The 72,089-nt window shown below is 45.5% G+C and overlaps 2 pseudogenes; both read left to right on the top strand.

Moving 5' to 3' along the window:
- The first annotated feature begins 28,251 nt into the window (after positions 1-28,251).
- LOC123158399 (uncharacterized) lies at positions 28,252-55,493 on the top strand (annotated as a pseudogene).
- Positions 55,494-57,573: 2,080 nt separating this feature from the next.
- LOC123158398 (uncharacterized) lies at positions 57,574-58,998 on the top strand (annotated as a pseudogene).
- The last annotated feature ends 13,091 nt before the right edge of the window (positions 58,999-72,089 follow it).

Below are 72,089 nucleotides of genomic sequence, written 5' to 3'. Positions count from 1 at the left end.
ACGGGATGGAAATGGAATAACTAAGTACTACTTGATCAAACTCCATTGCTGACCTGCTCATCGGACAAAATCAAACTACCTCTCAACATCGGCAACTCGAGCGGAGTCAACGTGCAACCATGGCCAGGGAGCGGTGGACTGTTCGAAGGATTGTCCCATAGAAGAACCATCTCCTCGAGGACGCATGGAAGACCAACAAGCATAGCCTTTTCCCAATCCTGTTTAAGCACCATCTTGAAAAAGTTCGTCCAGGAAGCACCGAGTCTTCCGGCGGTGAGGACGTTGGAGCGGCCTGCGGTTTCTCCCAGAGGATCGTCGTCCAAGGTCTCCCAGCCCCAACAAGGAGGAGAACCGCCTGGCAAATCCATGGGAGGAGCGACAAACTGCCTTCTCTTTGGGGGGAGGGGAACTGGCGAGGAGCAGATAAGAGCGTAGTAACCGCAGGGCCTCGTCCCTTCCAACTGTAGATCATTCCTTCGCGAAGGGGTGAGGCTATTATTTACTAGTACTAGTACTAGCATTATGGGACATTATGGGATTGCATTATACTGTAAATAATAGCACTAGTAAGAAATTTTTGTCACTAGGTAGTAGTTATTGCCGTGGATTAAGAAATTTTGGGTATGTTTTTGCTATTTTTTGTACAAGCAAACTAGTGTCAAAAAACGTCTTACATTATGTGACGGAGGAGTACGTACTTGTACAGTAGCAGTACTAGTACTACTTTTTCTCAACTAGTAGTGCGGTGTACTGTACTTCTAGTCTAGTCTAGTATAGTGCACCAGTTTTGAACTCTTGAATCTCAGGGCCAAGGAGCTACATAGTTGGAAGTGGAGGGTACTACTGTTCTCTAGAACCATCGTTGTACTATCAATGCAGGGAAAGTACACCTGCGTAGTAGCCTAGTGGGTACTCTCGGTGCTCTATTCAGCCGCTCCTCTCATGTAGCTGGCCTACTCTCACGCACACACTAGCAGCATGTTTATCATCGAAGATTACTGTGGGGGCAGAACATTTGAGTTATTTGATACAGCGAGACTAGGCTTTTCGCTTCCATTTGTGGAGGTGTAATGGATCTCATCGAACTTTGTTAGTAGTTCCTTCTTTATGAATGAGATGAAGCAAAGCTTTTGCCTCCATTTCAAAAAAAAACACGCCAAGAGGAATTTCTTTTATAGTAGAGCCGATAATGGAGTGAAGTCCATGCGCGCAATGCCACAAGCTATAGAGTAGTAGTAGAGCACTTTATGTACAGAGCCATATTGCACAGTTCCCAATGCCCCGCCAGGATTTTTCGACTCCTCGGGCTTAATTGGGAGGCGCTAGTTTAAATATTCTACTAGCTGATGAGGAAGCTGCAAGCAAGGTGCGGCTAGGGTGAGCACGCGAGCCACGGGATGCTGGGAAGGAAAACCCATTCATGTGGCTAGGCAATCCAGTGCACCCAGATTGGGGTGCCGCACGTCCGTTTGACTTCAAAACTCAGGCCATGTTTGGTTCATAAGTCCTAGGACTTTTTCTAGTCCCAACTAAAAAGTCCATAGTCCCTAAAAAGTTCCTCCATGTTTGTTTCCAGGGACTAAAAAGTCCCTAGTCCCTCCCTAGAGGTTATTAATGACCATGTTATCCCTAGTATACAGAAAAATAACAACCAAACAACACCATGGGGCGGCGGGGCAATGGGTGCAGGGAGGGGCATTGTTGGAAAAGTCCCAAAAAGTCCCAAAAAAGACTCTCCTTGTGAGTCTTCTTCATTTAGTCCTCAAAAGCAACTTTTAGTCCCTAGTAGTCCCTCATGTTTGGTTAAAAAGCATTTAAGAGGGACTTTTTCTATTCCCTACACCAAAAAGTCCTTGAAAACAAACACCCCTTCAAACTACTCATGTAAAACAAAAAGGCCACCATGCGTTCGGCCAGGATCGAACCCACAAAACGAGGTAGTACTCGTTGGAGTACACTCCTGTGACCACTAGTACTACTCGTTGGAGTACAATGCAACCTAGAATCGCCTTTTGTCGCTAGTAGTACATTATTCCTTACAAGAAACCCCTAATAATGCAAGAAACCACTAATAATGCCAAGAAACTACTACCACTTGCATACGTGGCAGACTTAAGATAAGACTACCTTATCAACCATTGTGCATGCTCTTACCAACCAGCCCTACCAAGAAATGACTAGTCGACTACTCTACAAAGTGTCGTTATAGGCATGTTTCAACCCATGGCCCTATCTGGATACATTTGTTGTCAATCTAACCCTGCCATCCAAACACCAATTTGGTTAGAGTTAGTTCAGGGTTAGAATCTAACTCTAACCTCTCACAGGACCCATGTCGCCCATTAAGTCAACACCTTCTATTTGACCGGGCGTTATGACTTGTGGGACCTACATGTTAGTCTGCACAAAAATCCCCAAGTGACCTCCTACCTTCGGCCCGTCCACCTAGTCATCCTCGGCCATGGGACGCAGCCACCACCGCCGGCAGAAGGCGAGGTCGAAACCGCCGGCGGTGCGGAGCCCATCTTGCGGTGGCCCGGATGCCAGCTCCGTCCGGCGCTCGCGGTCGCTAGCTAGCCAAGATAGCTCCATCTAGCTGCTTGTCTGCAAGGTTTGCTAGCTAGATTGGCACGCGGCGGCGGCTTGCTCGCGCGGCCGCGCTAAGGACAGCCATATGGCTCGAGCGAAGGCCAGCGCGGTGGCTTGCTCACTTGTGAGTCACGCTCGGGCCAGGATGCCAACCCGTGCGGAGGCCAGCACGGCGTCAGGCCCATCCGGCGAAGCGACGGCCAACTCGCTCATCACCGGCGCCACTGACGAACACGCATCAGTACTGTTTGAAGCAATATGTCAGGAAAAATAATGATTTGAGGGGGAATAACAGGATAGAAGGTCAGATGTGGGTCCTCGTGTCAACGGTCAAACAAATGTGTTGGTTTAAGCTGCCTCGTCAGCACGGACGTGTGGGCCAACCCTGTCATAAATGGGTTTAAACAACCTAATCGGTAGGTACTAGGTAGTAGTTTTGGCGTGGATTAAGAAATTTTGGGTATGTTTTTGCTATTTTTTGTACAATAGATTCTTCCTAGGGCTGGTTGAAAGTGGTAGTTTTTTGTTAAATACTCTACATATTGTAAGTAGGAGTGAAAGTTAAGCTTTGGAAGCCAATAAGCAAGGCTAGTTACATAGTGCATATGTGTACATGATTGAAAGTAAATATCAACCATGAGTGACTAATATCTTGATGGAAAACTCGAAACTATGGAAATACTAGGAATTTTTTTGCATGGTTGGAAATACTAGCAATGTTCATGTGCGTTGCAACGGATTATAATTAGAATAATACTTATTCACAAACTTGATACAAAACACTCTAATTTTGATATACATATATCACTAGAGATATATTATGTTTCAATTAGAATATATTCCTTGGGCTATTTTGGTGAGGTCAGGGAGGGATGTGGTTAGTTTTAAGATACTAATTATGAGTTTTTCTGCAAATTGGTAGACAAGTGGGATGTTGGTGAGAAAAAGCAACAACTTACCTCACAGTCATTAGATGTAGATCTAATGGTCAGAAACGACGGATGGCAGACACACCATCATCACCAACTTAGTCTTCTGTAGGAGTACTAGCAAGATCCGTGCATTGCACGGAACATCAAGATGCATTTTTTTATAAAACACTTGTTGTGATTGACCCTTGCGGGAGTAATCCCATGTGTAAAAACTAATGATATCTCGAGAAATAGGAGATAAGGTGAAGAGGAGTGGGGCGTGGTGGTGATTGGTGGTCGGACTGAGCGGAGGCATGGGGATTGACGACGCCGGTAGCGGCCACCAGGCCAGTTTGTTCCAGAGGCTTCCTTTCTTAATTTCTCAACAATGAGGTTGTTGGAGATAAGGATGAACGAGGGAAGGCCTTGTCTGCAAATGTGGAGAGGGGTGCGGGTATCTTTTAGTTTAATTTCCATCCGTCAGATATAGATCGACGGTCTATATTGCAAGATGGCACGCGTACCATCATCACCAACTCGGTTTTTTATAAGAGAAGAAATATAAGTATGGAGATACAAACGTATTATCGATACTTGTTTTCGTAAACTAGCATCTACATTCTATTCAATGCCTCAGCATGTGGGGCCTTAGCACAATGACTTCTCGACTGTGTAAAACAAAGGTTTTCCCATCGCCGATAAGGAGGGGGTGACGGCGGCGCGCTTTTTGGCTTGCTCTAGTCCTAGTAGTCATACTAGGTGGTCTAAGCACGTGTAGATTTATTCTTTTTCACGTCTCGTGTTCGCCGTACTGCCACGACTGTTGATGAATAGACGGTAAGTTATTCACGGGGAAACCCTTGTTGAGCGTGTTTGCGAGAGAAAGAGAGAGACAGTGTGTGTGTGTGATATGTCTAGAGACTGAGGCAATGATAACAGATTCTTTGTGTCTATGTGTGTGGAGGATAGAGAGAGACATGTACATGGGGCTTTGTGTTGTGTAACGTGGAGACACATATACATAATTAGAGAGTGAGTGTGTGAGATACACATGCGGACATGGGGAGAGATGAGGATCCAGATAAATGGGTGTTTGTGCGTGTTGTGTGTGTTTGTGCGCGCGTTTGTGTGTGAGAGGGAGTGTGTGTATGTGGAGTAGAGAGACCACTAATGATGTAAACCTAGTATAAGGAAGGGGGAATGGTGTGACATGTGTAGTAGCGGGATAGCATGGGTGCGGGCGGGGGGAGCAGACTATTTGGAAGAGACATCGAGTGTGTGTGGAGAGGGGTGTGAGAGTGAGAGAGAGAGAGAGAGAGAGAGAGAGCTAGCGACGGAGAGAGAGAGGAAGAGAGGGGCAGAGAGGGGTCGTTTGTGTCCATAAATGGCGTGTAGATAGGGAGACAATGTTGATGTTGTTCGAAATTGGCCTATGTACGGAGACGCAAGGGAAGCGAGTCATCGTGTGTGTGATAGGGACTTCATGAGAGATCTAGAATAGATGGTGTAGAGAACAATGTGCGAGATCGAGAACGATGATACATTAGGGAGCTATGGAAAGAGTCACGACATATATGTATACAGGGAAGGAGCTGGGGCGGGTCCGCATGTGGGAGAGATAGAAAGAGGAGAGTGGTGCACAAGGAGACAAAGTGTGCTTGTTTGCAGTGGGGGTGGTGTGTGAGGTGAGTGTGCGAGAACCACATAACTAGGGAGATAGACGTTTGGGGGCAACATTTTTGTGTGTATGGGAAAGATACGCTCTACATAGTGTGTGTGCTTGGGAAAGAGAGATGTCGGGAGACCTAGAGAGTGGGGGAAGAGACGTGTGCATGCCTGAGAGACAAAGTGATAGAGACCTATATTGGGGTCCGGACTTTAGAAGAGAGGGGTGTTAATGTGCTCGTGTGTTGGTGTTTGGGGGAGAGAACGACTTCTGTGTGTGGGGGGCGATGGGGGGGGTGGCTTCAGATAAAGAGTGAGGTGTCTATATTTGAGGGACTTTAGCGTAATTGAGATATACATGGTCAATAGTGTGTGCACTCATGGTTGATCAATTTGTTTCACAGTTTGGACTATGAGATAACGATACTTTTGAACATGCGTGATATACCTTGATGTACCAGAATTACAAACCTAAGATTGGAATTTTGGAATTCGACTCCATCATTAGCTTTTGTAATTCATTTAAACGGAGGTACATTTTTAAGCCGGGATTTCGTGATTTCAAATTCATATATCAAACCTAGAGATATACACATACGGGCATGTTCAAACTTTATAATCATCCACTTTATTCATACACATACACATTTTGCTTTTGTCATCATATTTAGGATAAACACATTTGGAATTTCATTTGAATTGGACCGTATGATGGTATTTGCTTGTACTAGCTCAATGATCCATATTTGAATTGAATGGACAATCTAAGTTTCGAGTTGGAGACATTGATTTTCAAAACTTGCACTTTTTTTGCGTGCAAAACAAACAAATTCTCGGCCATGATATCATAGTCGGCCGTACAAGAGCAGAATATAATTTCAGGCGCCAAAAGCTTTCAAACTTCCCGCTCACATCAAAATATCTTGCGCCCGGAAAGTTTAGTCCCTACGATATTCCTATTTACCCTGCCACATGAACGGAAAAGGGCTGCTTTGGTAACTCCATTGTTTTCCCTCTTTGCCCCCAACATTCTTCCCAGAGCCCCTCCCCTTCCCCTCCCCGACCCCCCCCAACCAACCATAGAAAGCCGGCCGAATCTAGTCCTCCGTCGCACCGGTGGACCTCACACCCCGTCGGATCTACCTTCCGCACCTTGGAACCCCCAACTGCCAACTCACCACTTCACCGGAGCCGCTTCAGCGACTAGCTTTTCCACTGCTCCAGATCTCCTTGACCACCATCATGGTCCACCGCACCGGATCTGCTTAACCGGCGCCCTCGTCCACCACGGTGTAGGCCCTTCCCTGACTCCCTCGTCCGCCCCTTCGCAGGCCCTTCATACAATCCCTCGTCCGCCGCAACAGATCCGTGTCACCGAAAGCACTATACAACGCACCCGACGAAGCCTTCGTCCACTGCACCGGACCCGCTCCACGGATGTCATATTCAACTCCACCGGCCCTTCTTTACCGATGTTGCAGCCTCATCAGGTTATTTCGATTTTTACTCCTTCGGTTTTCCTCTTTATCGTGCAACTGTTCACTTACCACAGATGAGCTTTCTTGTATGTCGACAGGAACCGCAACCGTAGCACCGGAGCCGCTTCAGCGACGGCAACAGCCGGCCCAAACTCAACCACAACACGAGCACCATCGACGATCCTTAGCTATCAAGTATGACAACGATACTCATACGCCGCCGAGAATCAGGTACTATTATCCAACGGCCGACACCTACGTTCACTTTCTTAGCATAAGCACCGCACCTTTGAATTTCTTCAGGGCATCATTCAGTTTTTCATTGGACACGTTATTCTACATGCACCTGTAGGGCCATACTTCTGGCATCGAACATGTTACATTGGCTAAATTACATACCAGTGCACATATAGTTAATATGCTTTAGTTTTTTCCTAAGTATTACTGTACTTCCTAGATATCACTGCCTACTATTTTACTTCTTGAATGCTATATTTATGATAATGGTGTTGTTCTGATGCCACCTGTTGGTTCCACCAGACTGCTTAATGTTCTCTATGCTTAATTACACATTAGCAAACTAGCATATGGTTCCGCTGCTTTTTGTTTGTTTTACCCTACATTTCCTGATGCTAGCTATTACATCACTCCTCCGAGCCTCTGTTTATTACTTGTTTGTGTGTTCTTGATCTTCCCAAGTTGCATGACTAATTTGATGCTTCTATTAATTATGGAGCTGCCAACCCCATCAAGCAAAATATTTGTTCTTTTGGGGTGGCACCTCGAACAAGCATAAAAATAGAGGGAAGCAGATATATTGTCGTGTATGCACACACCCTTCTTTCATTAGTTTAGATGAACATTGATGATCAATTCGACCAGTGCATGCGATTAAAATTAATTTTACCTAAATAGAGGGTGCAGAATAAACTACAACAACTAGATTTGCAACCACGGGATGCTGACGATATCTTCAAAGAACATTGCAACAGCAGCGAGGCTTCACAACAACATATGGTAAGCCAGTGTGTTTAGTACATGTGAAATGTAATGCGAGTGGGCTGCTTTCTTGGCTTGTGCCCTCAACCTGTAATCCTACAGAATTACAAATAGTTCAGTTGTCTGCTTTGTTGTATTGCTTGATTCGAATGCTTGTTTGTTGTTACGCTATACCTGAGTTGGCCAATATGTCAGCAGTGCCTGCTTGTACTATCGTAAAGAAATGCATGCCTAGTTCATTTGAGTCCTTAACTTTTCCTCTCAACTTCATCACAAGACTGTCTTCGTAGTTTATATGAGGCCACACTTTAAGTGCTTTCTCAGATTATTTCAACTGCTTAGATGCCTTGGCAACTTAAATATAGCGGTGGTACACTCCCTTTCAACTAGGGATGTCAACTAGGTCCCGTTTAATCCTGATTAAAGTAGTGGTATGATAGTTCAAAAGAGTTTTTGTTTTTTGAGGAAAATGAACTAGGGAGCTAGCAAAAACTAACTAGATGGGACCGGCGGATGTCGTTTATTTGCCACTTACATCCCTAGTTTCATCTTACCATTTTAATTTCTTTTCGGCTGATGCTGCTTCGAACCATTTAAATATAGCTTGCCATGCTCGGCAATAATTCGTATGTCGTTTACCATGTAAGCTTACTGCCTGGATCATACGATAACTATCTCTTACTTATGTCCAGCGGAAACCTTCCAGGATGCCGTTCACACTAGGACACAATGTACAACCCCAGAATCTATTTTTGGAAGCAGTGCGCCATCCATGTTACCAGATGGTAGCAGTTCAGAGGCAACACCGCCGGAGAGCAGTCTGAGCACAGATATTATAGTGCTTGAGGCTCTACTAGAGGCAGAAAGAGATGGTGTGGCTGCCATGAATGAGGTAATCTTTATCTTGAGGCTGGAAATTATGGAATTAGCGGCACGCATTATGCAAGCAACCCAAGAATTGGAGGAAGTAAGAATGTTGCATTTGAAGACGGAGGAGGTCCTGCTGTTTCTGCTATCTGAAGCCCAGGTAATCCCGGTTCTTCTTTAGATACCAGTTGAAATTGTCATTAGATTATTGTACTTGCATGTTGTGTCATGTCTCTGAATGGATTATGTTGCAAGACCCCCTATGTTGTCCATGTGTTGTAATGATCCGAATTTTTTAGGCGAGGTAATCCTCAGTACTTGTATGATTGACATAAGGTGAACTGTTTTTCGTGTGAGCATATTGTATTGGATGAAATAACTGTTTGACTCAAAGTGTATCCAACCTACTGAATTCGAAGATCAGGGCATTTCTAAATCATAATCATATATAAAGGTGGAATAAATCTTTGTTGTGGTTTTGAAGAAATAAATAAAAAACATAGAATTATTTGTGGATATTCGTAATCGAATACAAATTGGATTTGAATTTAGTTTGCCAGGGCCCAGGGCAGACGTGAATGCTAATTCTCCCAAGTTTTGAACGAAGCGGCTAAACACCACTATAATTTGTGGGCTGCCCTAAGCAAGTGTTTGTGAGATGGAAATTACTATCTACCCCTCACACTTGACATCCTTATCGACCAGATTTACACTGTTGTCGATAGGGGTAGACTAGTAGCTTCAATCAGACGTGACATGACGGCCTCTGAGCCCATTCAGATATGGTGGGCGCCAAACGTGGGCATCAAAACACATTTGATTCCAGCTCATCCAGAAGACATGTGTCTCTTCCTCCATTTCTCCATTCATACACGATGGGCGGCAAAACAAACTCTCCTCGTCCGAAATCGATGTAGGCTAATATTTTAAATAGGGGCAGATGTGTAACTTCCCTCGACGTGACACAACCACCCTACCTGTCAGCCCCGTTCATACACTGTGGGCGCCAACCGTGGGAGGCAAAATACCCTCTCCTCGCCCGAAATAGTTACCGGCAAATATTTGGGAGATGCGAGATTACCGTCCTATCCCCAACTGACGCGATGTCCAAAATTTTAAATGGGGGATAAGTTCGTAACTTTCCCACATTTCAGAGAAGTGGGTCCCAAAGTTTGAGATCCCCTTTCCCCTCCATTTCCCCATTCATACACCATCGCAGCACGACAACTTCCGCACAGCGTCCAGCCTCCTCCGTCCGCCACCCCATCCTCCACCTTGCAGGAGCCGCTACCCCTACCCCATCATCCACTGCAAGAGATGGACGTCTCTCCTCCATGGTGCTGGACCAGGATCCTTTCATCGCCTCCTCTCGCTTCATCGGCGCCGTCGTCCACCTTGCCGTTGCCACTCCTACGACCGCCTCGTCCACGGCAACAGGATATATCCCCCGACCCGACCATCTGCCATCTAAAGTCTTCTTCCCCGCCGCCGACAACCATCGCACCCGCAGCACCCTCAACGTATCAGCATAGGCCTACAAGGTGTCGCAAGAGAGGTGGTACTCTTCCATATGTGCTTAAGTTATTGATCTCACCCGGAAAATAGATCGTAATTTTTTTACTAGACTTTTCTTGTCCGTACCAAATCGTAGTGCCTAGTTGAAAGCAAACATTGGTTGCGAAGTAGCTTTGGCCAGTTTCACCTTCAAATCCGCCATGGCACAGGCACTATAGTCGTAAAGCTTATGGTTTCCCCCCTTTATATTCACTACCATCATTGTAGGTGCTTCGTGTCGTGCTAGCACTGCTCCTCAAGATCTCAACCAAATCTTACATGTTGAAATACGAATATGATTGATGCTCATATCACTAAAACAGAGAATGTTTAATTGGTCACCTAATGTTCCTATATTCGTTTCAAAAAACATATGCGCCACCCACTGGTCCAGCTAGTTCCACTTTCCTGATTTTCTCTTGATGCTTAGGGTTTTCCTCTTTTATCTACTCTACTATGATCGGCGTAGGTGCTTTCTGTCGTACTAGCATTACTCCACCCTTCAAGCTAGACAACACAACACTCAAATTCAAAGCTTAGTTGTTCAAATATGATTGTGATATGATACTGATATTAGTTAACAGACACATTTAATTGGTTAGCTAAAGGTCCCACTTGAGTTTCCAAATGCATGTCGCGACATATAGAGAGACAGCAGAATTGCATTTCTTTGTCACTTGTTGACTGTACTTTCTGTCCATACCAAATCTTAGTTGTTATTTCAAAGCAAACATCGGTTGCTAACTACCCTTTGCGCGGTTTGCAGCTTCAGATCTGCCATCCCACTGCCACGGTCAACACTGTACTCATCATGCTTATGGTTTCCCCATTTTATGATGACCACAATCAGCCTACGTGGTTCGTGTCGTAATAGCACTGCTCCACCCATCGAGCTAAACAAGCTTAGTTGTACAAATTCATATATGATATTATGCTGATATTAGTAAAACTGAGAGATGTTTAATTGGTCAGCTAAATGTTCCTACTTTAGTTTCGAAATGCATGTGAGCCACATATGGAGAGACACGAAAGAATAGTATTTCTCTATGCGCTCTGGTTCATCATGGGTGGCCAACCGACATTGTATTGAAAGACTTGTAATATCTTCAATCTGCTTGCTCTTCTGCTCTTCTTTAAGATGATCCTCTTCTCTTGCGGTCGACTGGTCAGGTCGAGTTGTTCTCCCTTAGTATATTTTGAATCTGTCAGGTCAGGTCGACTTGTTCTTCTTTACTATATGTTGAAGCAGTCATCTGCGAAGCGTCATCACTTTGGAGATCTCATATTTTGAGTAGTAGGCCACATTATATGAATGCACACACCAAATTACAGCATGCATGGCATCTCTTAAAAGAATTGCAGAGATAGCACAAAGGGGTTTACAGGGAGGCAGTATTGGATTAGAATCACTTCTGCATTACAAAGAAAATCTCACTTGTTTTTATGTTTTCATGCATGTCAGATATTGAACATTATCAAAATGAATATGAGAATGGGCGCGCAGAGGAATATTGCGGAACAATCCACTGGCTAACAAACTTGGCATGGTGGAGGATGGCCTATCTTATTCACCCATCAAGGTGCTTGCTCTAACTTGGCAGGGTTGTATTGGTCGCACATATTTTGCATCTGACCTCTTGCATTACTTCTACTTTGTTACACCATCTGCTTAGTTTAAGCATCATATATGAGTATATGCCATACCTATCCATTTTCTGTACCTATTCCATGTGTCGTCACACTATGTTTTTCAGTCAAATTTTGTTCTTTCGTAATAGATGTCCAAAAGGAAGAGGGTGAGTGCAGATCCTCAAGGAGTACAAACTAGGTATTTGGAAAAGGTAGTGATACCTGTTAAATCAGATAGATTAGCAGCCACAGAAACACAGGCCCAACTGTACCACACTTTACCCCTACTCCAGTGGCCAAACCCCTATTAGAACTGCTGAGAGCCCAGCGTCAGGTACTGTCTATGATATCAATTCAAAATTTGAACTCCTAAATTTCTGCATCTGCCTTACCTTCTCTCTTGTATGAAAACTAATTTCAGATAAATCTCCTTGCTCAAAGGATCATACGATCTCACAACAATACTGGGCTCTGCATTGCTCTTGTCAGTACCTCTCTCCCTTTTGCCTTGTAACGTTGTACTTAATTAATTGCTATTTGATTATGTATCATCAGTCTGCACCTGAGCTTCATTATCCTCTGTTTCTTCCAATATTATTTGATCTATATTTACTCTTTGCAAAATGTAGAATAATGGCAATGCTTATAAAGAATTTTCTTTGGGGAATTTATTGAATTATCCTTCCATCAACATGGAGAAGGGCTTTGTCCAGCCCTGTGTTAACATGTAATGTAAGTTCACCCTTCTCAAGCCTTCAAACTTTGTTCTAGTATAGATTTGGATAGGCATCATTTCCTCCACTGTTGTTTGCTTTGTTGTTTACATCTGATTGGATGTTTGCAACAACTACCAGTTTCAAATTGTAGTTGTAAAAACATGTTCCTTATGCAGAACAGATCCATTTATTTGCTTATATAATTGTGAAACCTGTTACGTGTCTCCTTGTTTCTCTTTCAGAGTCGTATCTCTTATGCCAGGCAGAACTTTAGGGAAGATAGTGAGCCAAACCATCTTGAGGACAGCGAGATGACCCCAAGGTCCTGTCTTGATGAAGACAGTGAGTTGAAGCTACTCACCAGCAGGTGTGAGACAACCTCTGTGCAGTCGCTGCCTCAATCAGTTCGACTTCTTCAGTCTCAACTTAAAGCGGAAAGGCTTGCTTCAGCTCAGCTCCGACTTGAAGTCAAAGATGTAATGAAGATGTCAGAGGACTGCCTTGCGCACCATCATGCCATACAGCTACGGGTGATGCATCTATCGTTGACACAACTGAGGTCTATCAGCTTGTTCGGCTGTTTGGGGGGCCCGACCTGGCCAGGCCTAGTGCCTTCTGAAGTGCTCTCAGTTTTGTATATTCTTTTGTGCGTTTATTTGCACTGGTGGCGAACTTTGATGCCCAGTGGATGTAATATGTGTAATAGCCGTGATAGCCTAGCGTAAGTTGCTTGCTTATTTATTTCCTTGTTGTCTTGTTTATTTGTTTGCTTGTAGTCAGTGCAGTTCTTTTTCCGCGGTTTGCTAGTGGCGCAATAACCTATTTTTTAAAACTAGGCCACAATAACCATGGGCTACATATTTACTGTAGTGACACTGGGCCTCCTACGGGCCGTAGAAACATGGGCCTTCTCGGGCCTAGAAACAATGGCCTTCTACGGGCAAGCTAGTAAACAATGGGCCTTCTACGGGCCATAGAAACAATGGGCCTTCTATGGGTCGTATCATCAATGGGCTTATACGGGTCGTATGTCGATTGGCCAAACATGGGCCAATACAGACCGCATTATGGCTGTAAACGGGCTAGAGTTGAATCATCCGTTCATGGGCCGACCATAACGGGTCGTCGTTATAGGCCATATTTGATGCTATGAAAACGGCCCAACGTATTAACGGGCCGACTGTGACCACGGGCTGAATTTGCACTAGTAGAAAATAGGGCATTTGTTCCGGTTCGTAAGGGCCTTTAGTGCCGGTTCTTGAATCAAGACTAATAGGTCATTACTAATGCCTCCCCCCTTTAGTCCCGGTTCTTACACGAACCAGGACATATGGGCATCCACGTGGCCGCTGTGGGCAGCCCAGGCAGGGGGGCCTTTGGTCCCGGTTGGTGACATAAACCAGGACCAAAAGGCATCCACGCGTCAGAAGCTGGCTACAGCTGAGGTTTTTTTTTGAAAGTGGATGGTTTAGGGGTTTTGGGGGTTAATTTAGGTTGTTATTAGCTAGCTAATAGAGAGAAGCGTCATCTCTTATCTTCGTGCTTGGTTTACCAACGCTACTGCTATGTTCATTTCACCCGCTGATATATAATAACTCTTCATGCTCGCATCATTCATCATCATATATAATAACAAGTCCTACTAATCATGCATCATCATACAACTTCTACTCGGTATTAATAACAAGTCATACGATCATCATACTCATAGTCATCGAACCCAACCCTACATAATTGTTCTTAGCACATCATCAGTATCAAGTAGACCTAAACACACTTAAGATAAAATAGCATAAAACAATATAAACCCTAACTCTCCATTATGAAGAATAGAGATCATCCTATCTCCAATTCTTGCGCTTCGCTTCCTTTTGCTTCCAAGAAGCTCCTTATGACTGTCCATACATTTTTTCCATTCTTTGATTGTCATGTCTCCACTTCTTTTAGAAATCCGGTATGGACAGTTGAGATTCATAGGACGACCTGGTTGTATGTTCAAAACATCAAGGCGACCGTGCGTATACGTCAGATGAGGCACACAATCATTCGGGATTATCTGTTGAAAAACATAGTAATAACTTCGTTGTTAGCAATGATCTACTAGTTTTAGAAGTATGCAAAAAGATGCACGGATGTCGTAATAGTAAAAAATCTTACCAGGGTATCTCCATGGTAGTTACCGTAGTTCAACACGTGCACTAGTGGCACGTATTGACCATAATGTTGAGGAGTTCGATTGTAGACATTGTAATTCTCAAGATCAGTACAAAATGCGATCAGATGATTTTTCTCCTTATAAGTTAATTCGGAGCCATCGGTGTAGTGGGTTTTGTCTACCATCTTCCGCACATTCTTTGAAGAATGAAAATAAGCTGTCAATGGAAATAAGCTGTCAACTATTTTGAAATAAACAATATAAATTACTTAATAACTATGTTAAGCTCACATGGGGGAAGAATTGGAGGTGTATCCACAAGGACCCAAATGTCCATATTGTCTTGCTCGATTGTAGGATCACCAAGATCCATGGTGACAAGCATACCCTCATCAAAACCATACATCTTGCAAAGTGCTTCCCAATTTTTGCAACCAAAATGGGTTACACTCTCAGCATTGTACAACTTTACTTTAAAATCCACACCATGATGGGTCCTTAGGAGAATTTTTTTGGTTTCCATACTTTCATGGTCTTCAAAACCCATCCTCTCCAAGACATAGCGTCTTGCATAGCATGGGATAAGCTAGTCGAATTGGAAAAGATGAAAAATACACGTTAAAATAGTTGAAGTCGTGCTTAATTACGAAAAAAACTATTGTCGTCGTTGCGTACCGTATGAACATCGAAGGTCTCCTCGAGCTTAATGCTGAAGCGCCGATCTTCGTCCAGCTCAATGAACCTGTCGCACATACCTCGGTCGTCGTGGCACCAGTCGCACTCCCCCGGGCGGTTTTCGTCGTCCGAGTACGACATTTCCGGCCTATGTTCATAATTCAAATATTAAACTTGTACAATTAAATATATGTACTAAAAAACCTAAATTAGATCATTATTATTAATCATGGGTTGACTATCGGTGATTGTACGTAGCTCCTCCTTTCATTCCCGAGTGCATTATTACACCAAATTGTCTAGCACACGGGAATGAAGGAGAAGCTACCCCCACGACGGCGTGGATGATGGAGGGGGCTCCTAGATTTCTGCATAGAGTGCTCTTCAATTTTAGCATTCAAAGTAGGAGTACTTTTCCAATATGAGCATTCAATAAGCAAAACCAAATCGTAAAATAAAGTAGTATTCAAATTAGCATGCATTCAATTATAACCAAAACTACATCATCTCTTGTGTCCGTACATCGTCGAATATTATCACTAATACTCCTCGAATACTATCATACATATAGCATCCCTAATACAGCTAGAACCGTAGCGCCCGACGGGTATCGTCGCGGGCGGTGGACACCCAAAGATAAGGAACCATCACAGGATCATAGCTCCAGTGAGATCCCTGAAGAACCTGCCAGGTATTGTCGAACCTGCCCTCCAATGAAACCATGTAGCGATGGACGTGCTCGTCCTCCTCGCTGACACGGTGACGTACCACTTCCGCGGTGTCCGGAAGCCTCGGCACCATCACTGGCCCACGCGACCACCACCAAACAAGGATCGGGTCAACAACGGGCTGCCTCCTCACCAACCTACGTCCCCGGAAGGTAGCACCTCCCATTACTAGTCCGGCGGAGCCCAGTCCCGAACATGGCCCTGATCAAGCAGGCCTCCACCGCCGAGTCGACGACGACGAGCATGCGAGATAGGCATCGTCGACGTCGATGCGGGAACTACTTCTATATATAGTTAAATAAAGTAGTTTTGTTAATTAAATCAACTAGTTCAACTACTAAGCACTTACTATAAATAAATAAAGTAGTACTTACTAAAAACAAACTACTTCTATATATAGTAAAATAAAGTAGTTTATTAAATCAACTAGCTAGTTCAACTATATATGAAGCACTTACTATAAATAAAATAAAGTAGTACTTACTAAAAATAAACTAGTTTAACTATAGTTCTATTATTTTTCTAACTAATTATATTAAACACTTTCTCTTCTTATTTTTTCCTTTTTCCTCTATTCTAAATATGAACATATTCATAAATGACTTTGATCATGCACAATTTTCCTATACATACACAATATGCACATATACATAAATTGTCAAAGAAAATACTATGAACAAAAAAATCATTAAAATTCTATGAAGAAAATTACAACAGAAAAAAAATCATAAAAATTCTATGAACAGAAAAAAATCATAAAAATTTGACATATTCGATCTTTGCATATATATGAACATACAAACATGCATATTCAATAATAATATCACCAAAAAATCTATTAACAGAAAAAAAATCTAACACAATATGAACAAATTAATTACACAATATGAAAAAAATCTAACAGAAAAATCTATGAACTACACATCTAAATTACTACACATCTAACAAAAAAATCTATGAACTACAAAAAAATCTAACAAAAAATCTAAAAAATCTCACAAAATCTAACTCAATTAACTACACATCTAAATTAACTACTACTAACATCAAATTAAATTAGCAAAAATTTGCTCACGGCGACGGTATCGGGGACGGCGACGGCGACAGCGAGGTGCGGCGCGGGGCGGGGGGGCGCGACGACGGTCGACGGTGAGGTGCGGCGCGGGCCGGGGCGGGGCGGCGACGGGCAGGGGCCGGCGGCGTCGCGGGGCATGGGCGTGGGGCAGGGGGCGGCGACAGCGTGGGGTCGGTGCGGGACGGGTGGGGCAACGACGGCGACGACGAGGCGGAGACGGACGGGCAGCCTGGCGGCAGCGGGCGGCGGGGAAGAACAAACTGAACCAAATTTCCACGAGTGTTGCTTATATAGGCAGAGCATTGGTCCCGGTTCATGGCACCAACCGGGACCAATGCACCCCTTAGTCCCGGTTGGTGGCACCAACTGGGACCAAAGGCCTCTTTTCAGCAGCCCAAAGGGAGGGAAACAAAGACCTTTGGTCCCGGTTGGTGCCACAAACCGGGACAAAAGAGAGGCATTGGTCCCGGTTGGTGCCACCAACCGGTACCAATTCACCCCTTTAGTCCCGGTTGGTGGCACCAACCGGGACCAAAGGTCGTGTGCTCGCACGGTGCAGTGCTATTTTTAGTCCCACCTCGCTAGCCGAGAGGGGCTCAGAGTGGTTTATAAGTCTTGCCGAACCTACCACTTTGAGCTCCTCTCTACTGCAGGCTTACGGGCCTAAAATCAGTCTCTGTGCTTGTGGGCCTATTGGGCCTACTACGGGCCTGCATCCTGGCCCTAGTAATGGGTTTCTAGTCGTATGCAGGCCGTGGTGGCCCTGTAGGTGGCACTTTTTTAATTTTTCCTAGTTTTTTTGCTTTCTTTTTTGTTTCTACTTACTTATTTATTTTCTTTTACGATAATTCTTTTTGCTATTAAAGTTTGTAACAAAATTCTAATTACTTATTTATTTTCTTTTATGATAATTATTTTTGCTTTTAATGTTTTTAGCAAAATTCTAATTACTTATTTATTTTCTTTTATGATAAGCCCTAGTAATGGGTTTCTAGTCGTATGCACGCCGTGGTGGCCCTGTAGGTGGCACTTTTTTTAAATTTTTCCCAGTTTTTTTGCTTTCTTTTTTGTTTCTAATTACTTATTTATTTTCTTTTACGATAATTCTTTTTGCTTTTAAAGTTTGTAACAAAATTCTAATTGCTTATTTATTTTCTTCTATGATAATTCTTTTTGCTTTTAATGTTTTGAACAAAATTCTAATTACTTATTTATTTTCTTTTATGATAATTGTTTTTGCTATTAAAGTTTGTAACAAAATTCTATATAATTTTAGTTTTAATAATACTAGAGGTTTATAAAAGCTTTTTAGTTGATTCCTTTAGTACCAGTTCTAAGGCTGTTACAAAGGCATTTTATTTGGTACAGGTTTTAAGGCTGGGGCCCCACGAGCACCTTTTAGTACCGGTTCGTGGCATGAACCGGTAAAAGAGTTTTTTAGTTGTTTCTTTCTGCAGCTGTTTTTTAGTCCCACCTCGCCAAGCGAGAGGCACTCGCAGCGGTTTATAAGCCCTGAGTGTAGAGACGATGAAGGGAGAAGCGCAGTGCTCACCTGCACGTTGGCCTGAAGCTAAGCAACGTGCAGGTGAGCATTGCGCCTCTCTTTTATTTTGGCATGGTATCATCATTTCATCCACATAGCATATGCAAGAAAGTTGAGAGGGTTACGGCAAAAACTGGATGCACTTCGTGTACAAAACGGACAATCTCTTTCGAAGTATCAGGATTTCATACGGAAACTTGTCTGTTACAACATGCATTTCAAATGAACTACAAAAACATTAAAAGTTGGCATGGTATCATCATAATAGTTGTGGACAAAGTATTCACTTTTTCTTCGCTTGTGTCCTTTCCTTATTGCGTCGTAACCATGGATAATCTTCATCATTTATCAGGATGCTTGGGTCAGCCTTGACTTTGAAGGGAGGAATTTCATGAAACATTTCATAATCTTTGGACATGTATGTCTTGCCCTCCACTCCCACGATGTCCCTTTTTCCTGAAAGAACTATGTGGCGCTTTGGCTCATCGTATGATGTATTCACTTCCTTATTCTTTCTTTTTCTCGGTTTGGTAGACATGTCCTTCACATAGATAACTTGTGCCACATCATTGGCTAGGACAAACGTTTCGTCAGTGTACCCAGGATTGTTCAGATACACTGTTGTCATTCTGTACTGTGGGTCTACCTGTACCCCGCCTCCTGACAGATTGACCCATTTGCACTTAAACAAAGGGACCTGAAAATCTACTCTGTAGTCAAGTTCCCATATGTCCACTATGTAACCATAATATGTGTCCTTTCCCCTCTCGGTGGCTGCATCAAAGCGGACACTGATGTTTTGGTTGGTGCTCTTTTGATCTTGGGCGATCGTGTAAAATGTATTCCCATTTATCTCATATCCTTTCCAAATCGTAACAGTCGAAGATGGTCCCCTGGACAATGAGTACAGCTCATCACAAACAGTGTTTTCATCTCTAGGACGTGTTTCCAACCAACTGCTGAATGTCCTGATGTGTTCACATGTAATCCAGTCGTTGCACTGCTCCAGGTGTTTGGAGCGCAGACTGTTCTTGTGTTCATCGACATAAGGGGTCACCAAGGTAGAGTTCTGTAGAACTGTGCAGTGTGCTCGAGACCAATAACATCCGTCCCTGCATATTATTGTCTCCCCTCCAAGCGTGCCTTTTCCAGTTAGTCTCCCCTCATACCGCGATTTACGGAGACCTATCTTCTTAAGGTCAGGAATGAAGTCAACACAAAACCCAATGACATCCTCTGTTTGATGGCCCATGGAGATGCTTCCTTCTGGCCTAGCGCGGTTACGGACATATTTCTTTAGGACTCCCATGAACCTCTCAAAGGGGTACATATTGTGTAGAAATACGGGGCCCAGAATGACAATCTCGTCAACTAGATGAACTAGGACGTGCGTCATGATATTGAAGAAGGATGGTGGGAACACCAGCTCGAAACTGACAAGACATTGCACCACATCACTCCTTAGCCTTGGTATGATTTCTGGATCGATCACCTTCTGAGAGATTGCATTGGGGAATGCACATAGCTTCACAATGGCTAATCGGACGTTTTCTGGTAGAAGCCCCCTCAATGCAACCGGAAGTAGTTGCGTCATAATCACGTGGCAGTCATGAGACTTTAGGTTCTGAAACTTTTTCTCTGCCATATTTATTATTCCCTTTATATTCGACGAGAAGCCAGTCGGGACCTTCATACTAAGCAGGCATTCAAAGAAGATTTCCTTCTCTTCTTTGGTAAGAGTGTAGCTGGCAGGACCTTCATACAGCTTTGGAGGCATGCTGTCTTTTTCGTGCAAATGTTGCAGGTCCTCCCGTGCCTCAGCTATATCCTTTGTCTTCCCATACACGCCCAAGAAGCCTAGTAGGTTGACGCAAAGGTTCTCCGTCACGTGCATCACGTCGATCGAAGAGCGGACCTCTAGGTCTTTCCAGTAGGGTAGGTCCCAAAATATAGATTTCTTCTTCCACATGGGTGTGTGTCCCCCAGCGTCACTCGGAACAGCTAGTCCGTCGGGACCCTTTCCAAAGATTACGTGTAAATCATTGACCATAGCAAGTACGTGATCACCGGTATGCATGGCGGGCTTCTTCCGGTGATCTGCCTCGCCTTTGAAATGCTTGCCTTTCTTTCGACATTGATGGTTGGTCGGAAGAAATCGACGATGTCCCAGGTACACATTCTTCCTGCAGCTTCCAGGTATATACTTTCGGTGTCAGCTAAACAGTGTGTGCATGCATGGTATCCCTTGTTTGTCTGTCCTGAAAGGTTACTGAGAGTGGGCCAATCGTTGATGGTTACAAACAGCAACGCGTGCAGGTTAAATTCCTCCTGTTTGTGCTCATCCCACGCACGTACACCGTTTCCATTCCACAGCTGTAAAAGTTCTTCAACTAATGGCCTTAGGTACACATCAATGTCGTTGCCGGGTTGCTTAGGGCCTTGGATGAGAACTGGCATCATAATGAACTTCCGCTTCATGCACATCCAAGGAGGAAGGTTATACATACATAGAGTCACGGGCCAGGTGCTGTGATTGCTGCTCTGCTCCCTGAAAGGATTAATGCCATCCGCGCTTAAACCAAACCATACGTTCCTTGGGTCACGTGCAAACTCATCCCAGTACTCTCTCTCGATTTTTCTCCACTGCGACCCGTCAGCGGGTGCTCTCAACTTCCCGTCTTTCTTACGGTCCTCACTGTGCCATCGCATCAACTTGGCATGCTCTTTGTTTCCGAACAGTCGTTTCAACCGTGGTATTATAGGAGCATACCACATCACCTTCGCAGGAACTCTCTTCCTGCAGGGCTCACCATCAACATCACCAGGGTCATCTCGTCTGATCTTATACCGCAATGCACCGCATACCGGGCATGCGTTCAAATCCTCGTACGCACCGCGGTAGAGGATGCAGTCATTAGGGCATGCATGTATCTTCTGCACCTCCAATCCTAGAGGGCATACGACCTTGTTTGCTGTGTACGTACTGTCGGGCAATTCATTATCCTTTGGAAGCTTCTTCTTCAATATTTTCAGTAGCTTCTCAAATCCTTTGTCAGGCACAACATTCTCTGCCTTCCACTGCAGCAATTCCAGTACGGTACCCAGCTTTGTGTTGCCATCTTCACAATTGGGGTACAACTTTTTTTTGTGATCCTCTAACATGCGATCGAACTTCAGCTTCTCCTTTTGACTTTCGCATTGCGTCCTTGCATCGACAATGACCCGGCGGAGATCATCATCGGGCACATCGTCTGGTTTCTCTTGATCTTCAGCAGCTTCCCCCGTTGCAGCATCATCGGGCACATCGTCTGGTTCCTCTTGATCTTCAGCAGCTCCCCCCGTTGCAGCATCACCGTATTCAGGGGGCACATAGTTGTCATCGTCCTCTTCTTCTTCGCCGTCTTCCATCATAACCCCTATTTCTCCGTGCCTCGTCCAAACATTATAGTGTGGCATGAAACCCTTGTAAAGCAGGTGGGTGTGAAGGATTTTCCGGTCAGAGTAAGACTTCGTATTCCCACATTTACTGCATGGACAACACATAAAACCATTCTGCTTGTTTGCCTCAGCCACTTCGAGAAAAATATGCACGCCCTTAATGTACTCGGAGGTGTGTCTGTCACCATACATCCATTGCCGGTTCATCTGCGTGCATTACATATAATTATGTGTGTCAAAATTAAGAAAATCAGACAAATATCTATCTAAAGTAAGAAAATCAGACAAGTATCATAAAGACGATAAGAACAAGAGGCTCACCATGGTGGTGACGGCGACGAGATCGGCCCGGGCGATCAACGGCGGTGAAAATTGGGACGGGGCATGACGGACCCCTAAATCTAGACAAATCTCGAAAAAAATGGAGCTCCTAGGTCGAGCTTCAAGAGGAGAAAGCCTAACTAGTGTGGCTCGGGCATTTCATTGAACACCTCATGTGCATAGGAGGTGAACTAGAGCACCCAAATGCCCTCTCCTCGCCGGATTGAAAATACAAAGCACTATTGAGTGCTTTGCCGCGGCGGTGGGTATATATAGGCAAGTTATTTGTCTCGGTTTGTGGCATGAACCGGGACTAAAGCCACCCCTTCTGTCCTGGTTCATGCCACGAACCGGGACCAATGGTTGTGGGCCAGGAGCGAGGACCATTGGTCCCGGTTCATGGCACCAACCAGGACAAATGGTTCCACACGAACCGGGACCAATGCCCACGAGGCCCCGGCCGGCCCCCTGGGCTCACGAACCGGGTCTAATACCCCCAATTGGTCCTAGTTCTTGAAGAACAGGGACTAATGGGCTGACCAGGGCCAAACGGTAGCCCTGTTTTCTACTAGTGTTGGCCCACAAGTAGAAAATGGCAGTAACGGGCCGTAAGTAACCGAATGCTGGAAATGAGCCCAAGAATAAATGGGGTTCTTGAAGAACAGGGACTAATGGGCTGACCAGGGCCAAACGGTAGCCCTGTTTTCTACTAGTGTTGGCCCACAAGTAGAAAATGGCAGTAACGGGCCGTAAGTAACCGAATGCTGGAAATGAGCCCAAGAATAAATGGGCCTTGAGAAGGCCGGAAGATAATATGGTCTGGGAACGGCCCAACGAAATAACGGGCCGTTAATGGGTTTAAAGTGATACACTGTTCATTATGGGCTAGTTTCACCACGGGCCGTTAATGGGTATAAAGCGATACACTGTTCATTATGGACCAGTTTCACCATGGGTTGTTAATGGGTCAAGAGTTACAAAGGGCCTCATATGGGCCGAAAGACGTCATGGGCTGTACATGGGCCAGAAGTTAAAATGGGCTGGAATCATATTGGACGGCCCAGATGACGCTACTGGGCCTAATTCGAATAGGTCGTAACGGGCCCTGGGTTAGCGGGCTGTAAATGGGCTATATGCGAACATGCCGTTAACAGGCTTTCCATGGGCCGGCCCGCCACCTTTTGACCATGTCAAATGGGTTGGCCTTTTCATAGGAATGGGCCTCGGTTGGGCCATGCCACGTGTCGACGTATCATAGGCGCCTTCTGTCCAATGAGTGGATGACATCTGTCCCGACGGTGAGCTGACACGTGTTTCCTCCAGCCAATGATGATTTTACACGTGGAAAATCCCCATTGATCGGGGCTGTTAACGGGTTATAGGATCCAAAACCGGACCCGATAGCTTAACGGCATTCTGTTACCGTGGATGCCACGTGTCGCTCACCCTTGACGAAAGCACTTCTGTGACGTGCGATTTATCGTCATGGAAGTGGACACTTCCGTGATGATAATTTTGGTAATGTCATGGAACACTTCTACGACAGCACAAAGTATGACTATCTTGATTCTGTCATAAAATCGTCATGGATGTACATGCATGACAAAAAACGTGACCTACTGTGACAAACACGTGTCATCACGGAAGTGTATTTTTTTGTAGTGTTTGACGTGCATCCAACGGGGGTGGTGCGGAGGCGGGGGTTGCGACCTTGCCGTTTGAGATGCCCGATTAAGTCAGTTTTCTTTGATGGTCTGCCCGCACAGGCTTTTGAGACCGTTTAGAGGCACCTTTTTTGTGTGCATGAGAGCCTTCTCTATAAGTTGGTCGTTGCACAACAAACCCCGTTTTACATTATCGGAACCGTGCATATCCACCCATGGGCACCCTTGTTTTTGTGCACGAGAGCCTCCATTGTAAGTTGGTCATTGCACAAGAACCTCCGTTTTACATTGTCGAAACCATGCATATCCATCTGTGGGCACCTTTATTTTCTGTGCACGAGAACCTTCTCTATAAGTTGGTCGTTGCACAAGAACCTCTGTTTTACATTGTTGGAACCATGCATATCCATCCGAGGGCACCCTTATTTTCTCTGCATGAGAGCCTTCTCTATAAGTTGGTAGTTGCACAAGAACCTCTGTTTTACATTGTTCAAACCGTGCATATCCATCCGAGGGCACCCTTTTTTGTGCACCATAGCCTTCTATAACTTGGTCATTTCACAAGAACCTCAATGTGACATTGTAAAGATAGTATTCCAATTAATTCCATAACTCATTCACAATGTGTCATCGCATTGTTAGATTACACATAATCACTGCACCCTTTCTTTGCGGTGGACATTGCAAAGTTGCACCCAACGAGACCATTTGACCCCCCCTGTAAGTTTTTTATGATGCGTGCGCGTTAAATCAGATGTTAAAGGACTAGAGAGGGATGAAGCGATAGATAGCTAAATATGGCATCACCGCAACGCTTACACAAGAACCACAATTTTACATTGTGGGAACCATGCAGACCCACCTAAGAGCATCCTTTATTTTTGTACATGAGAACTTTCTCTATAAGTTGGTATTGCAAAATAGCTCCCGTTCACATTGTCGAAACCGTGCATATCCACCCAAGGGCACCCCTTTGGTTGTGTGCACGAGAGCCTTCTCTATAAGTTGGTCGTTGCACAAGAACCACCATTTTACATTATCAGAACCATGCATATCCACCCAAGGGCACCCCTTTTTTTGTGCACGAGAGCCTTCTCCATAAGTTGGTCATTGCACAAGAACCTCTTTTTTACATTGTCGGAACCGTGCATATCCATCTGAGGGCACCCTTTTTGTGTGCACGAGAGCCTTCTCTATAAGTTGGTTGTTGCACAAGAACCTCTGTTTTACATTGTCAGAATCGTGCTTACCCATGTAAGGGCACCTTATTTTGTGTGTGGGAGCCTTCTCTATAAGTTGGTCATTACACAAGAACCTCCATTTTACATGGTTGGAACCATGCATATCCACCCGAAGGCACCCTTTTTTGTGCACGAGGACATTCTCTATAAGGTGGTCATGGCACCCACTGACACCATTCACACCTGTGTAAGTTTTTTGAGATGCATGCGCACTAAATCAAATGTTAAAGGACTAGAGATAGAGAGGGGGGAGATGGGAGAAATAGACAGAGAGAGAAATAGAGGGAGAGAGAGAGAGAGAGAGAGAGAGAGACGGGGAAGAATAGATAGTTAGATATACCATCACCGCTCACCTTACACAAGAACCTCCATTTTGCATTTGTAGGAACCATTCATAGCCGCAGAGGGCACCCTCTTGCATGTGAACATCCTTTCATATACCGATGAGGTTGCACCTACCTACACCCTTCCACACAATGCAGGTTTTCTGGATGATGGTGTTGTGTTGTAATGCCATGTCAGTTTTCGAATTGATTACAATAACCACTGCACCCTTTGGTGCAGAAGGTCCCTTTGACGGTCCACTGGTGCTCCCGACAATCCATACCACCTCTGTCTCTCTCTAGGTGCTAATGCTTTTGACATGGTCACCGCCCTCGCCGAGCCGCTACATTTGAATATCCACCTGTCGCTCCCACTGAATGTCTTTGCCCCCCCTGGCCAAAACGCATCACAAACCTGTGGGCCGACAGTTCCCCCATATATAGTCATCCCAATATGCACTTCGGACTAAAACCTAGCCACCCCATTCCATCTTCATCTGTCCCCTAACTTGTCTTCAATGAACTCTAGTTTTATCCGTCATGCTGGTCAGCAGATCTGCCTCTAAGAGGTCCTGATACGTTGTTGGGACATTGTTCCTTTCGGTGCATGAGTAGAAAATAATCAGTTGTCTCGGACTTCATTGAATGTATTCCCTTGTATAACTCAACACTACTCGTAGTACATGTGATAGCCAGGGAAAAGGATTCATATACTCTCGACCTTGATCTTTCTCCACATCATATCACATCTCTCTCTCCCTCTATGTGTATGTGGGCGAGTCCGGAGGCATGGAGGCTACGATGCAGGTGGCGCACCTCACCGGGATCTCCTCCTCAGTCAGGAACCGGCGCTCCGGCGTGAGCATAGCATACCTTGTCTTCTTTTGCCGAACCATGGCGGAGCTGGGAGAGAGGTGGATGGGCTCGGGCTTGCGGCTTGGAGTGGGAGGAGGTGGATGTGACTAGGGTTGCGGGATGTCGGTCGGCTTAAATAGGTGGGTTTGGCCTCGGATGGCAGAGCAATGCCACCCCACGTTCACACCTCCACCAGAGGAGACATCTGTCGAACCACCGGGTTTCCGAGTGATTCCATGTGGGACGTCCGTCGGACTGTCGAGTTTTCGGCCCACCCCGACCACACTCCGTCCCCAAAAGTATCCCCAATCCGGAAACCCTACATCACTCCATTCTCGATCCGTCTCTTCACCCCCCCCCCCTCTGATTTTTGTGTTCGATCCACTCTGACGACCATGTCGAGCACCGGCATCCGGCCCTCCTCCGACTCTAACAAGGAGATGTCCCTCGAGAGGTCCAAGGTGGACCCGGGTGGCAGTTTCGGATCGGCCGCCTCACCTATCCCCCGTCGGCACAGCGAGGATGCCCGCACAGGCTCCTCCCGCCCCGCGCTTGGCTCCATGCATGTTGCGCAGTCCGCGCCTCCCCCAGACCATCCCCTATCCCTGTAGGCTGCTGCTCCCCCGCACGGTCAGTGGTAGGTGCCTTGTGCCCGCCCCGTCGGCCCGAACGCGCAAGCCAGAGTCAGAGGCATGCGCTGCCCGCCGCGAGAGGCAGCGAGCAAGGAAGGGGGACGCGATGGAGAGATCTGTCCGCCGCCGCCGTGGGTTACCGGTGGATCCCAGCGAGGATGAGCGGTTCCCCGCATGGGTCTATCGCCGGTCTCTTACGACAGCGGAGACAGACGCTCGACGGCTCCGCCGGAAGAACACAAAGGCTCTCCGGCTTGCCATCGAGCAGTCCGAGCATGAGACCAAGGAGAAGGCGACAGAGGCGGCTCGGCTGGTGAAACTCAAGCGCCAGCAGGACCAGGTCGTCCGGCGCCTCAAGGGCCTCATCATCATCTCCTCCTCCCCCGACGATGACGACGGCTCCTCGTCCGAAGAATCGGATGATCATCCACCAGCCGCTAACGGCTACAACTGCGCCGGCGGCCGGAAGGGGAGAGGGATGGCCTGGAAGTGGTGAAGATCCGGTTTCTTCAATTTAATTTCAAGTTTTAGATGTAGTTTGAAATTGTTCGTCGTTTACGCGAACTTTGGTGGTCCTTTGAACATTCAGTCGTGATCTTTTGGTGAATGTGTTGTACTTGCCATTGTCGTTTCTATGTCCGTTTGCTGATCTACGTAATTTAATCGACGTTAGATGGTTTAGTATGGATATAAGGGATCATATATGAGATACACGGATGTGGACGACGCGATTTCAGGAGTGCCCGGTCAGTGCCGCGGACGCGCCCGTGCGGTTTAGCGGGCGTTTTAGAGCCCCGATTTGTCTAATCCAGTTGTAGCTGCTGGTAGGAGCACCAACAAGCCATGGTCAATCGTATTCAGCACAGTTACAATATGACTATCATTAAAAAAACTTTGTAACAGGATTTATGATTTTTTTTACCGAACAGGATTTATGATTTTGGTGTTGGAAGCGGTGTCTATTTTTGGCAAAACATGGTACGGAAGATGTTGGTTGCCCATGAAACAAATCTTTTTACAAAGTTATTGAGGCGAACGAGCGTCTTAATGGCGCCATTAAGGTAGAAAACCTTAATACGCTATTCGTCCAAACGCGGTATTTTTCTCAAGAAATAGTACAATGATTAACAACGTCCGGAGGTCCAAATCTGAGACAAGAAGAAAACGCACTGAAAAGAAAAATCTCCACGCCCATGGCCATGGTCAAAACTTTGGCAGGCCATTCAGAGAACCAGTTTGCAGGAGGTGAACAGCACCCGTGACCAAACTATGGACAAAAGACAGCAGTGGTTGCAGGATGTGAACAACACCCGTGACCATACCATCTTCTTCCATGAGCTGCCCACACCAAAGAGAGAGAGAGACCGAGTTCCCCATCATCTCAGCTAAGACGAGTAGCGTCAGGTTTGAAAAATGAACGAGAACGACAGTGCAGCTCAGCGCAAGGATTTCGTCGACCACGCAAGTGTGTTTTTCAGCTGCATATCCCTTGCCAGTTTTTGTTCGTATAAAAATATGCAATCATTGTGTATAGAGTTCTCGGCGGTAGATGCGGCAACAGGTGAAGCATCCATGTGTCCCAGCTTCTCCAGAACTGGCAGCCAGATACCTTCAAATCACCAGTCAATCGACATGGATCTTGTTGAAGACCAGAACGACAGCAAATGAGCGGAAGCCGCCGTGCCACCGACCACGCCAGGCAACGACGCATGGATAAGACGGCAGAGGTAATAATCTCTTAGAGAATGAAGTTTGTTCAAAACCGACGAACGGATGCAGCAGTTTATATTGGCGATGAAAGCACTCCAACCAAAGAGATGCAGTTATGGCCACGGGCTGGCACTGCAACCAAATAACATAATCTTAACTACAAACTCATTTTTGGTGTGCATTCCATGGCCCTTTCGGATGCATAATGGGCACTGGCTAGCACGGCTTGCAAGACTGAAAAGAATGAAGGATTCATTGAAGTTCCTGACTGTGTATGCAATAAAAAACATGATGCCAACCGGGACATCCAGAACAAATGCAGTACTTTTCCGTCGGTGATGCAAAAGGTTCCAAACAACGGCAGGTGATGCAGAAAAATGAAAGTTACACCTACTAGAAAACCCAGAGATGAACGGAACCTTTGAGATTTAGCAATGCAACAAAACCTACCCATTAGGCTTTCCTAAAAAGATCATGCTCAAGGACCAACACTAGAAAGCAGCTGCCCACATTCCATGAATAAGCCTGCCATTTCAGAATCTAGCTTGCCATTTTCATCCACAACACCGTAAAGTTCCCCACTTGCTTTCCTCTTCGGTAAATGTGATCTCCCATAATTCAACAATTGGGCACCTTATCCATAGCAAAGTTCGGAACTCGATGCGAATCAACGGTTCCGATAGCACACACACTAGTTGTTGTTGATAGCAAATCCATCCTCTCTCTCTCTCTCTCTCTCTCTCTCTCTCTCTCTCTCTCTCTCTCTCTCTCTCTCTCTCTCTCTCTCTCTCTCTCTCTCTCTCTCTCTCTCTCTCTCTCTCTCTCTCTCTCTCTGGTCTACAGAATGGTTTTGGAATGCCCCGGAAAGTTATCGGATTACCGGAAGGGGTTCCGGAGGCACCGTGAGAGTATTGGGCCTTATTGGGCCATGTAGAGGGAACACACCAACCCACATGGGTTGGTGCACGCCCCTTAAGGCAGCCACGCCCAAATAGATGGAAGGGGGAGGCGCCACCTCCTCCTACCATATCTTCGGAAGGGAGGAAGGAAAGAGAAGGGGCGCCTTCCCCATTTCCTTCTCCCTTGTGCATTATATGGAAGGGGGGCGCACCACTAGGAAAACCCTAGGGTGGCCGTCGGCCCTTCTTGGAGGCACCCTAGGGCTGTCTCCTCCCCTCCCACACCTATATATATGTGGGGAGGGGTGCCACACAAGACACAGATTATTTCCACACCATGTGTTGGCACCCCTTCGCCTCTAGTTTACTCCTCCGCTCTAGATCATCACAGTGCTTAGGCGAAGCCCTGCGGCATTGCTTCACCACCACTGTCACCACGCCGTTATGCTAACGGAACTCATCTACTACCTCGTCTCGCTTGCTGGATCAAGATGGCGAGGACGACACCGAGCTGAACGTGTGCAGAATGTGGAGGTGCCGTACGTTCGGTGCTTGATCGGTCGGAACGAGAAGAAGTTCGACTACATCAACCGCGTTGTCAAACGCTTCCGCTTTCGGTCTACGAGGTATGTAGACACACTCTCCTGCTCTCGTTGCTATGCATCTCCTAGATAGATCCTACGTGAGCGTAGGATTTTTTTTGAAATTGCATGCTACGCTCGCCTACACTTACAAACGTCACTGTTCGATGCAAAGGTGTACCATCGCTAGACTGGGCCACGCCGGCGTTAGAGCATCTCTAGCTGACCCCATAAAAGTGGTCAAACCCTTATGATTTTTGCGTTTTAAGGATTTGATCGAAAAAAGTGTCCAGAACAAAAACCGTAAAAGTGATCCAACCCGTAATTTTTTGAAGGGCACCGAAAATCCACACCCGGGAACCTTATGTTTGAAGGTTGGAAGGTCGAACCAAGGGAGCCCCGTATACCAGTCAAACCTCGTCGGAGCAAACACGCCGCCACGAAATTTGCTGGAAACCGCCCGAAACTCACCGAAATTCGTCACCGCGCACCTGGAAACGCCGCTGGACTCTGGAATCGATCGTCGCCGGTTCGAATTGGACGAGCTCGCACTAGTGGAAAAAGGGTCAAATGTGAAGCACATTAGTGCCGGTTTGATTTTGAGCCAGCACTAATGTGTCCATCAGTGCCGGTTCCAACGGCTAGCCGACCACTCTCATTAGTACCGGTTTGTGGCGAACCTTTAGCACCGGTTCGTGCCACGAACCGATACTAAAGTGAGTAGTGGCAGGATGTTGTCGGTCTGGGCCCCCTCCAGTACCTTTAGTACCAGTTTGTGTTACGAACCGGTACTAAAGGTCGTCCTACATAAACCCTTCGCCCACCCGAGCCCGCTCTATTCTTCCCCTTTCCCCTCTCCTCCTCTGTTCTTCCCCTCTTCCTCGAGCTCATCACACATTTTGCCCAAAATTTGTCAAGATTTGAAGGCCCTCACCCATTCAAATGATCACAAAGGTTAGCAACTTTGTCCTTTCATCTCTCATTGCTAGATTAGCTCTTGCAATGCTTTGTATAGTGATTAATTTGTGAGTTTAGTAATTTGGAAGGAATTATATGTGCTAGTATTTGATTTATATGCAATATGAGGTCTTAAATAACACTTAGTTTGCATATGTAGGTGTGGTTTACTTAGTGCCTTCTAAATCTCCGTCGTAACCACCGTCGATCGCCCGCACCGTCCCGTCGCCGGCACCACCTTGTGGTGAGGCTCTTGTTCATGAATGTTTTACATTACTAAATTGATGTTGGTGTGATTTCGATATATAGTTACTCGTATAATTATCTTACCTGTACGTTGTTTGTTATACATAGTGCCATGGTTTAGCTAGATAGTTATTTGTTTGTTGTTGGATCAATTGTTACCTTAGTTGCAATCTTGATCGCATTTGTTGTTGCATTTAAATGGGTTAGCTAGATAGTTATTTGTTTGTTGCATTTAAGTGTTGTATGAACTATATATATATATATATATATATATATATATATATGTGTGTGTGTGTGTGTGTGTGTGTGTGTGTGTGTGTGTGTGTGTGTGTGTGTGTGTGTGTGTGTATGTATGAACTTGTTTTAATTTGGTCTTTTCGGTGTTGTGTAATGAAGATGAGCCGACAATGGATGTATGATGACCGATGCTCTCCCGAGTTCATTAATGGTGTGCATACTTTTCTGCTTGCCGTTGAGGCAAACAAGCGGGCGGATGGTTTTATGCCTTGTCCTTGTGTTGGCTGTAAGAATGGTCACAATTACTCAACATCAAGAACCATTCACGTCCACCTATTTGAGTCCGGTTTCATGCCCCACTATAATGTTTGGACCAAGCACGGAGAAAGAGGGGTTATGATGGAAGACAATGAAGAAGAGGACGACGACAGCTATCCTGGCCATGGGTTCCCTGAATATGATGATACAACAATGGGGGAAGAAGCTGAGCCGGCAATGCAGGAAGAAGCTGAAGAAGAGGCATCAGATGAGCCCGCTAATGATCTAGGTCAGGCCATTGCCGATGCAAAGAGAAACTGCACAAGTGATTTGGAGAAGAAGAAGTTGCAGCGCATGTTAGAGGATCACAAGAAATTATTGTACCCGAATTGCGAAGCTGACAAAAAAAGTTGGGCACCACACTGGAATTGCTGCAATGGAAAGCAGAGAATGATGTATCTGACAAGGAATTTGGAAAGTTGCTGGTAATGATAAAGAATATGCTTCCAAAGGACAACAAATTTCCCGATAGTACGTATGAAGCAAAGAAGGTTGTCTGCCCTCTAGGGTTAGAGGTGTAGAAGATACATGCATGCCCTAATGACTGCATCCTCTACCACGGTGAGTACGAGGATTTGAACGCTTGCCCAGTATGCGGTGCATTGCGTTTTAAGATCAGTCGCGATGACCCTCCTGATGTCGAGGGCGAGTGCCCCGGGAAGAAGATTCATACCAAGGTGATGTGGTATGCTCCTATAATACCACAATTGAAACGTTTGTTCCAAAACAAAGAGCATGCGAAGCCGATGCGATGGGACGGAGAAGATCGTAAGAAAGATGAGAAGTTGAGAGTACCCGCTGACGGGTCGCAGTGGAGAAAAATCGAGAGAAAGGACAGGGAGGAGTTTGCAGGTGACCCAAGGAATGTATGGTTTGGTCTAAGCGCAGATGGCATTAATCCTTTTGGGGAGAAGAGCAGCAACCATAGCACGTGGCCTATGACTCTATGTTTGTATAACCTTCCTCCTTGGTTGTGCATGAAGCGGAAGTTCATTATGATGTCAGTGCTCATCCAAGGCCCTAAGCAACCCGGCAACGACATTGATGTGTACCTAAGGCCATTAGTTGAAGAACTATTACAACTGTGGAATGGAAAAGGTGTACGTGTGTGGGATGAGCACAAACAGGAAGAATTTGACCTAAAGGCATTGTTGTTCATGACCATCAATGATTGGCCTGCTCTCAGTAACCTTTCAGGACAGACAAACAAGGGATACCGCGGATGCACGCACTGTTTGGATGATACCGACAATATATATTTGGATAGTTGTTGGAAGAATGTGTACCTGGGACATCGTCGATTTCTTCCGAGCAGGCATCCCGTAAGAAAGAAAGGCAAGCATTTCAAAGGTGAGGCGGATCACCGGACGAAGCCTCGCCACCGTACTGGTGCTGATGTACATGATATGGTCAAGGATTTGAAGGTAATCTTTGGAAAGGGTCCTGGCTGACAACCTGTTCGAAAGGACACTGACGGAAGTGCACCCATGTGGAAGAAGAAATCTATATTTTGGGACCTGCCATATTGGAAAGACCTAGAGGTCCGCTCCGCAATCGACGTGATGCACGTGACGAAGAATCTTTGCGTGACCCTGCTTGGCTTCTTGGGCGTGTATGGGAAGACAAAAGATACACTAGAGGCACGGGAGGACCAGCAACGTATGCACGGAAAAGACAGCATACATCAGGGTCTGGCCAGCTACGCTCTTACCAAAGAAGAGAAGGAAATCTTCTTTGAATGCCTGCTCGGTATGAAGGTACCGTCTGGCTTCTCGTCGAATATAAAGGGAATAATAAATATGGCAGAGAAAAAGTTCCAGAACCTAAAGTCGCATGACTGCCACGTGATTATGACGCAACTGCTTCCAGTTATATTGAGCGGGCTTCTACAGGAAAACATTTGATTAGCCATTGTGAAGCTATGTGCATTCCTCAATGGAATCTCTCAGAAGGTAATCGATCCAGAAATCATACCAATGTTACAGAATGATTTGGTGCAATGTCTTGTCAGTTTCGAGTTGGTGTTCCCACCATCCTTCTTCAACATCATGACACACGTCCTAGTTCACCTTTGCGAAGAGATTAATGTTTTGGGTCCTTTATTTCTACACAATATGTTCCCCTTTGAGAGGTTCATGGGAGTCTTGAAGAAATATGTTCATAAGCGTGCTAGGCCAGAAGGAAGCATCTCGAAGGGCCATGAAAATGAGGAGGTCATTGAGTTTTGTATTGACTTTATTCCTGACCTTAAGCCGATTGGTGTTCCTGAATTGCGGCATAAGGGCAGACTGGATGGAAAAGGCACGCTAGGAGGGGATCAAATAATATGTATGGACGGGCATTCTCTCACTGAAGCACACTACACAGTTCTACAGAATTCCGCCTTGGTGGCTCTGTATATGGAGGAACACAAGAATTTTCTACACTCCAAACACCCGGAGCAGTCTGACGACTGGATTACACGTGAACAAACGAGGACTTTCGCCGGTTGGTGGCAGAAACGTGCTATGCATCATGGCGATATTGAAGATGACATGTACTCACTGTCCCAGTTACCATCTTCGAATATAATGACTTTCAAAGGGTACGAGATAAATGGGAATACATTTTACACGATCTCCCAAGATAAGAAGAGCACCAACCAAAACAGTGGTGTCCCTTTGATGCAACAACCAACACGGGAAAGGAAACATATTATGGTCACATAGAGGACATATGGGAACTTAACTATGGAGGCGGTTTGAAGGTCCCTTTGTTTCGGTGCAAATGGGTCAATATGACACGAGGCGGGGTAACGGAAGACCCGCAGTACGGAATGACAATAGTGGATCTCAACAATCTTGCATATGCAGACGAACCATTCATCCTAGCCAATGATGTGGCGCAGGTTTTTTATGTGAAAGACATGTCTACCAGGCCGAGAAAAAGAAAAGATAAGGAAGCGAATGGATCATACGATGAGCCAAAGCGCCACATAGTTCTTTCAAGGAAAAGAAACATCATCGGAGTGGATGACAAGACAGACATGTCAGAAGATTATAAAAAGTTTGATGAAATTGCTCCATTCAAAGTGAATATTGACCTGAGCATCCAGTTAAATGATGAAGATTGTCCATGGCTACGGCGCAAAGGGACACACGCGAAGAAAAACTTTCACACCCAAAGATCTGGGATGTGATCAGCTTCACTATCATCACTTTCTTATGTGTTTCACACCTAGGAGGGAATCTTTGTAATAGTATGGGTAGTTATGTGTTTTGGCATTTGAAACGCGAAGAAATTTTATGTGCAATCAAATTCTTTCATGCATTTGAAATGCTAAATGACCCTGAAATTGAAAAGCATTTCAAATGAACTCAGAAAAGGTTGAAAGTTGGGATGGTATATAATGATAAAACAAACTAATATTAAACATAAGAAAAAAGAATCACTGAAAAATCTATTTTCAAAGTTAAGTTATTCACAAACTAGTGATTCACACAAATTTCAAATAATTTAAAATTTAAACTATTCAAATTTGAAAATTACCGGCACTAACAGAAAGTTTGTAATTTTTGTACCTAAAGCAAAAATATTCACAAAGAAACTCTAAATACAGCAAAAAACAACTCAAAAATAAATAAAACAAAAAAATAAGAAAATAAAAAACCCTGCCTACTGGGCCAGAGCGGCCTGCATATGACTAGAAACCCAACGTGTTGTTGGGCCAGGATGCAGGCCCGCAAAGGCCCAATAGGCCCACAGGGCAGCACAGAACAGGTAGGCCCAATAGGCCTGCTTTGGAGAGGAGCTCGAGAGAGCTACCACACTGGGGCTTATAAACCAGTGCGGACGCCCCTTGGCTAGCGAGGTGGGACTAAACTTGCCGCACCGAACCTGTGCTAGCACACACCTTTAGTACCGGGTCGTGGCACCAACCGGTGCTAAAGGGGGGGGGGTCTTTAGTACTGGTTGGAGCCACCACCCGGTACTAAAGGGGGGCGCTTCCCGCCGCTTGGCCTGGCCAAAACAGACCTTTAGTACCGGTTGGTGGCTCCAACCGGTACTAAAGGTGCCTTGTATATAAACAACACTTATGAAAATTTTCAGTTTTCCATCTCTCCCTCGGCTTCTTTCTCCTTTGCCCCGTCGCCGCCGCCCCCGTCGCCATCGTCGTCCCCATCGCCATCCCCATCACCGTCGCCACCCCGTCCGTCCTCGTCCCCGTCGCCGCGCCCCGCCCCGTCGTGTCGCGCACCGCCCCATCATCCCATCGTCCCCGCGCGGCCCGTCCCCGTCCCCGTCGTCGCCGCCCAGTCCCCGTCGTCCTCGTCACCGCCCGTCTCCGTCCCCATCGCCGCCCCCCGTCGCCGCGCCTCGCCGGTGAGCTCCTGCCCCGGCTGCCATGTCCACACACACACACAGATTAGTTTTTTAGTTATAAATTTTAGTTATAGAAATTTTTCTGTTTTTTAGTTATAGAAATATTAGAAATGTTAGTTATATAGAAATGTTATAAACTTTTTCTATTTTTTAGTTATAGAAATGTTAGCAATTTTTCTGTTTTTTAGTTATAGAAATATTAGAAATGTTATAGAAATGTTAGTTATATATATGGAAATGTTAGAAATTTTAGAATTAGTTTTAGTTAGATGAATTGGATTAATGTCAAATTGTTAGAAAGAGCCAAAAACTAACATCCAGGTGTTACTTGGGTCGATGACAGAGCAAAAAAAACCTTTGGGAATCACTGATGGAACATTTCACCCTACCAGATTATTTCACTGAAGCAGATGTGCAGAAAGTCCAGGTCGCTGCTCTTAAGAAGATGGCAATTGCATTCAACACCCACAAGAAAACTGTATGGGACAACTACCTCGCTGCAGAAAGGAAGACTCCAGAATTCATTGGAACACCGGAGAAGCAAAGAGAACACTGGGTCGATTTCGTGAAATTCAAGGAATCGGAATTATCTAAGGAACGGTTGAGGAAAAAACAAGGCCAATGCCGCAAAAAAGACGCAGTTCCATAGGCTGGGTCCAGGTGGCTACGCGGTGGGAATGCCTAAGTGGGATAAGCAAGAGATGGAGGATGCAGGGGTCACTCCGGTTACTAGGAGCTGGCCCCCCAGGTGCAGAACTTGGTTCTATGCGCATGGGAGGCGTTGGACCCGAAGAAAGGCCTGGTTTTGAATAAGGCAAGTCTAAAAGGAGCCGAACAAAAGATACTTGATGCAATAGAAGATGCTCGAAAGGGGGTGTTTATGCCCAACAGAGAGAACGACAAGCTTACGCGCGCCCTGGAAAATCCTGAACACCCGGGAAGAACATGAGGCAAGAGCGTTATTCCTTGGTATGAGGGCTTTTCGGAATGGAACGACGACTACAGGACCCATGCAAGAAAGAAGATGGAGGAGGAGAAGAAGAGGAAGCTGGAGGAGGAGCAGAGGAAGCAGGACGCAGAATGCCTTTAAGGCCTAGAAGCAAGGCACGCGGACTTGGCACTCAAATTCCAGCAGCAGAAGATCGACTCACTTAGCCAGGAAAGGGGGCCTCAGCAGCGGCAGCTGCAACCGGATGATCGTACACCATTGGATAGCACCGCCCCATCCATGCCGAGAAGCGGCGTTGGTTCCGCCCCGGGCGACACACTGCTGGATACATACCCTGTGGATGACTTCATAGAGAACACTAACTGTGAGCTACACTCCAAAATGAAGAACATATCCATGAAGGTGGCGGACGTCGTTGATTTTACAATTACCCCCGAAGCAACCTTCCATTGCATACCGATTCCAGAGGGCTATGCTCGTGTCATGGTTGATGAAGTGGTGGACCCATATTCGAGGCTAGCACTTGACATTCCTGGAGGTGACGACGAGCGCACACTGGGAGAGGTCATACATTGTATCATCCTATGGAGAAAGGATTTGATCATCTTTCGAAGTCCACTGACACCGCGTCTGCCGACTCCTCCTTGAAGTCTGCCACCGAGTCAGCAGACTCCCGCTCCTCCAAGTCCACGAACGCGTGAGCCGACTCCTCCTCGAAGTCCTCCACCTCCTCCAAGTCCACGAATGCGTGAGGCCACTCCTCCTGTTTCAAGTCTAGCACAGCGTCAGGCCACTCCTCCTGCTCCAACTCAGCCACGTCAGCCGTCTCCGCCGTCTCAACAATCACAGAAGAGACACGCCGCAGCTATGGCGTAGCGGTACGAGTTGAGGTAGTACAGAAAGTACAGGCAAAGACAAGCGATATAAATATGGTCCAAGCCTCGCTCCTCTTCCTCGGAGGCCTTACGACATGACCGAGGAGCAAAACACAGCCATAGTGCGGGCCCAAGTGGACGCCCATTTTGGACCGAAATCGGCATCGCCGCCAAGGGAGAAAGTGCCTGAGAAAGTTATTGACCACTTTATTCATATGGCAAGAAAACCAGCTCCCAAGCCTGTTGACTCAGACTATGAGTGCCAAATCAGGAAGCTACATCGAGCACAGCTACAGAAGGAAGCGAGCTCGAGCTCGAGCCAACAAGCAGCTGTCAAAAAATGAGGGAAAACCGTTCCCCAGCTGGGAGAACAGACGGCGCAATCGATCCCCCCGCCTGTTGTGCCAACAACACATGAGAGTACGCGCGTCCGATATTATTGTGGGCAAACCGTTAACATTCCCCAGCTGGGCGATGTGGTAATAACCGAGGAGCATATAATGTAGGCTGAAATGCTCAAGATCACTGTTGGACAACTCCTCAAAATCATCCCATGTCTCCGCTTAGAGAGGAGGAAATAAAACGGAAATATGTTCGGGGCCAACCTTTGGTCGAGCCAGACAAGGTCAAGAACCTCCCAACGAGAATGTATGAATTGCATCAATCGTACATGAACATTACCAAGATTTCCAATCGAGAGTCCCTCATGGTGAATGTCAAGGAGGAGCATTACTTCCATGAGAAACCTCTGTCCGGTGAGTATTCAGAACTATTTTAGTTATACAATCAACACTACTAGGAAAAGGACTATAGATGGGATGGGCACTAATGGCGCACCTATCAGGTGGTGCGCCACTACTATATACTAATGGTGCACCATTTGATGATGCGCCATTAGTGTGGAAGACACTAATAGCGCACCAGACACATGGTGTGCCACTAGTAATATTTTTTTCCATTTTTCCATACATACTAATGGCGCATCCGAGCGAAGTGCGCCATTACTAGTTCTAACTAGTAATGGCGCACCAGCCACAGAGTGCGCCAGTATTGTATTCTTTTTTTTGCAAAACTACTAATGGCGCACCGTGTCACAGTGCGCCATTACTAGTTTAAACTAGTAATGGCGCACTATGACTCGGTGCGCCATTAGTATATATATTTATTTATTTTACTTTTTTGCAAAACTACTAATGGCGCACCACCTGCAGGTGCGCCATTAGTAACCAGGGTTACTAATGGCGCATTTGCAGGTGGTGCGCCATTAGTAACCTGGGACCCAAACAAGATATTTTGGACAGTCACACCTACCCACTCACTTTCCCCACTTTATTCCATCCACCTCCTTCTCCAAGCTTTCGGCTGCCTCCTCCTCCTCACCTCATTTGCACCATAGATTCATCAAAATTAAGTGGTGAAATTACCTTTTTTTATAGGTAAGTAAGGGGAAAGCTATATTCATGTTGTAGATCTACTTTTTTTCTCCCTAGCTCGCTCCAACAACGTGCACATGCACTTTTTGTGGCCTAGCTAGATCTATGTATGTTTGTGATGTTGCATATGTTTGTGGTGTTGCATATATGTTTGTGTTTGCAGGTACCGGTATTTGAAATGTGATAGTTGCCAATATTTTGCCGGAATGTTGATTCATTTCCGTATCGGCGAGAATTTTGGCACTATGCATTTTTTTGGTCCTATTTTTAGGGAAGGTCGTGCCAAATTTTTTCTTGGTTCTAAAATATCGATTTGCTCTACCCCGCATGCGACCATGGTCCGCATGATGACCGAAGGCATCGTGAATAGGTTTTTGAGCTCCGCGAAGGCCGAGATGCTTCAAAAGAACGAGACGGAGATAAGATGTCCGTGTCGAAGATGCAAGCTGAAGAGCCTTATTGCGGACCCGGATTCCGGGCAGGTGCGGGACCACCTGCTCTTGCGTGGTTTCATGGATGGCTATCGATGGCAAGGTGATGAAGATGACTATGAAGTCGTCCATGGGGGCCGGGCAAGAAATGAGGAAGGGTAACAAGACAACCACCACGGCGAGGGCGGGCGAGAAGACGAAGAATCTCCAGGACATGATCACGACGGTGATGCTGTACACAGTCATCATGTAGAAGATGTCGTACATGATGATGAGGAAGATCAAGACAAAGGGCATGATCATGAAGATGAATATGCCGGAGCAGACGACGATGGAGGCTGGGTGCAGGACCCTCATATTCAAGAGTTGCTTCTCAAGTAGACGGATAACGCAAGAGCTGCCGCCCAAGAGAAAGCCAAGCTGGATCAACTGGTGATAGACGCGGTTACTCCATTGTATGAAGGATGCAGGCCCGAGGATACCCGCCTGAAAGTAACGCTCATGGCTCTGGAGATGAAGGTAAAACACAAAATGACCGACGCATACTTCGACGAGAACATGTCATTCTGGCACGAACGTCTTCCCAAGGGTAACAAGTGCCCCACCAGTTTCGATGAGGCAAAGAAAATCGTGTGTCCTCTGGATTTACCGCACGTGAAATATCATGTGTGCATGAACAATTGCATCATTTATCGGGACGAGCACGCGGAGTCTACCATATGTTCGGTGTGCGGCATCACTCGATACAAGAAGAGGAAGAAAGCTCCTCGAAAATCGGTGTGGTACTTCCCGATCAATCCTCGTCTGTAGCGGTATTTCACGGACCCTAAGGTAGCAAAGCTCCTGCGTTGGCACGCGGATAGGGAGGATAAGAAGCGGGAAGATGACGGAAATGATCCGGAGATAAATAAAAAAGACAAGATGATGAGTCACCCTAAGGATGCGAGCCAGTGGCAAGCGTTAAACTTCGAATACCCAGAATTTGGGAAGGATCCAAGGAACATCGTGCTGGGCACGAGCACTGATGGAGTCAATCTGTTTGGCAGCTAGAGAAGCACACATAGCACCTGGCCTGTGTTTGTGTGGATGTACAACCTTCCCCCCTGGTTGTGCATGAAGAGGAAGTACATTCACATGAGTATGCTAATTGAAGGGTCGAAACAACCAGGGAACGACATCAATCTGTACCTGGGGCTGCTGAAGGAGGAGCTAGACACGCTGTGGAAAACACCAGCCAATACGTGGGACACCGCAGAGAAAGAATATTTTCCTATGAGAGTTGCACTGCTCACAATGGTGTACGACTATCTCGGTTACGGATATCTCGCGGGGCAGGTAGTCCATGGATTTTCTGGATGCGTAAGGTGCATGCATGACACAACGTATTGCCAGCTAGATAGAGATCCCGGGTCTTCGAAAACCGTGTTCATGGGACATCGAAGGTGGCTTCGCGACGATGACCCGTGGAGGAAACGGAGGGATCTGTTCCACTACAAGAAATTTGTTAATACATGACGGTCCTTCTCCGTCACCGATCAACTCAAAACTGTCATGTGTACCTGTCCATGACGGATCTGAAATCCGTCATGTATATCGCGTCATAATTTGACATCGTACCTTCCATGACAGTTCTAGTTCGTCATGGATTTGCCCCAGGCCCGCCAAGCCCAAACTAGGCTATGACGGAACAAACTGTCACCGATTTACATGACGTGGAAGCGACGTGGCGTCTACGTGGATCTGACATGGAGGCCAACATGGCCCATGTGGTAACCAGCCCAATTAGGATTAGGATTTTGGCCCAATAATTTCAGTCCAATCCAACCCATTCGATGTTTATTTTGTTCCTGCGCATTAGCCAACCTATTTTTCAGTCCAACCCATTAGCCCCTTTTTTAGTACATCATATTTTCTCAATGCAGCACTCTTTACAACATGACAACCAAACTATATTCATTCAAAAAATAGCATCTATTCACATGACAATACAGAGAACATCTAGTCTGATTTCAAAAAACAGAGCTTTATATGAAAACCTCACAAGTATATCTAGAAAGCTCTATAAGACACATGTCTTCCATGGAAAATGCCCTACTAGATGATTTTAATCTCCAACACTAAGCCACCACTTTCCGGCAGTTATACGGACCCAAGTAGTTCCTGCTAAAAAACTTCATTCTCCAATAACATGGATGAGCTACCAAACCTGCATAGAATCCAAAGCAAATACAAAATTATAAGTATAAAAAATTATAACAACCAGCTCCCAAATGAATCTAGAGTAATTACATTGGTTGATTTTATAATTAATCATCTAATTGGACACAAACTACTATATTAAGGTACCATGAAAATGTGGGCAACGCACACTAAAAAAATCATACCAGATACAAGTTTTAAAAATGTACTATAAATGTCACATTTTATCATACAAACATAACATCAAGTTAAAACAAAGGATGGATAGATCATTTCATATGCACCAATTCCAACAAAAATGTAGGTATATGCACTCTAACACGGCTTGGTTCCATACAATACAATGTAGTCATAGTTAACAAAGCATGAAAATAGTAATATACTTTGTTCATCAATTAAAGCTAATTTCTGTCCAAAAACATGCTTTTTGCATGTAAAGTAAAAACACCGAAAGGAGACCATTATAGGCATTTAAACGATCCACTTAGTTATCTTATTATGTTAACAGTATAAATCTTTACAAAGGCCAACTATTCGCGAGCATCAAAAAACTTCAGTTAAGCACTTTAGAACAAAGATGAACCAAATGGTTCAGATTTAATCTCATGCTTTCAGACTGTAACTTTCACATCTAAATCAACCACAACCAGGAACTGTGAAGAACAATAACATATGTTGGAAGAAAAAAAAAGGACGCATTCTTCCATTTACTGATTAGACTTCATGGCATACAAAGTACATATTATCTTAGCCTGCACTTGAATATGAGATGGAATACAAGTCACACAATTTTCTCGATCCAAAAAAGTTAGTTCATACCCTCAAAGTTCAAAAATCACAAAGGGCTGCTAGTGTTGAATTGACATGAAATAGCATAAAGAGTTGAGACAGAGCAGGCGTATCATAAATTCATAACATATATACGCAACATATTGTTAGCATGCTTTTCTAACTCTCCTAATTCAACTACATATTTTCCATATTCATTAGTCAACCTTTACTTAGGGACAATAAATTATGAAACCCATTGTCTCTAGACTTTGAGCCTAAATTGTTTGCAATTTTGATGTTGTAGCATTGGCACATGAAATTTTATACATGCCACTTCCTTATTATTGTCTTTACAATAAAATGAATAAAAGGAGAAGTATTATAAAAAAGGGTACAAGACAATGAATTGACTAAACTAATATAATGCTAACAATGTTTATGATATGCAAAAAATATATTGACATGATTTTCTAAATGAACCTGAGTTGCTTTCTGTAAAGAGCCCTCATATGAAAATGTTTAAAGTAAATAATTCAAGGGAATATAACTATATCTTTTTTCCTTTAGTTCTGGTCGTACACATAACATTTTAGTTTAATGTAGCACACCATTGATTATTTTTTCTTTCTAGTAGGCTTTCACCAGTGACATGGTGCGAATAATACTGAGAAATAGAGAATATTCTGGTAATAGCACTGAAATTTCGAGACTGAACAAATGCACTTGTAGCATATCGAACACTCCTAAATCATAAACAAAAATAATATACATCTATTAGTAATCTTAAAGAAAAGCGCACAATCTTCATTTCCATTGCTCCTTGAGATTGCAATTCAGTGCACATGCATTTTCAAAAATCCAATAGTACAGATACATCACCTCTGCTGTAATAGGGGAAAAACTCGGGATCAATTAAACTAGTAGCTTGCAAACCCATAGAAGAAGGGAAAATGAAATGATTATTTATACAACTCTATTACAAAGTCAGGTTTGAACAAGACATCAAGGCAGTAATGAAGTTCATACCACAGATAATGTAATTTTTTTCTTAGATACAGATTAAACTAATTCTGGTACATATATTCACCGAGCTACATGGGACAACAAGGACAAAAGGGAAATGCCTATGGAGAAAACACTAAACAGAACATGTCGTCACGATTAATACACTAACAGAAATCATGTCTTCGAGACCTATTTGATGAAATTATTCACCACACTTGGTTACATTGATTCACTGAACCGGTATTTCGATAGAAAATAAACTCAATGCATATTGAACACTTGATTATATTGATTTATTTAGAGAACAGAGGTACACCAAATTGTCAGAAAAATCTACTGAATTAGATTTGGTAGAGAACTAACTGAATTAGATCTTGATAGAACATCACATGTGCAGCCATTTGACGAACATGTGCGGTTTATCTCTACTTGATTACCTGCAGTGTACAAGATACAAAGAAAATTCAGTGCTAAAAGATTCAGAGAGTAAGCCCGCACACACAACACACGAGCTGATGCACGCACGCACATCTCACTCGTAGACACGTCAGACAATCGATTGCCACTACCACCGCTATGTCAGCATGCACACACAATGCACCCTGCAAGTTGGAGAAGGCAGTAGTCACGATTAGGAATCGACTGAGGGGACCACGCACCAGCCTTACCCTTCCAACCTTGCCCACGAACGCCTGGGACGGCTACCAGCGTAGGCAAAATGAACCGGTCGTCGCAGCAGCAATGAGGCCATGGTATTGAGGAAGCTAAAAGGAGGGGCAGTAGTAACAACACAAACCAGTGGCGACTAGGGTACACTGCGGCCTCCAGGGAGAAATTGTGGTAGACCGGCCACCCCACGGTCACCCCGGTCGGACGAGGCCTACGTCGGGGTTGAGCTTCGTGTGGATCTGCGCGCGCCAGATATGCAGCATCAACCCGTGGCCATGGTATTGAGGACGGGGGAGGTCGGGGATGAAAGAGGATGCAATCGATCAATCGTGGAGGTGGGGATGGTGTGGAGCAAGGAGGCACTATCGGAGCGGTGTGGGTGCGGGGGGACAAGGGGGGCTGGGGGACGAGGGGATCTGGGAGAAGGGAGAAGATGATGGGCGGCGGCGGAGGGAGAAAGAGATGGGGGCAGGAAGAGACCTAGGGTTAGCTTTTATACGTGGAATGGGTCAGGTGGGCTTGTGCGGGCTTCAGCGGGCTTGGTAGTTGTACCGGGCCAGTTCATGACGGATTCTTAAGACGTCATGGGAGATCCGTCATGTATTAACAGGTTTCTTGTAGTGTTCGATGGTGAAACCGAACCCCGAAAACGCCCGTGTACGAGGAGCGGCGAGGAAATAGACGAGCTGTTGAAAAATTGGAGAGATTGCCCACTGCCGGGAAAGAAGCAAAAGGCGCCAGAGCCGGGAAAGAACCGAAAGGCACCAGAGCCGCAGCTGAAGGTGTGGAAAACGAGGTCTGTTTTCTGGGACTTGTCGTACTGGAAGATCCACCGTGTGCCTCACAGCCTTGATGCCATGCATATCACGAAGAACGTGTGTGAGAGTATGCTTGGTACCTTGATCAACATGCCAGAGAGGACCAAAGATGGGCCAAAAGCAAGGGCAGACTTGAAATCAATGGGCATCAGGCAGGAGCTTCACGCTAATGATGATGATGATGATGATGAGGCGAAGCAGGACACAGAAAGTCGTCGCAAAGGCAAAAAGGACAAGAAGACCGGAAATGACTACCCTCCCGTGTGCTTCACTCTAAGTCAGGAGGAGATCGAGCAGTTTTTCACCTGCCTGGTAGGAGTAAAACTTCCTTACGGTTACGCGAGGAAGATAAGCAGATACCTAGACCCAGCAAAGCAGAAGTTCAGCGGGATGAAGTCTCACAACTGTCACGTGCTGATGACGCAGATACTTCCAGTTGCAATCCGTGGGATCATGGACGCGCACGTCCGTGAAACGCTATTTGGCCTATGCAACTTTTTCGACGTCATCTCTCGGAAGTCGATTGGCGTGAGGCAACTCAGAAGGCTACAGGAAGAGATCGTGGTGATACTATGCGAGCTTGAGATGTACTTCCCGCCCTCATTCTTCGACGTTATGGTGCATCTCCTGGTCCATATCGTGGAGGATATCATCCAACTCGGGCCGACGTTCCTGCACAGCATGATGCCATTTGAAAGGATGAATGGTGTCATCAAAGGATACGTTCGCAACATGTCACGTCCAGAGGGAAGTATAGCCAGGGGCTTTCTGACCGAAGAGTGCATCTCCTACTGCACGAATTATCTAGGCATCGAGAACCCCGTTGGCCTGCCCGTCAACAGGCACCTCGACAGGCTCGCTGGATGGGGTCATCGTGAGGGTCGCCGCGAAATGCATGTCGACTTCGAGGGTCGACTCGCCAAATTTGAAAGAGCAAACCTAGTCGCGCTACAACACATAGACGTGGTCGCTCCTTGGGTGGTAGAGCACAAAACCTTTATTGAGAAGACGTACAATGACCGAGGCCAACAGAGGACGGACGGAGATATAATCAAAGAGCACAACTCATGTTTCACGCGTTGGTTCAAGCAGAAGCTTCTGTCGTACCCTTTACATGAGGATTCTTCCGCGGAAGAACAACTCATATTCTCCTTGTCACAGGGCGCCGAGCACAACCTGATGACCTATGAGGCGTACGATATCAACGGCTACACATTCTACACCGAGAACAAGGACATGAAGAGCGATGGTTATCAAAACTCTGGGGTAACGATGGAATCCTACACCGGTAACGACAAGGACAGATACTACGGAAGGATCGAGGAGATCTGGGAGCTGAGCTACGCTGGAGAGAAGGTCCCGATGTTCCGTGTCAGATGGGCCAAGAGCGCCCTAAAAGAAGACCGGTATTTCACCACCATGGTTATACCCGAAGACAAATCCAAGACCGCGGGCGCAAACGTCACCGCAAAAAATGAGCCATGGGTACTGGCTTCCCAAGTGGACCAATGCTTCTTCATTACCGACCCGTCAAAGCCCAGTCGTGTTGTCGTGAGGAGAGGCAAAAGGAAGATCATCGGAATGGATGGAGTAGCCAATGAGCAAGACTTCGACAAGTACGGCGACCCAAAGATCGAACATGACGACGACGATGAAGTAGCAGCACACACCACAAGAAGAAGCAGGACCACCCTACCTAAAGGACGTCCGTTCCACAGAAGAACTCCATTTGTGAAAAAGAAGGGCAAGAAGATTGTGAACAGATAGCTAGCTAAGATCAATTGTATTTAAATCATAGCCTTCATTTCTCGATTGTATTTCATGGGAACTTTTTGATATCATGAATATTTTAAATTTCATGGGCACTTTTTGAATTCATGAGGACACTCGATCTCGACACCCCTCCATCTTGATCTGGATTCCCCCTCCATCTCGATCTCGATCCCCCTCCATCTCGATCGTTATCCCCCTCCATCTCGATCTCGATCCCTCCCCCGCTCCACCGCCGTCGACGAGCACCCCCCGCACCCGCCCCCGCTCCACCACCGCCGACGAGCACCTCCCGCTCCACCGCCGAAGAGCCAGATTCGTTTGGGGGCAGGGGACACCACCCCACAGACAAGACCGCCAGTCGTGCCGGCGCCAAGCCATGCCAAGAACGCCGCAACGCTACCGGACCTGCCGGACATCCCTATGCCCGACATCCCTATGGCACAGGATCCGGACATCCCTATGGCACAGGATCTGGACGACGACGACAACGACGACGGTACATTTACCAAAGTCGATAAGTACTTTGCCGAACATGGGTACGCTGACGAGTTCTGCGGGCCTCTTTCTCAAGAACCCAACCAAGACGACCGCGATCTAGCTGGTACGGCGGAGAAATCCAATTGCAACAGGCGTCGTCTGGCGTTCAGTTCTCAGGAGACGCCTCCAGCTCCCGCCTTCACCGAGCCTCAGATAGCTGAGGTGCGAAATATTATTAGCCCCAACACGCTCAAGAAGGCGGTCTGTGAGAAGAACTCGGTCCCATTACAGGAGATCAAGAAGAAGGGACGGAAACGAAAGACTAACAAGGGCGCCGATGCGAGCCAGCCGGCACCGAGTTTGATCCGTGCTCAGGACGGGCCACCTTCACCTAAGGATATTTCGAGGAGGGTGCATGTGGCGGGTAGGGCGATGCTACCGCCAAATATGCTCAATGCTGCAACCGGTGCTATGCGGAGTCTGCACGACAGTGTTCTTTCTTTGGAGAAGCAGCGTCTCAGAGAGAATGATGTGGCATACCCTGTTTTCGTGGCCAAGGTGCCAGAGGGCAAGGGCTTTGTGGATGGCGACATTGGGGGTACGATCGTCCTGCGGTTTGATGACATCTTTGCTATGTTTAACCTTCATCCGCTGCACTACACCTTCGTTCGGCTGTTTTCGCTGAGTATGGAGATGCGGATCATTAGAGACAAGACCCCGGACATCGTGATAGTCGACCCCTTCTACATGTGTGCCAAGCACTTGAGCAGCGCTGGGGACCGCCAAGTTGCGAGTTCACACCTCGAAGGCGTCATTCTGGCAAACCCAGATAAGGATAACTTCCTTGTGGCTTACTTTCCCGAGTAAGTCATCCCTTAACCTCCCTGTAACATATGATTTCTTAGATTTCGATCGTTCTTTTTTTTCTAACATTCCGTGTTCTATGCAGTGACATACATTGCACACTCATCCTCTTAAGCCCGAAATATTCCATGGCCACGTATTTCGACCCGAACCGTAACTCCAAGATAGACTACACAAATGTCAAGAAAATTCTTGATGATGTTCTCCCTAGCTACGCCAAGTCTAGAGGCACCTTCACCAGGGCAGTTCGTAAGTACGGCAAGCACACCTTCTCACACAATACGAAGTTCTTCTGCGTCAAGCAGCCGCCTGGCGGTCAGAAGGATGCCTACTACGCCCTCCATCACATGCGGGTGATCGTAAGGGACCATCATCACCTTCTGCTACTAGATAATCTCAAAGATTGGGCCGCGAGCTTGTCGGCAATCCAGGACGAGGACCTCAGACAAGAATTCTTTCGCATCCAGTCGGAGTTTGCGGACATCATCCATCAAGATGTCCTTCATACCTCGGGGCAGTTCTTCCTCAGATATCAACCGTCCAACAATGAGATAGATGGAACGCTACAAATGCAGGGTGACAACGACCGCGATTTCATGACCATCACGGCAGACGATGGCTTCATCCACGCTCCTGTCCGATGAGTCGAGTTGAAAGTAGTGATGTGTAGTTCTGAAACATTGATTGGCTCATGTTGTAATTAAAATTTAATGAATTCATATGTCTTTTTGGTTTGGACAGTCGTTCAACTTAGATGTAATCGATGCTATTTATTAGTAGGACCATGAATCATGCTATTAATGTCTTGCTTTTCTCTTCCGATCCTTTTGTTGCATACTTACATATTGCTTATGTATTGTCTGTTGTTTGGCTTGTGCATAGAGATGCCGTCGTATGTCGTGTACAAGGGTAAGGTTCCCGGAGTCTACGACGACTGGGAGGAGTGTCGGAGACAGGTTCACCGTTTCAGCGGTAACAGTTACAAAGGGTACACCACTAGGGCGGAGGCCAAATCTAGATACGCCCGCTATCTAGCGGGAGAGAGGAGGGAGCGTTGGAGGAACCGGATGAAGACCAGTTTGATCGCGATGATGCTCATCGTGATGACCGCGGCTCTCTTCTATGTGATGGTAGTTTAGATGATCGATATCGACTTGTAATGTGAAGACAAACTCGATACTCGCGGTCTTGAGGCTTGTAATGTTTTATCTTTGTTCGGTCTTTTGAATTCGGAGACTAATATGATGAATTGTATTCGGAGACTAATCTTCTATTGTATTTGATGAATCTGTTGTTGTTGTGTGTTGCTGTCTATATTTTGTCCAATAATATATTTTGTAACCTGTGCAAAAATCAGAAAAGTAAAAAAAAATATTCATACTAATGGCGCATCACCTCAAGGTGCGCCATTAGTATGCCAAAGGATACTAATGGCGCATCACCATAGAGTGCGCCATTAGTATGACAAAGCACATGGTTACGTATGGCCCCCCGGGAGGCATACTAATAGCGCATGGTGTTACATACTAACGGCGCACTACTTGGTGCGCCATTAGTATACCAGATACTAATAGCGCACTAGTGGTGCGCCATTAGTAAAAAATACTAGTGGTGTGATACTAATGGCGCACCGGTAGTGCGTCATTAGTAGGCAAAACCGGTGCGCCATTAGTAGGCCTTTTCCTAGTAGTGCAAGACGCACTCGACAAATCTATCATCAGTTGCTATTGTCTCTAAGTGATTTCTTTCTGTACTTTAAGTCTCAATCTAGCTGTAGTGATCATTTTGATCAATCATTACATGTAATAATTATCCTCAGTATATTCTTTTCTGTGGTATATGCAGGATGAAGATGTATGAAATGAAAAAATCTGGACGCTATGGCATTGGGTTCATTGACCCAAATACCATTAATATGTACACATGGAATCTTCCAACTTATCGAGCAAGTTTAGAGGAAATCATGCTAGAGTTCTTCAAGCGCCTCAATACCAATGAAGATATACTACTTCCTTGCAACTTCATGTGAGTCACGTTGTCTTGTACTACAAATTCTATTTTTGCTTATTAGCTAGCTAGATGTTAATAATTAAGTGTATAGGGTTTACGGTAGTTGATTAGTGTTATGCACATATGCCCGCTTAATTAAGACATGCAAACGTGTGCGCATGCAGTTTCCACTGAATCTTGTTAGACATTAAAGTTGAAGTACTGGACTCACTACTTAAAAAAGAAAGTGACTACATCATCGTGAAGGGGATAGTCAACAGGTAATTTCAATCATTATTAACTATATCTCGGCCTATTTAGTTCGTCATTTCCTGATATGAACTATTTAATAACCCCTTTATTAATTTTCTTTGCCGGTGGGCAGGGCTTGGGCAAAGTTTATCAAGGTGACTCCAGGCAAATGGGCAAAAAAGCTGTTTTGGTATCGACCAGAGGTAAGTAATTAAGTAGTACTAGCTACCTAGCTAGCTACCATCTCTTTAATTCTTGTTTCAATACCATTAATTAATTATCATGCTTGATTAATCATTATCTGATTCAATTCCATTCTCGTAAAGGCCCTGAAGCAGGCGCAGGAAAATGATCTGTGTGCATACTACGTTTGCGAGAACATTCGCATGATGGCGTCCGAAAGGAGCAGATCTCAAAGACAGGACTGGGTACGTTTGTCAGAACACTATTCACACCATTATCGATATATCTAGTCACACAACTAATACACATGGATATTGATCTCCTTCTTAACAGTTCAGAGAGGTGCGGGAGCAGCTCCTACCAATGGACCGCATACTAGCACTTCAAAAGAAAATAGCGGGATTTTTGCTCGACCAGCTCATAGATCACAAAGGAGAATACTATTACCCGCTACCGCCCCATAAACCACTTGTCATCGTGCTCCGAAGGCACCAAGGCAACATGTAGGAGAAATTGTATATATATATATATATATATATATATATACACACACACACACATGTGTATGTGTGAAAAATTAATGGTGTTGGTTGTGAGACATTCGATGATATATATTTATATATATATGCGGTTCTATGAGAAAATCTATTTATATATATGCATAACGTGTACAATATGTAGCATCGTAAAATACCAGCAAACAAAAAAGAATTAAATGGTAAACACAAAATTAATGAAAAGTAAGAAATAAAACCCAAACCCCCAAACATTTAGTACCGGTTGGTGTTACCAACCGGTACTAATGGTCTACCAGCACCCGGGTCTGGCTCGTGCCACGTGGTGGCACTTTAGCGCTGGTTCGTGCCGAACCGGTAGTGAAGAGGGGGGGGGGGCTTTAGTCTCCACTCTTTAGTGCCGGTCCCTTACGAACCGGCACTAAAGCCCGTTTCTGCACTAGTGTCGACCTCATCGTGGCCTCCCGTGACCTCAGCCTGGCCGCCGGAATCCCTCCCTTCGCGGCCGACAAAGGGGCACGGCTCGCGCAGTGTGGCCGGCGGGCGATGAGGCACTACCGGCGTGGCTGGCGCGACCAGCTGGCGGAAGGGGCGGCGCCGGCTAGGCTGAAGGAAGGAGTTCTTATCCTAGTTTTACAATTTGTTTTTACAGTATCTATTCGGCCGTAACTAAATAGACTTTTAAAAACCTTTCAACGGGTTTGGTAGAGATGCTCTTATAACCGCAAGAAGGAAATATCCAGGTTAAAAAAAAACTGGTCTGTAGTTCTGTACCGCACTGTTTTACAGGCCGCGCTTAGAAACGGCGGGGCGCCGCCGCTGGAGATCGACGCGCATCCTTCTTCCTCGGCGTCGGCGGCTGCTGCGTCCTCGTCCTCATCGCCTACGTAATACCCCCAACCCTTACCTCGTCCTGTACTCCATCTCTCTGTCCCTCTCGTTCTGCTTCCTGTCCAGTTTCCGTTCCCCTGCGGATGTCGCATCAGATCCGCCTTACATCTCCAAGATTAATCACAACTCGATATATGGAACTAAATTGGGTAGATATAGTTAAGTGGTAGATGGATTCTGCTTATTCTCGAAGAAGAAAAACAATCCAGATTGAGACTTTCCCTGCTTTAGATGTCCAACATTGCAGATAATAACAGAGGGAGAATCATATGTGCTCTGCTTTCATTTTTCAGCCAGTAGCAAGACTTGCCAGATACACTATTAGTTTGAGAAATAGGCGATCGTGGTGTGTATTGTTCAGTAGACACGAAGAATTATATGAAACTCTAACAGCCTGTCTATCTACCGCCCGTGTAGCATGCATCTATGTACTCCCTCTGTTCCAAAATAGATGACTCAACTTAGTACTAACTTAAGTTAGTACTAAGTTGAGTCATCTATTTTGGAACGGAAGGAGTAGTTGTTAATTTTATTCTGAGGAGCAACAACTTAAGGTGATAGGTGACTGTGTGTGTTTAGACTTAGTTTCTTTTGCAGGCTGGGAGGTTGCAATCCTGATGAGTAGGGGGTGCCTAGTTTCCTACATTGTTTCAGGGGCGCGGATCATTGGATCTGTCGATGTGGTGTAGGTCAGCAGCGTTATCTGTAATTTCGGTCTGGGTTTGTAGGACTTGGTGATTACTGATAATGGAAATCGGAGAGGAAACTCTCTTTTTCAACCAAAAGAAAACAACTTAAGGCGTTCAGTATCTTTGTTAATTTTAGTGTATGATGTAATTGTAGTGACGCGGTGATATTTGAACGATACACACAAATCATGTTTATTGAATCTTGGTAGCTCCAGTTCCTTTTTGTACAACTACTATACCTTGCTGCGCATGTCTAACCTTTCTCCTGAATTTTCCATGTCGAACAGGGAGAGCGCTGTGCAAATCAGGGCGAAGAGAACATGCTATGCCTCTGCCTCATCTGGGCTACGTGGATGGGCCGAGCTCCAGGACGACTTGCTTCAACCCATCATCGCTCTCCTCAGCTCGTTCCGCGACCTCCTCGCCGTTGGTTCCACCTGTCGTCCCTGGCATGATTTCTCAGCACACACGTCCTCTTTGTAGCCTCTCCTCCTCCACCCGAGCACCGACATCCAACGGTATCCCTGGTATGACTATGACTACTGGACCCTTTTCCACGAATGCACGTGGAGATTGGCTGATCCTGCTGCTGCCTCATCCTATCCCAGTTTGCTTTCCTTGAGTGACCTCAGAAGCATGTTCTTTCTTCGCTGCTCCTACGGCCACCTCATCTTCTGTGACGATGATGGGTTCTACATTGTTAATGCGTTCAGCGGCACTAAGGTTGTGCCTCCTTGCCTTAAGTCAGACAACTTCATTCGCACCAGCTATGTCACCTTGACTGCCCCTGTTGCATCCGCTGACTCGCATCTCCTTGTCGGCAGCGGAGGTTATCTGTTTCAGTGGCGCATCGGGAGCGACTCTTGGTTGGAACACTATCCGAAAGTTCCTTTTCTTAGGATTGAACAAATCATAGCCTTCAAGGGCAAAACATACACCCTAGGGTCTTTCGGGTCCTTCTGCATTGTACAATTTTCGCCCAGTCTCTTGATTCAGAAGTTTGAAGTTGTGTTCGAGGAAGATAGAACTGAAGATCGCTATTGGACAAATCAAAAAACATGGCTTGTGGTGTGGGACGTGCTTCTCTTAATCAAACTTGAGGCAGCAGGAAGGATAAGCCCGGAGGCCTTCCACTTCAAGGCCTTCAAGCTCGAGTCGCTGGACGCCAGGAAGAAGAAGGCAAGGTGGGTGAAGGTGGACAGGTTGAATAACTGGGCCATCTTTGTCAGCGCCGACGGGCGATGCGAGGCGTTGTCGTTCATGAACCCGGAGAGATGGGGAGGGAGGAGCAACCACATATACTTCCCAAGTTATCAGTCTGAACAACCTTGGGCTGCAGCGCAACTATGGCAGAGAGCTAACAACCATTCGACAAGTTCGTGGCTCTTGAAAACTGGAAGCCAGTAACACAGATTGGTGCCAACCTGGGTCCTTCCCGCTGCATTTCGTCGCTCTGGTCAGCAATGATCTTACGGCCATTGCAGGTACGGTTGGTGATTGTCCTCTGATACAGCTTTCGTGGGAGAGTTCTACCTTGCTTGCAGTTACATGATGAGTATTTTTACTGAATGTTCTTAACTTTTTTCTAAAGTTGCATTGCAAACAGAAGCTTTCGCTGTAGGGTTATTTGATTCTGCTTTTTTTGTGGGATTATAAGGGACCTTATGTTCTATTTCTCACCTACTACAAATTATGGAGTTTACTTGTACTTGGGCCACTTGATAACTTGGGTTAAACTACACACCTAAGGTGATCTAGGTCTGACCCCAAAATGCAAGTTCCTAATACCTACTCGCTAGCATATGTGCAGTGCTCATTATTCATCAAGTTATAAGCTTGCTGCTGTTCTTCATCTTTTCATGTTGGATAAACTTGTGCTGTCTTTATTTAGTGCTTGGCAGAGCTTTTTCAGTGCCATGGCAGCTGTTTTGCTGTGAATAAGTGTGCCATGGCAAAGGTTTGCATACTCACTGCACATGTGCATAATTAGCTGGTTAGGCGTCTTTCTCATCGTGTTTCGGTTGGCCAGGTCGTGGGATGGCACGATGGAGGTGGTCAGCTGGATAAGCTAGTAGGGCATAGTCCAGGCTCTGCACGGTCTTGTTCGTGGGATGGAATGAACGCTGAGGATCGCTGCAAGCATTTTGTTTGGGCCGTTAGAGGCCATTTCTTTTGTAACATAATAAAAGGAGAAAAAGAAATACAGAAAAGCTGCAAGGGTTGTGCGCAGCGCAAAAAACCTGCTTGTGCCATTGTGTTCATTGTGTGTGAGCTGAGAATTGTGTTGTCATTTCATACTAAGAAGCCTGATTAAGGTGTTTACTCTTACCTTTCATACGATTTTCTACAACCATTTCGATCCTAATCCACCGTCAGATATCTGCCATAGAACAACTGTTCCGGTATTATCATCTTAAGACGGATTTATTTGGCAGATTACCATGTCGCTGTTTAACAATGACAGAATAAAAACCAGCAATATATATTCTGTTATTTCAGACCATTTTCCTTTTTTTCCTATGTGGCATTTCCCATCATTTGGATCAGTACAAGGCTTCAACATCTGCAAAAGACAATCCATCTTGGTTCGAATAAATGGAATCTTGCTATTATGTCATTTTTTTTTTCTGTGTGTGATGAGTGATGACACCGTTGACACTTGCACTTCTAGTCAAGATGCCATGTGTATGTATCTCCGCATTTGTATTAGCTTCAGTAAACAGCTCTGCGTGCATTTCATTACCTCGGTTTGTAGAAGGAGATCGAGCTACTGATAGATGAACAAACAGAGCACATAACTAAATAAAAACCCAGGCACATCTCACCCGGTGCACAAAAAAAATGCTAAAGAGTGATATGAAGACCCAACAGGCACTAAATAGTTTCAGGATGTAAACCCCTGTCTTTTTTATGCAAAATGGGAGTATTATCAAGCTTTGGCGAAAAAAGAAACATCTAGAACAAGTTTTTGCCTCCAAGAACATACATTGGATAGCAAACAAAGATTATTGCACCACGTCAGAGAAGCGAAAAGAATAAGCGAGTGTTTGGTTCGCTACTTCAGCCTGCCACTCCAACCTGCGGCAAGCCGCAAGTGAGGCGAACTATTCATTCGCCACACATTACTTAGGCACGAAAGAGTGCAACACAGTAGTTTGTTTTGCTATCACATACTACAGCGTGGCAGGAAGCAAACAGGACCTAAGGAACATAACAATGGAACACAAACAGCCCCCAAATGCAGCCAGTGACAACAAGACAACTACATGGTGCAACGACACTGTCTTATACCCAAGCTGCAAAAGATGTAGGATTGCTAGCAAGATGAGCATTTATCGTCACAAAACAGGCTCTGGTACCCAATTCTTATTTTGGTTGCCATCTTCTGCTTATGAAAATACTCGAGCATTTTCATCCAACTCGTAGGCATGGCCATCCCTTAATCTCATCCCCTCTTGGTTCACTAAGTGTCATGGCTGTTTTTGGCCAAGGAAGAATGCACACTTCTTCAAGCCTCCATCTATCCCCTCAAATACTTTGCAGTTTCAGTCGAAAAATCGATGGAGAAGGCATCCCCGTTGCAGCCAAGTAGGAGAAGCGTATCTTCTCAAGCTACCAAATTTCCCGAAAGCATCTACGTACCGGTCCATATAATTTCTGCAAGCAACTCTTAATACCTCACCATTAAAACTAGGGTGCCAAATGCACGGTGTACAACTTTTGATGTATCCTAGTAATAACCCGGCCTTTGAAGGCCACCATCTCTTGGATCAAATGTGCACTTACAAAATCGCAGCGCAACCAAGTAGGCCTCCCAACCTCACTTGTAGTCCATGTGATGGCATGAGATTGTTGGAGCCGATGATGGTTGTTCTACATTGCCAATCAATGTTTTTAGAGTTAATAATATTTTTTTGAGGGTACTACGGTTGAGGGTACTACGGCGGGCAAAAGCCAGCCTGAACACATTCATTAATTTTAAGGTTTAACAGAGTATATGTACATAGGGTGGGGGATTGGAGAAGGTAGAAACATCAAAAGAGAACACCAATGCTACATCTAGCCGGGACAACATGATTCCTCAGTCAATCAGAACTTGTTTGCGATCTTCATTTCCACATCTATGGGCCCAAAGAAAGAGGTCCTGCGCTGCCCGCCGAAGAAGAAACCCAAGGACTCAACTTTCTGCTTGAACAGAGGGTGTCGATCACTGATTCTCAATTTGCTAGGAAAATCATACATGCTCTGCTTTTATTTTTCTGTCAGCATCAACACTTGCCAGATACAGTATTAGTTTGAGAAATACTAGGCACAGACATCTATTTTTTATCTAGCGCATATATATAACTTCCCCATATAATTGACATCCAGTGCCTGCATCATTGTTGATCTTATTCTGATCTTCTCGGGAGCCACAACTCAATGCGATTAGTACCTTCGTTCAGTTCAGTGTATGATGGGAACGTAGTGTTTTTTAGTACCTTTGAAGGATTAGTACCTTTGATGAGCAATCATGTTTTTTAGAATCTTGGTAACTCATGTTCTTTTGTATACAGTCGTTATACCTTGTTTTGCATGCCTAACCTTTTTTCTTGAATTTGCTGTGTCGAACAGGGAGAGCGCCATCGCGCAAATAATGGCCAATAGGACATGTTCTGCTTCTGTCTCCTCACTCTTTGCTTCATCTCGGCTGCAAGGATGGGCAGAGCTCATGGAGATCTGCTCCGACCCGTTGTCGCTCTACTACGCTCGTTCTGCGACCTCCTTGCCTTCAGTACCACTTGTCGTCATTGGTGTTATCTCTTCTAAGCGCACAAGTCCTCTGTCCAGCCTCTGCTCCTCCACCCAATCTCCGTACTGACGGTGGATAGTCTCTCTCGCATAACTGTTGGACCTTATTCCACAAATGCACATGGAGATTGGCTGACCCTGCTGCCACTTCATCCTCTCGCAGTTTTCTTTCCTTGAGTAACCTCAGAAGCATGACCTTTCTGCACTACTCCCATGGTCAGCTCATCTTCTTAGACAACAATGGGTTCCATATTGTTAATCCATTCAGTGGCGCTAAGGTTGGTCCTCCTTCCCTCCGGTCAGTTCACTTCACTTGCATCAGCTATGTCACCTTAACTGCCCCTGTTGCATCCACTGATTCGCATCTCCTTGTCGGTGTTGGAGCATATCTGTTCCTGTGGCGCATCGGGAGCGACTCTTAGACGAAACACAGTCCTAAAGTTGGTCGTTTTTCGATTGAACAAAATGTGACCTTCGAGGGCAAGACATATGCCCTAGGGTCTTTCGGGTGGTTCTACATCATTCACTTGTCACCCGGTCTCATTATTCATAAGTTTAAAGTTGTGTTTGAGGAAGATATAACTGAAGATCTCTATCCAGCAAATGAAAAGGCATGGCTAGTGGTGTGTGGTGATGTGCTTCTCTTGATCAAACTTGTGGAGGCGGGAAGAGGGATGCGCTCGGAGGCCTTCCAGTTCATGGCCTTCAAGCTTGAGTCATTGGACACCATGACCAAGAAGGCAAGGTAGGTGAAGGTGAAAAAGTTAGATAACTGCCATCTTTACCAGCGTTGATGAGCGGTGCGAGGCGTTGCCGTGCATGAACCCGGAGGGATGGGGAGGGAGGAACAACCACATATACTTCCCAAGTTATCAGTCTGAACAACCTTGGGCTGCAGTCCAACTATGGCAAATATGTTATTACCGTTCGACATGTTCGCAACTCTTCAACACTGGAAGACGGTACCTGAAATTGGAGTCAACCTGGGTCTTCCCCACGCGTTTCCTCGTTCCGGCCAGCGATGATCTTACGGTCGTGGGTGCGGTTGGTAATTAGCTTCTGATACAGCTTTGGTGGGAGGATTCTACCGTCTTGCCTTTGCAGGATGAGTAGTTCACTGAATGTTCTTGACGTGTTTCGAAACTTGCATTACAAACAGATGTTTAGATTAAGTTATCAGATCATGTACTCTCCTTTTTTCTCTGCGCCGATTACAAGGGACCCATATGTTTTATCTTTCATCTATTACAGGTTGTGGAGTTTTCTTGTACTTGGGCACTTACCATGGGCTAGGCCTGTAACTTCCCTTTCATGTGTTGGTACTGCAATAGAGTAATTGCACTATGGTTGTTGATTATTCACGTGATGTGCTTGAGCATATGACAGTCTCATTGGGTGGAAATGTCAATATTGAGAACATAGCTTGGGCAGAGCTACAATTTTTTCACAGAACATTGTACGCCATTTTGGGCTAGAGAGTTGCAAGGTCACCAAGAATTGGAGTGAGGATGCAAGTCCATAGACATCAGGTTAATATAAACTGCAAGTTCAGCCAACAAACATATAAGCAGCATATGTACATTCATCATAAAGTTTATATTTCGCACCAACAAAAACTAGGCACACAGAGTGTTCGACAACCAAACAACTCTGCATTTGCAGGTAGCTTCAGCAAACAGCTCTACGTGCATTTGATTATCTCTGTTTAAAAAGAGATCAAGCTACAAATAGATGTATGGACCAAACAAAGAACATAACAAAAATAAAAGCCCAGGCACATCTGACATGGTGCACACAAAAAATGTTGAAGAGTGATATGAAGACCCAAGAAGTTAGTATTGTTTCAAGATGCAAACCCTTATCTCTTGTATGCAAAACGGGAGTAATTAACAAGGTTCAGCGAAAACAGCACCATGTAGCACAAGTTTTGCCTCCAGAAATGTACCCTGGGTGGCAAACAGAGATTATTACAAATCTTGATGTATTCTATCAAAGGAGCGGAAACTAGAAGGAACACATAGCGACAAAAAGTCCCCAAGTGCAGCCAATGACAACAAGACAACGCGCGCTGCAATGACACGATCTCATACCCAAGCTGCAAAGGATGTAGGATTGCGATCAAGATAAGCATTGATCGTCGCAAAACAAGGTTCTGGCTCCAACTCCTCATTTTGGTTGCCATCTATTGGGTATGAAAATACTCGAGCGTTTTCATCTAACTGATAGACAAGGCCACCCCTTAAACCCATTCTCTCTGGGTTCACTAAGAGTCGTTGTTGTCCAGTACGTTTCCTGCCGAAGAAGAACGCCCACTTCTTCAAGCCTCCCTCTTCCACGCGCACATACTTTGCAGGTTCAGTTGAAAGTCAATGGAGAAGGCTTCCCCGTTATGACCAAGTAGGAGAAGTATGTCTTCACAAGCCACCAAATTTCCGGAAAGCACATATGGGTCCATATAATCTCTGCAATCAACTCTTAGTACCTCAACATGAAACTGAGGTGCCAAATGCACGGTGTATAGTTTTTGACGCATCCTCATAATGACCCGACCTTTGAAGGATACCATCTCCTTGATCAAATGTGCATTTAGAAAATCGCAGTGCAACCAAGAGGGGCTCCCAACTCGCCAAGCGTACAGACAATGCGGGCTGCTGACAAATAGATATGAATCTGGTGACGCCTCTGGAGATATGAAGGTTCTATAGCATAGTTGACTCAATGGGAAAGGTGGAGCTGCAACCATAGTGCCAGTGAGCACGTCCATAATGACAAGGGATCTGTCGTAGCAGAAAATTGCATGACCATAAGAACATTTGATGACTGCCATTTTGTCCAAAATACTTGGAGGGGTCAACCGACACAACAGAGTACTTGGGTATACAGGATCAACGAGCTCCCATGTGTTTCCAATGTTAGAGCCAGCTGAGCTTGTCTGGTTGGCACAGTTCCGAAAAATAACAGGTGGGAAGAGCTCGCCTAAGGTAGATTGGATTAACATGAATGCGGCATACCAGCTAGGGCAGGTGGCGATGAATGCAAGAAGGTCACGAGTTGAACCCAGCAGGACAATGATGGAGTGCAATAATCCATGTGGTAGGTCCGCCCAGCCTTCGGGTCCAAACATGACACAGTGCATGGAGATGGGGGTGTTGGAGCTCCGGTTGATGTTTTGCATGATATCAGCTTCAAATTCTGCATTAAGGATCATGAAAGGACAACAATTTTAGCAATGGACTTGAGTTAACTATTATAATATAAATTGCTATCACTATTTTAATTCACTTGGTACTACTACATCTATGATAATTATACAAACACAACAAAAATGTTTGTAGAAACTATAAACATAATACACGGTAGAGTAAAGACTACAGTATTGCCATCGAAATGTGCATCTGCCCCAAGAAAATTCGATCATGATAAAATTCATCAACATTTGAAAAGAAAAGGCAAGTTCTGTATTTATTTTTCCACCGAATGTTAATTATATGTGTTGCGCAACAGGTTTGGCTCTTGTCTCCACCTCGATTCCAGGCCCGTAGATACGCGATAAATTTCATCAACATTTGAAATCAAAAAGTGCAAGCAATATTGAAATTCTAAGATTGTTCTACACTGATAGTGGTAAACCCAGTGGCGGAGCTTGCAAGAAAAAGTTGGGCGGGCCAGAAAAAAAAAGAGCATAATTTTAAAAAAATTGAACCAAGAAAAAGTTGGTCTTAACCACATTTTTTCTTTTAGTACTCTATCCATGACGTAAAAAGACCAAATCAATTGTACCACATTACAATTTTTATAAGCTAAAAATAATCAAGGTATTAATTTTAAAAATAAAGTATTTCGGGAGATATACATTGCAGTAGGCTAGCACGAACGTGGCGGTTGCATAGATGTCTCTGACCGTCGCTGATGCATGCATTTGTGTTGTAGTAACCGTGAAGGGGACAACTGAATTAGTGAGCGTTGATTGCTGCAGCAAGGTGTTGATCAAGGCGAGAAGATTACTTTTTTTCTGAACGTAAAGGGGAGAAGATTACGGCGGGCAGTGGATGCTCCCTGCTCTGCAGCGCTGCTTCGTACTTAAGACGGGGAGAGTTTGGAGCAATGCGCTGCTCATGAATCCCCCGCGGGGCCGCACATCTTGCAGTCCGCGTGAATCCTGTCAGAACTAATCTTGTTATTAATGCTTGGTTTAGATTATTTCTTGGTTTTTCTTTAGTCACGCATGTAGTTTGTTAGCTAGCCATGTGCATGTGCATGCTGGCCGGGTCATTTGGATCAGAGCCTTGTCGATCCGAGGCGGTGGTGGCGGCGCGGCGGACTCCATGTGACGTGGAGGTCGGCGGCGCAAGGTAGACGTTGTTGCCGACGCGATGCTGCTAGCGGTGGTTTGCGTGTCTTCATCATCGTCGAGCTGCCCCACGAGCGATGGAGAGAGGTGTGCTGCCCGGTAAGTTGCGGCACCGGCGGCAAGGAGGTGATGGCCATGGAGCGGAGGCCATTGCCATGAGGAGTTCAACATCCATGTCCGAGTCGGCGACAAGGTGCGTCATCGTCGGCAACATGGAGGCGAGTCACCGGCGAGTTGCGGCACCGGCGGCAAGGAGGTGATGGCCATGGAGCGGAGGCCATTGCCACAACGAGTTCCATGTCCGAGTCGTCGACAAGGTGCGTCATCGTCGACAACATGGAAGCGGGTCACCGGCGAGTTGCGTCACCGGTGACGAACGAGTCATCGGCGAGCTGCGGCACCGTGGCAAACATGCGGCAACGAGCGTGCCACGGGGGCGCGCTTGTGGTGAAGGTGTAGGAGGTGCGGTTCTCATCGAAGCTAGAGGCGACGACGACAATCGGCGTGACAAGATGGCATTGGTGGCCATCTACGTGTTGCACCGACGACATCGACGACCACGGGCTTCAAGAGAGAAATAAGTTAACAAGATTAGGAAGGTGAATGTCAGAACTAATCTTGTTATTAATGCTTGGTTTAGATTATTTCTTGGTTTTTCTTTAGTCACGCATGTAGTTTGTTAGCTAGCCATGTGCATGTGCATGCTGGCCGGGTCATTTGGATCATGGGTGAGTTGGTTAGTGGCCGAGTGTGCCGGCCAAGTTAGTGCGTGAGTACATGGGTTAGTGGTTAGTGTGCCCGGGTATGGCGGCTGGCTTGGCAAGTCAGCCAACCTCTCTTGTGTATATAAGTGTTGCACTGAGTTAATGAGAAAGTTTGAGGCCGTGAGGGCTGAGGCAACAATGTAGTGTTTGTGGCTGCCAAGTAAGAGTGCCTCTGGGCAAACCTTGTGTGCTCTTCTTGGTATATGCGTGTGTGTGTGTGCGCGCGTTGAGTCTTCCCCTGGTGTGTGTGTTTTTGTGTGAAACCACAAAAGAGATGAGAGAGTTGTGTGAGGCAGCTCGAGGTAGAAGAAGAAGCGGCGCTGCGAGAAGAGGCGGCGCCATCAAATCCACAGTGAGGTTCTTTTGTTCTTTCCGTGAAACCACACCGCTGCTGCTGCTGCTATAAACGCATTCGGTGATTCTGAATATCTATTTCATTGTGGACTTGTTTCAATCGTGAGAGCACCAGGGAAGGAAAATAATTCGTGGGCGGAAAACAGATAGATGAGGAGATTGATGGCAGCATAACCTTAGGAAGAATTAGTAAAGGTAATTGCTTAGAATCAGAATTTTAATTACTGGAAGATAGAGAGGATATGAGTACTAGAGGGACGAAGAAGAATTTCTACGGAGGCGAACAAGCAAAACGGAAAGCAGTTTCACTTTATACAGACAGGTAAACAGTCGTTCTATTGTAGGAGGTGTCTACATTGCCGTTTGCAGATTACATGGACAAGTATTACAGACAGATATTGTCTAAACCATTGCACATGCCCTAACTGAAGTACAATTGAGCTGGGTTGGGAAAATGCACATAGCTTACTAAAAAAATGTCAAAAACCTTGGCGGCCATAGCCCGGTTTAGCCCCTACAAAGCTCCGCCCCTGGGTAAACCCTTGAACTATTTCATATTTTTCATATAGTATAAACACAACAAGATCGCACATCCACCAACAACACATACACTCAGATCCCTAAGTTATCCATTGCAGAGTCAGGTTAACAAGAACAAAAGTGCGATGAGTGCGTCAGAGGAGGTCGCCCCCGATGGGGTGATGGCGGGCCAAGGAAGATGATCTGGGCAGCCTTGCGCGGTGGAGAACTCCGTCGACCGTGGACCGTGGCATCGGTCAGCGAATATATATACTCGGCCAACCCACGAGACCATGTCCTACACGGAAATTGACTTAACCTAGATCACACCGTATACTACATATTTGGACTCAAGATTGACTCAAACGCGTGAACTCCTACTAGTACATGTACATGACTTTGGTTAGTCCCCAAAGAACTAAAGCCACGTGACATGCAAGCGCCAACTACATCATGTTCCAAACAAAACAATCAAAATCATGCTAACACTAACGTCGGCCCCTGCACCACCAATGGCTGTCATGGGTTCCCAACTCCAGCAGGAGGTGGGGAAGGTCTCGTCCACGATACCGGCAATCACTCCAAAGCTGCTTGTATGTACAAATTAAATCAGAGCAAGGGGGTAGAACTCGACATCAACTTGGTTCCTTCCCTTGCCTGGACTGAACCCAGAGGGCGGAGGTGATTCAAGGCCAGGCCTCGTCCAAGAGTCCGTCAGCCAGCAAGGAAAATGAAGTGGGTGAAGTCAACCTCAACAAGGCTCCTCCCCTACCCCATGGAGCCGGTAACACGAAAGACAAGCATCACAAAGATAAGAATAGCCTCAAGGGTAAGCCAAGGAAGTAAGTTGATCAATCCCTGGCGAACACCGGGGCGGTGTTGCTTAAATGCATGGGACGTGACAGTGAGTTTGTGGCGACACCTAGTTACAAGAGTCCTGGTCTGAACAAGAAGGCATGAGGTGAGGGTAATGGAGGTGGCATGAGAAACATAGGTGTGTTAGGCGGTAAGGAAGCTATCGGCCCATGGGTTGCCGATGAATGACATGTGATAAGGAAGGCACCTGTCAGGAGAAATGAGTCGCCTGATCTAGAACTATTGCGGCTTGGGCAATCCCGGATAGTTGAAGAGCTAGTTTGCCTCGTGTGCGCATATACCACTTGATGATCCTTTCACTTTCTGAAACTCAGCAATGTGAAAAGAGTTTCAATAAGCTTAGGTGGATGCTAGGCCGCCAGAATTATATTGTGCATGATGGTAAGGGCAAGGGTGCCTCGCGTTGTTCTGAGATGAATGAACTAAAATAAAAAGACTACCATATGACCTGAGGTACACCGATGTCTTAATTCATGATGATTCCCATGGCCCGAAGTGTCGGGCTACATGGTGAACCTAAGGAGTAATGAAGATGTCACATCTGGAGTTTACTCAAAGAATAAAGCCAGATGCTCATGAACACTTGTTGATGATTGGTAATTTTTATGACACGATGTGGTAGCATGAGCACTTCTTAGTAGCTTGGATATCCGAGAGAAAAATACCAATTTCAGAGAAGCCTTGTTCTAGTGTGATCTTCATAATTGGGGCTAAGGGGCCATCCTGGACATAAGGTAATAAACAGTATGGCAAAAGAAATGTGACCGTCGGGTTGAAAGTGCAGTTGCATCGTTGGGTTGGTGTCATTTATTCAGAGTGAACAGTGGTACACACATATGCTCCAACCACTTTCCTTATGCATGGCTGCAATACGGAGACAGACAAGGTGCATAGCAACATGAAATCCTTCTAGTATGAGTAGATATTGGAAAGAGTATCGTCGCTAGAGGGAACTAGTGAAGTCCCTGGCCGATGACTGCACTAAGCTGGGAGTGCTGCAACATGATGTTTAGTCCTGGACATGAAAGATTTTGGGTCCATGATAAGGAGTACTCACTAGCTGAGAAGGAATATTATAGTCACATACTGAATGCACCATCTTATTGGTTGTGGATGGTCGGGAAAGCATCTTAAGAAAGCCGATCTTGGAAGGGAGGTTAATGCCTATCAAAATTGTTGGGGCAGCCTCGGTGTCTCTAAACTAATGTTTGTTGATGACAACCTTTTGTTCTTCAAGGCCGTAGGAAGAGAGGTGAGGGTAGCGAAGGACACTCCAACTCTATTTCAAAGGTGTGCATGATAGCTTCTTAGCCCAGCTAAATGCTCTTTATTATTTAGTGAACACTGCCCACCCCATGTCCAGTAAGAGATAAAGGTCACCCTTGGTATTGTGACTTCCACTTTCGAGAGTAAATATTTGGGTTTACCAACCCCATAAGGTAGGATGTTTGCCTCGAATTTCAGTCGATCATGGAAAGGTTCACAAAAATGTGCAAGGGCTGGATTGAAAAGTATATGGCCCATGCAGCTAAAGAGGTCTTTATCAAGTAAGTGGTTCAAGCGCTTCCCACTTACTTCTTTGGATTGTTCAAATGTCCTTGGGCTTTTGTGATAAGTATGAAAAATTTATCTGGGACTTTAGGTGGGGTGATGAGTAAAGACATCACAAGTCCATTGGCTCTCCTGGTACCAACTAGTAAAACGAAAGAGATGAGGTGTTCTAGGATTCCGGGATATGCATATGTTTAACCAAGCTCTCTTGGCAAGGCAAGGGTGGAGACTAATTCACAAGCCGGATAGTTTATGTTCCAGAGTCTTGAAATCAGAATATTATCCTCGTGTGGATATTCTGGACATGGTCATTTCCTCGTATGCATCGCCGGCTTGGAGTTAAGATACTCAAGGAAGGCATCATCTCGCGTATAGTGAATGGACGAAAAATTCAAATTCAGAGAGACAACTGGATTTTGAGACAGTATGGCCTCAGGTTGCCAAATTTGCTAGAAACTCAAGGTTGAGGTGGGTAAACCAATTGATTGTCTCGATAAAAAATGAATGGAATATTAACCTTGTCCTTAGGCTATTTTCTTATTTTTAATGTAGAGGAGATATTTCACATAAATCACCCTTCTACGTGATGGATGACTTGCTTATAAACTTGCCACACAACTCAAATTCAGGTACAATTCCCCTGCTTCTAGTTCTTCAAGTGCGACAACATATAATTGGAATATTTGGGATGTGATTTGGAGAGCTAAGGTTCCGGAGAAGGTTAAGGTCTTTGGCTGGAGGTTGCTACTAGCTCACTGACTATACAATTGTGTAAATTTATAAATGCACTGAGTGTAACACCATTTGTGTTATTTCTGGTAACAATGTAGAGCATGAATTCCAATCTCCACAGCGGATTTGGGATGTTGGCTAGTGTCCCATCACTACTTCTTTTTGAGGGAATTGGTGCCCCATCAATACTTAATGCCCCCATGTGTAATGATTGCAATCAGTCTATAGTAATATACAAGTCTAATGTTTTCTCTCAATTAAAAAATAAACACAACTCAAAGATCAACTAATTTTTACCTTAATGTTTCTAGAAAAAAACTGGACGAGTTCTTCCCCTACCTTCTTCGATGTTGACAGCGGAGGGCGAAGTGGAGGAAACAACTACCTTCTCCGATGCCAGTCGTGGTAAGGCGTGGCCATCGGAGACGGAATGCTGCTTTCCTCCATCACCAATCATCATGTTGGCTCCAGATCTGGGGGGGGGGGGAACAGACGCCTTCAACTGCGGTGACTCCAAATCTGGATGCGGCTGGTCGCCCACACCTAGGACTCCAGATCTGGATGGAAACACAGTAGTACCCCACGCGGTTGTCTCAATGCATCGTCACCGCTCAACCGTGGGTGGTTCTAGCGCAGTCGATGTGGATGTCGAGGGGAAGGGGAACGTGTGTGACGAGAGACAGAGAGTGGGGGGGGGAGAGGAGATGGGGAGAGTAGCGTGTGGGTTTGTTCGTTATAGAAAAGTTTTAGCGAAGTACCACGGGGAACCTTGTCAAACTTCGAGTGATTTTTCTTGCTTTTGGCAACTTTATACCTTACTAATACGAGATGATTAACTCTATTACTACGAAAAGAGGGAGGCTAGATTGTGCATGCTTGCGAATCGTGCACTCGCTTTTCGACTAGTTGTATTTTCCGGTTTGCGTAAGGGTGCAGCACCTCCTTGTTCCCATTAGAAGATTAGTTGAAGGCTTAATAAGAAACCAGGGAAGGCCTGCCCTGAAATTCAACGGGAGAAGAGATTAGGTGGAGGCTTAATAGGAAATTAGGAAGCTCCCATCATGAAATTCTGGGGCAGATAGATCAGGTGGAGGCTTAATAGGAAGTTAGTAAGGGCCCACCCTACAAATTCAGGGGGAGTTTACCTGTAGATTATTATGTGGGCCTGCATACCACAATAAGACCTCCCGTCCTCTCGTTTAAATTGCTCCGCCCTCTCCTAGTGGTGGGCCCACTTCTCACCCTGCCACCCCCAAAAAGGCGTGTCGGTTGAGAGTTGTGCATGTTGGTCAGTTTGCTCGCTGGAGCGAGCAAACGCCAGTGAGTCAATGTGAGGTGCTCCCAACTGGCAAGGAGACGAATGACACTGATGAGGACATCAATACAATTGTTACACCCACAGCCCCTGCTGCTATACATACTGGACCAATTACTAGAGATCGCGCACGCCAACTAAATTACCAGGTACTTTCGTTTCTTGGTAATGATTCTAATGTTCATGAGAATATGATGCTGCCTAAATTGGATACATTTGTTTTTCTTACAAATGAAGGGCCTAGCTTGGAGAAGCATGAACATTGGAGCCAGAACAAGCATGGAGATGATGGCATGCGCAAGGGGGACAAGAACGGAGTTACAAGTGATGATTTCAGGACTTTGAAGCCACCATAATGGGTGCATGAAGCCTTGGACGAAATATACAAGATGCCACTTCATAAATTTCGTCCCGAGGCTATTATAAGTGTTGCGTCACCTTATTATTGGGCCAGGCCCATGTAATTTCGAAATACATAAGTATAGGCTATTTTTAGAGTTCGTATGTGTGGGGAAACAAGAGATAGGGTTGATTTCGGACCCCTCCACCAAGGACCACGAAATTCTCCGCTCTTCCTCCATATATACAACCCTTAGGGCATCGTTTAGACTTTGGGTTTTGTTTAGATTAAAGTTCGCCATAGCTGCAACTTTGCGTACTTCGTTTGTGTTCAACGACCAGACAAAGGCGTCACAGAACCCCACCTTGATCAATAAAGCTTTCATCTTATATTCGCAACATCCAGATTGCAATCTCAGTTTCTTGCTTGTTCTTCGTTTGCTCGCAGGAAACAGACCCTCGTGGTCAGGTTGATCGTGCTCTGGCGTGGTTAATAACCTCTCAGAGTTGGTTTAGCGATTGCTAAGGCGCGACGTCCTCGCACGTTCGTAGTCGGATTGTCAAAGTCGACTTCCACCAAAGCGAAATCCATCATCTCATCGAAAGACGGGACACCTTTGCCTCTATCAAGTGGTATCAGATTTCCAGGTTGCTTGGTGAGATTTTACAGTTTTTCGTAGTTTAGGTTGAGTCTGTTCTTCATACCTATAGTCCACGAAAAAGCCAAAAAAATTAGGGTTAGTTCATCCCATCCGAAACAATCTGAGCCTTTGCATAATCTTTTCTGTATTTTCTTTGTTGAATTTGCGGTTGCATCGTCGTGTCAAGTTGCTGGTCTTAGCGTCTAGTCTTTTAGAGTTTCGAGTTCTGGTCACAAGTTGTCACACCGCCACCGCACCATCATCATCGCCCCTGCCACTTACCATCACCCCTCTGAATCCTTATCCATATACCACCACCAATCCGTGTCCATATACCACCACCGATCCATATCCATATACTACCACCGCTACCACCACCGCTGCCATATACCACCACCATATATCCACCACCAATCCGAGTTCCTTGCATATTAGGTTTGTTTTCGAGATTCATCTAGTTTCCGATTCGTTTTCCTTGCCGGAGTAGGTTTCAAAAAAAAAAGAGTCTGGAAACCACCCTCCGTTTAGGCCCAAAATTTTCTGAAAACGCATTTGTCGAAAAAAATTCTGGCTATCCTATTTTTAGGTGTTTCTGAGTGTTTTGAGACAGGTGCCATTATAGGAAGTTTTTTTTTGACCCGTTTCCAGTTTTTGGGTCCGGGCAGTCGAAAAAACAAAAAAAAATTGGTCGAAAAAATTTCGTGCCCATCCTGTCAGTTTGACCTAGGAAGAGTTTTGAGACACTCGCCATTATAGTGTTTTTTTGCAAAAAAAAGCAGCGCAAAAAAAAGAGCGAAAAAAAATTCCAGAGTGTGCTTTTCCCTTGTTTACGTGCAGCGCCGTGATTTTGTTAGTGTTCTAGGCTCGCGTCTCTAGCACGGTCTAGCCTAGAACCAGCACAGTACCGTCGTTGAGCGTTTATTCAACTTTGCATCTCTGAATTGATTTTTGCTGACCCCTTTTGCTACCATATTATAAGCCTTCCCAGCTCCACATACATCTACGTCGTGCGTTTGACTCTCCCTGGTAATCGCTCTATCAAGGCTTTGGGAGTTTTGACTACAACGGTTGCTGATCACTACCTGCTGCTGGGTAAGAACTGGTAAGAATTTGAGATTTGCTTGACGGGTTTGTGATACACCACCACCACTTCTTATTAGTCTGTAGGATCATATTCTTGTGTGTTTCTATTTGCTGCTAACCATGGTAGGATACAAGCCGATGAGACTGATTGGGAGAACCTGACGAACAAACAGCTACATGATAAATTTCAGCAAATGATGAGTGGACAGGTGCAAGATGTGCTAAACAGATTTGACGAGGCCATGGAGAAGATAGATGGCATTGGGAAGACGTTCGAAACAAAGCTTGATAGCAAGTTTAATGAATTGCTCGCGCGTTTACCACCACCACCGCCGGCTGCACCTATCGCACCTCTGCAACACCAACAACAACGCCTCCTTCCGAATCAGTATGGACGAGCGAAGCGTGTTCCTATTGAGGATGGCCAAACTTCTGGTGTTGTTGTTCCTGTTGTTGATGCTTCTTTGGCTCCTGCTACTGCTGTTGCTGGTACCCAGGAGGATGATGAGTATGCGGGCGATTATGAGGATGAGGTTGATCAAAATCAGAACTACGTGCACCCACCAGCACCACCACCAGCAGGTCGACCTCAGGTATATATTCGTAATGGTAGGCCTGCACCACCACCTCAGGTACGAGATGATGTCCATATTCCTAAACTGAAATTGAATATTCCACCATTTGAGGGTAGATATGTTCCTGATATATATCTTACTTAAGAGTTAGAAACTGAACAACGTTTTACATGTTTACAATATCACGAGGAGAGACGGGTTGCTGCTGTTGTTTGTGCTTTCACTAGTTTTGCATGTGTATGGTGGTCTGAACATTGTAGATTATATCATATTCCACCTACTTGGGCTGCTTTGAAAACTACTATGCGTACTCGTTGGGTTCCACCATATTATCAACGTGAATTGCTTCAAAAATTGCAGCGCTTAAGACAAGGAAAAAATTCTATAGAAGAATATTATCAGGAATTACAAACTGGCATGATTAGATGTGGTATTGTTGAGGAGAATGAAGCTATGCTTGCACGTTTTCTGGGTGGATTAAATAGACAGATTCAGACCATTCTAGACTATAAGGAGTATACTAATATCACTCGTTTATTCCATCTTGCTTGTAAAGCTGAACGTGAAGTGCAGGATCAACAAGCATTGGCGCGAACTAACTTTTCTGCAGGCCGACCTTCATCATGGACACCGCGTGCATCTTCTACTTCAACTGCACCAGCACCTCCATCAGGTGCCACCTCCAGTCGTGATACAAGAAAGCAGGCACAACCACCGTTATTTGCCAAGAGCGAACCTGCCGGGCCTCCACAGAGTTCTTCTTCCATGGCATCAACAGGGCACACAAGTGATATTATTTGTCGTCGTTGTAAGGGAAGAGGTCATTATGCGAGACAATGCAAATCTCAGCGTGTGATGATTGCTACTGAGGATGGTGGGTATGAGTCCGCTAGTGACTATGATGAGGAGACTTTGGCTCTTATTACACGTGAAGAATATGGTGGAGATGATTCTAATCATGAGACGCAATCCATGGCTCCTGAAGACGCTGACAGGTATGAATATTTAGTTGCTCAACGTGTTTTGAGTGTGCAAGTCACACAAGCT

This window comes from Triticum aestivum, chromosome 7B, assembly GCF_018294505.1.
Source record: "Triticum aestivum cultivar Chinese Spring chromosome 7B, IWGSC CS RefSeq v2.1, whole genome shotgun sequence".
NCBI classification, from domain to species: Eukaryota; Viridiplantae; Streptophyta; class Magnoliopsida; order Poales; family Poaceae; genus Triticum; species Triticum aestivum.
Note: the sequence above shows the minus strand (reverse complement) of the source record. Positions and strands in the feature narration are given on the sequence as shown.